The sequence below is a fragment of the Rhinoderma darwinii genome, unplaced genomic scaffold (assembly GCF_050947455.1).
Source record: "Rhinoderma darwinii isolate aRhiDar2 unplaced genomic scaffold, aRhiDar2.hap1 Scaffold_80, whole genome shotgun sequence".
Taxonomy (NCBI): Eukaryota; Metazoa; Chordata; class Amphibia; order Anura; family Rhinodermatidae; genus Rhinoderma; species Rhinoderma darwinii.
Genome location: NW_027464364.1, coordinates 64,361 through 136,449, shown reverse-complemented (window position 1 = coordinate 136,449; position 72,089 = coordinate 64,361).

Here is a 72,089-nt window from a genome sequence, read left to right as displayed (position 1 = left end):
AACCTGTGGCCCGACATTTTAGAACACACCACTCATGTGATCCCTCCAAGCTGAAGGTGAGAGGGATTGATCATATTATATGCGGTACGAGAGGCGGGGCCACTAAACAAAAACTCGCACAATGTGAGTCTCGTTGGATCTGGACCCTTGGGACAATGTCTCCACATGGATTAAACGAATCCTTGAGCTTTGTTTCGTTTTTGTAACCATTGACTCCTTGTGGGTCTTGGCTTTTATCTTTTCCTCATCCCTGTTGTCATTTTTTTAGAAATTAACTACCCTCTCTTGTTGTGTTTTCCTTATATACAGAATCATGATATTCTTCTATTGAGTTCATCTGAGGAGGTGTCTTGCGGTCCATTCTTCGCTTCTTCTAAGAGGAAACAAGATATACTATACTGCGCTTTATATACATTTCTTGCATTGGTCATCATGTATATATGGTATCATCTGTATCTCATATTACATATTATTCATCTACTATTTATTTCCATTTTGTATGGATCATTTCGATCCTTTATTTTTTGTATAATTCACTTCCAATACGTTATTTTTGTACTTTGGTATAATATGTTCTTGTGCATTTGTTCCTTATCAAATTATTTAATGCTATTAGTAGTTTCTATTAGGCACAATTACATATGTTTAGTTTTTACAAACACAGAGAACCTAAAGTGATATATATACTGCCTGCTGTGTGTATAGACATTGGTTTGTATTGTGTATTTGTGCATTTTTGTATTAATACATGTGGCTTCAATATTATGGTTTTTCTAGACTTAGTATTTAGGTGTTACCCAGTATTGACTTTTATAATATAATCGTGTGCCCACTACACTTGTATTTTTATACACACATTAACCTAATTTTTTATTCTTTTATTTTTTTATTTTTTTGTTTTCACCATGTCTCATCACATTCCCAGTATAATTCACTTGTATCACACTTCACATCTGTCACCTCATTCACAATTTTATTAGCATTCACATTCATCATCTTTTACATTCATAATATTTTCATTTTCAATTCTCCACATTCACACTCTTCATCATATTCTTTCATCTCATCACTTTCACTATTGCCAGTGGTGCATTCATTTATTGTTTAACATCACAACAAATCCCCTCCTCCCCTTTCCCCCCTCCTTCTTCTCCATGTTACACATCACATAATTTACAGCATAGGAAGCCGTTTTTTGCTACTTTTTATTTCCAACTATACACAATACCCTTCAAGCCATTCGGATCGTAAGCTCTTTTCCTTGTTTCCTTCTGGCACATATCGATGATGGATTGCGCGCTGGTGTTCATGACATCCTGATCAGATGTCTATGTCCGAGGGGGGAGTGGCCCTGGCCTCTTCCGACCGCTGTCTGGACTCGGAGTAGGATGTGTGGGGGGCGTGGTTAGTCCGCACCGCCCCACATCCTCTCTGATGACGCGGACCGGAAGTGGGGCAGCGCCATCTTGGTACCCCGCACCAGACGCCGTTTTTTTGTCATTTGATCCTGCCTCCTCCTCTTCTTATATCGCAAACACCTGAGCCACGCTCCATATATAGGTAGATTTTAGCAGTTTGACCCTAACCCCGGACGAAGGCAGTTGCCGAAACGCGCGTCGGGTCCAGACATCCTCATCATGTCCACTGGTATGTTGTACAGCTATTACTGACTTTCTTGCCTGGTACTGGCCTGTTACCTCTTTGTGCGTCTATGCACATTGCTGTATGTTGTTTGTAGCACTGATCCTGTAATACACACTATGGCGTATATTAGGCTATTATACATATACAGACAATCACTGTGTTCAGACATCTGCATATAACTATTGCCACACATATACTCTCAGAGAGGCAACCCAGGCAGTACATACATGTATTCTATCCCCTGTTGACCTTCTTTTTGCCATCATACATTAGGCTTTATCAGCTACAGGTCCGCATAGGCACGTATACTATTCTACCTTTGCTGTATCAACAAATAAACAAGCTTGTATAGATTTATGTCACATCTACATCCGGTGCATGATTGTGTTTGATGTCTTTTTATTGAGTGACTCATTCCCTGTTCCAGTTTTAACCTTTGTTATGGTTTCATGTTAATAAAATTTTGTATTTTTGTTATCATTTTGTTGTGCTCTAGTCGATCATTTTCTTTGTTGGATTCATATATACACATTACACACTTACACATATATCCACATTACACACATACATATATCCACATTACACACATACATATATCCACATTACACACTTACATATATATCCACATTACACACATACATATATCCACATTACACACTTACATATATACACATTACACACTTACACATATATCCACATTACACACATACATATATCCACATTACACACATACATATATCCACATTACACACTTACACATATATACACATTACACACTTACACATATATTCACATTACACACATACATATATCCACATTATACACATACATATATATCCACATTACACACTTACATATATACACATTACACACATACATATATCCACATTACACACACATATATACACATTACACACTTACATATATACACATTACACACATATATATACACATTACACACTTACATATATACACATTACACACATATATACACATTACACACTTACATATATCCACATTACACACATACATATATACACATTACACACATACATATATACACATTACACACATACAGATATGTGATTACTCCGGGGCTCCTGGAGATCTCCACACTTTATGAGTGCGTTCAAAAGTCTATTCCGAAAAACTTGCCTCTGGTAGAAAAGCAAAGGTCATTCCCAAATATATCGTTCAAGCTGATCATTTTTATTACTTTCTGGTATTCCAAATAGACGGATGTTATCTAACAAGACCTATTCTCTAGGTCCAGAACTTTATTATTATTATATAGCTTTATCTCTTCCTCCATGAAAAGATTACGGCCTAGAAGGACATTAAGGTTGTGAGTAACGCATGTAGTCTGATATTCCAATTGGTTAGATCTAGTGTTCAAACTGATCAAATCATCTTTTACTTCTTTAAAATCTATTTTAATTTGTTTGCGCTTCTCAGGCATCATCCTTTGCATCACGACCTCCATTGTTTTTTTTTATTAGAGCTGGCGGTATCTGCAGAGTGTCCGTACTAGAGGCCACCATTACTTCCGCCATCTGTGAAATTGTGCTCTCCTGTAAACTTACTTTCTGTGTGGGATCAGTTATTTTAGTTAAATCCCCAATTGTTCTTCTTCTTTACCCCTCCACCACCCATCAGAGAATTCTGAAAGTAAACTGATTTAAAGCAAGAAAGTTAAACTTCCCTTAAAGTTGTAACTTGCGTTTTGGAATGGAGAAGTTTCTTTGTTGCACTGGTTCTCAATACTTATTAGGTAAAAAAGAAAGGTTCAATTACACCCCTTCCAGTAGTAAACGTTTTCCTCCTGAAGCCACCCCTAAAACAGGAGAAGAGTTCCTTGTTTGTAGTCGGCGCCCTCCAGGGTTTAGATGCGTTCTACAATGCTGTTCTGTAAGGGGTCTTACATGTGCCGCTGCCGGAGCCGCCAGCCAAAGTGGCGTACAAAGTAAGTGCAGAGTTGCCAGCTTCAGTAGCAGTACGCAGTCCACAGCTTGCCTGCACATCACCTCCTGATTAGTGTTTGGGCATCCACTTGGCAAATGAGATTTCATGTGGATAAGTGTGAAGTTGTGCCTTATAGTCTTGGGAAGAGATGTCTAAGGGTGACATAATAAATCTATATCAGTATATAAATAGCCTGTATAAAAAATTATGGTGAAAAGCTGTTCCCTTTAAAATCCCCTTAAAAGACCAGGGGCAACTCCCTCCATCTGGAGAAAATAAGGTTCAGTCTCCAGATGTGACAAGCCTTCTTTACTGTAAGAGCGGTGAATCTGGGGAATAGTCACCTCAGGAGCTGGTCACAGCAGGGACAGGTGATGGCTTCAAAAAAGGCAAAGATCATTTCTTACAGCAAACAAAATCCACACTTACTTAAATGTATAGAATTCTTGTATGAACAATTCTCCAGTCTGATCACCACATAGGATCAGGATGGAAATGTTTCCCTTTTGGGCAGATATGAGTTTGTTTTATTCCTTCCTCTTGATCAGTAGGAGGAAACAATGGTCTAAAATGTACCGCTACCTCTTACCTTCATCCACATCCTCTCTGATGCTTTGGTTGAACTTGATGTACATGTGTCTTTTCCAGCGATGTAACTATATAACTATGTGAATGGAAATCATCGCTCCTCCTGCTAATAATTCTGCTTCTTTATGTTGGGTGAACTATAGGCCCACAAGATGTCAGGGCCCAGTTGTGAATGTGACCTCTGTATCCCCCACAGCTGCACCGCTGCCTCTCTCCTGCTGTATTCTGTCACTGCTGAGAATTGTGCTTGTGTTTAACCCCTTCACGACCAGCCCACGTAGATTAACGGGCTGCCGTGCTGGGCTTTTCTCCTGCAGCCCGTTAATTCACGTGGTGCCAGAACAGCGTGCACAGCGCTCTCCCTGTGCTCTGAATCTCTCAGCACACGCTGCTACTAGCAGCCTAAGTGCTGAGAGAAGACATCAGGACCGGATTGGTGTCGGTCCTGATCACGTGATCACCATGATAAACTTATCATGATGATCACAGCAAAGTTTGTTGCAGCAACAGACTTTCGTGCTGTTTGTTACAAGCAGTGGCGTAACTACCGCGGTAGCAGCAGTAGCGGCTGCTACGAGGCCCGGGGCTTGAGGGGGCCCGTGCCGCCAGCCGACACGCCCACCCAAATGCCCGGTGGCGCCGCTAGCAGCCGTTATGGCTGCTACAGCGGTAGCGCCGCTACTGTTGGGCCCGCGCCGCCGAGCCTTACACAGGCCCTCTCATCATGCCTGTAGGTGTCGCTAGCACCGGAGGGGGCCCCAGTGCTAGCGGCAGCCAAATACATGTATTAGCACTGAATGGCCGGGCATGTTCCGTGCCTGACCATCCAGTGCCTTACAATGACACTGATTGGCTAGCGGCGCGATGACATCATCGCGCCGCTTCCATGCTTGGAAGGTGCTGATTGGCGGGCCAAGTCATTCTGCCCCGCCAATCAACGTCATTGGAGGACGCTCGTTCAGCTCCTGCAGACATGCTCAGAAGAGAGCATGTCTGCATCGCCAGTGAACAGTGTGGGAACGGGTTCATGTGAGTATGCCAAGTTTATTTTTTTTTCCCCTCAAAAATGTGAATGCCATTATCTATAATGGGGGGGGGGGTCATCTTTATGTGGGCTATTATATATAGGGGGTCTATATGTGGGGCAGTAGCTACAGGGGGGTCTATATGTGGGGCAGTAGCTACAGGGGGTCTATATGTGGGGCAGTAGCTACAGGGGGGTCTATATGTGGGGCAGTAGCTACAGGGGGGTCTATATGTGGGGGTGTGGGCCACTATATACCGGGGGCTCTATATGTGGGCCATTATATACAGGGGGCTCTATATGTGGGCCATTATATACAGGGGGCTCTATATGTGGGCCACTATATACAGGGGGGGTCTATATGTGGGGCACTAGCTACAGGGGAGGTCTGGATGTGGGCCACTATATACAGGGTGGTCTATATGTGGGGCAGTATATGTGAGACACTATACAAGGGTGGGCTATATGTAGAGCACTATCTATAGGGGAGCTATTTTTTAGGGTACTTTCTATAGGGGTGGGCTATGTGTGGGACACTATATACAGGGGTGGGTTACCTGTGGGGCACTAGCAACAGGGTGGCTATATGTAGTGCACAGTCTACAGGGGTGGGCTATATGTGGGACACTATATACAGGGGGAGCTATATGTTAGACACTATCTACAGAGGTGGGCTATACGTGGAGCAACTAACTATAGGGGAAGCTATATGTAGGGCAGCACGGTGGCTCAGTGGTTAGCACTATTGCCTTGCAGCTCTGGAGTCCATATGTGGGCACTATCTACAGGGGCTTCTGTGTGACAGTTATATTTAGATGTGTTGAGAATTTTAACTTTGTTTATAGGTGCAGAAATGTTTTAAAAGTGAGAAGCTGAAGACATCTAAACGGAAAACTGCAGAAATGGGTCATGGCCGGGAGAAATCCATCATAGGTGTCTGAACCGGAGGGAGAAGAAAATAACTAGAATCTGAGACGTCACCGGTGAGTCACTTAATGTAAATGTTTATTCTGCCTCTAATCAGTATTGTAGTCACTGTATGATCTGCAGCGAGATGATGGGTGGTATGATTTTTTTTTTGTGAAACCGCATCTCCCAGCATATCCTTACCATTGTTCCGCCATGCTGGGAGCTGTAGTTTTACACCGTACAAACCTATACGCAGTGGCGTAACTACCGCTATAGCAGCCGTAGCGACTTCTACGGGGCCTGCAGCATGAGGGGGCCCGTGGCACCCTCCGGCACGGCCCCTCCCATGGCCGCAGGCTCCGCTAGCAGCCGCTATTGCCGCTACAGCGCGACGCCACTGATGGGGTTGTTCCTACAAAAGACATGCATCCCCTATCCACAGGATAGGGGATACATGTGGGATCGCTGGGACGCACAGCGATGAGGAGAACGGGGGAACGAAAGTCCCCCCTAAGTTCTCCATGACAAACCTCGGACTTCCGGGGTCTGTGTCGGCAGCTCCGTAGAAATGAATGGAGCGCCGGTCACGCTTGTGCGCATGCGTGACCAGCGCTCCTTTCATTTTTATTGAACTGCGCAGACGCCAGAAGTCCAAGGTTAGTCATGGAGAACTTCGTGGGACTTTCGGTCCCCCGTTCCCCTTATCACTGCCAGCGATCACACATGGATCCCCTATCCTGTGGATAGGGGATGCATGTCTTTTGTAGGACAAACTATAGGCCGTTTTTTTTTTGGGGGGGGGGTCTGTATGGCGTTATCTACAGAGGGGGTCTGTATGGCGTTATCTACAGGGGGCTGTGTATGGTGCTATCTATAGGGGGGCGCTGTGTGGTGGAATCTATAGGGAGGCACTATCTACAAGGGGGGGTTGTGTGATACCCAGCAGAGGGGGGGCCCCAGTCAAAAGTTTGCTATGGGGCCCAGTCTTTCCTAGTTACGCCCCTGGTTACAAGGTTTCTCCTCCCTCCCTGTCAGATCGTTCTGAGACAGTGGGGGAGAAGAAGCTGTGCCGAGCAGCTGCTGTGTGTCTCGTATAAAGACACAATGACTGTGAAACACACAAAACCACCTCCACATAGATAGTTTACTGTAGGCAGCTAGTTATAGTTTAGGTAGATAGTACTCAGACTAGGACAATTAATTAGTTAATTAATAATCAATTAGGGCTTAGAATGTGTGTGTATATATATATATATATCTGTCTCTCTCTCTCTCTCTCTATATATATATATATATATATATATATATATATACCTATAAAATCATATAGATATATATATATATATTTATATACTGTGTATGTATATATATATATATATATATATATATATATATATATATACACATGCACGTCTATATTATATATATATATATATATATATATATATATATATACACAGACACACACGTAATATATATTATATGCAGACATATATTTTAAATTTGTTAATACTAAAAATTTATAATTAGGGTTGTTATATATCTATATGATCAAATAGATATATACGTACATGTATACACACATATACTTATATAAATCTCTTCATATATTTGACACGTCTGTAAATTCTAAATACATTGATTCATTGTTAGGCTGTGTTCACACAGAATTTTTTGCAGGAGGAAAATTCCTCCTGCAAAAACTGCTCCAGACGTTTTTTGCACAGTGGTTTGCCAAAAACTCGTCAAAACACTCGTCGAGGTGTTTTTTTTTACTCTTCTGACTGATTGAAATGGAGTTTTGGAGGCGGAAACCGCCTCAAGATAGGTCATGTCGCTTCTTTTTACCGCGATGTGTTTTTTTTGCTCACGGTAAAAAAGCTCGTCCAACTCCCATTGAAATCAATGGGAGACATTTTCGGGCGGTTTTTGACGAGTTTTGCGGAGCGGTTTCCGCGCCGAAAAACTCGTTAAAAAAACTCTGTGTGAACAGGGCCTTAGGGTTGTTCATAAATGTATTGATCAATGGATTAGTGGACTTTTTCTTTGTTACTTTTATTAAAACTGTTACAAAAAATAAGTAAAAAAAAAAATACGTAAAAAATGGCATGCAAGTTATATACCACTGAAGAGGCATTTGCTCTCTTGGATTCTGATAGTGAATGGGGTCACTTTTGGGGGGTTTTCGCTGTTTTGGTCCCTCCACGGCGTTGCAAATGGGACATGGCACCGAAAACCGTTATAGCAAAATTTGAGCTCCAAAACCCAAATGGCGCTCCTTCCCTTCTGAGGGCTGTAATGTATTCAAATATAAGTTTATGACGACATATGGGGTATTGCCGTAATCAGGATAAATTTCTTTACAAATGTTGGGGCGCTTTTTCTCCTTTATTCTTTGCAAAAATTAAAAAATGTCTCTTCAGAAGAAATTTAGATTTTCATTTTCACAGACTAACACCAATAAATTCAGCAAAAAACCTGTGGGGTTAAAATGCTCACTATACAACTAGGTAAATTCCTTGAGGGGTGTAGTTTCCAAAATGGGGTCACTTTTTGGGGGTTTCTACTGTTTAGGTACCACAAGACCTCTTCAAACCAGACATGGAGCCTAAAATATATTGTAATAAAAAGGAGGCTTCAAAATCCACTAGGTGCTCCTTTGCTTCTGAGGCCGGTGCTTCAGTCCATTATCACACTAGGGTCACATGTGGGGTATTTCTAAATACCGCAGAATCTGGGCAATAAATATTGAGTTGCATTTCTCTGGTAAAACCTTCTGTGTTACAGAAATGTTTCTATTACAAATGAATTTCTGCAAAAAAAAATTAAATTTGTAAATTTCACTTCTACTTTGCTTTAATTCCTGTGAAATGCCTAAAGGGTTAAGAAACTTTCTAAATGCTGTTTTGAATACATTGAGGGGTGACGTTTTTAAAATGGGGTGAATTATGGGGCGTTTCTAATATATAAGGCCCTCAAAGCCACTTCAGAACTGAACTGGTCTATGAAAAAATAGGTTTTGGAAATTTCTTGAAAATGAGAAATTGCTGCTAAAAATCTAAGCCTTTTAACGTCCTAGAAAAATAAAAGGATGTTCAAAAAACTATGCCAACATAAAGTAGACATATGGGGAATGTTAACTAGTAACTATTGTGTGTGGTATTAATATCTGTTTTGCAAGCAGATACATTCAAATTTAGAAAAATGCAATTTTTTGCAAATTTTCTATAAATTTTGGTGTTTTTCACAAATAAATATTGAATTTATCGACCAAATTTTTTCACAGACGTAACGTACAATATGTCACGAGAAAATAATCTCAGAATCGCTTGGATAGGTAAAAGCATTCCGGAGTTATTACCACATAAAGTGACACATGTCAGATTTGAAAAAATTGCCTGCGTCCACAAGGCCAAAATGGCTGTGTCCTGAAGGGGTTAAAACCATGCACTTCTGATAATGATGATGATGATGATGATACATATTCATATAGTGAGAAAAGCACCTTATGATTTGTTATATATTTTTATAAGCTTAAACCCATATGTGAAGTCCAGTAGTGAATATAATTTTAGTCATGGAGTGAAAGAGCAGATCAGTAAAGGCCCATTTATAAGGGACAATTCTATCCCAGTTATATTTACATTCAGATACAAATAATATTTTTTTTTTATAAGAATGCTTTATATAAAGTACATTATCCTGATAAACTCCTCATGTAAATGGGCCTTTACTGCAGCTACCTGACTGTGAGAAAGGAACAAAGCTACTTATTCAGATCCAAATCAAAAATACAAAGCAATAAAAATAATCAAAATGATATGAATCTGATAAACAGAAAAGGCAAATTACAGAAATTCTCAAATATATTCCTATCAGTGAAGAATTATACAAATCTTTCTGAAATTTCTTCCTTATAGACCTATTTATACAATGTCTGCAGTGATCTAGTTGATCTGTTAAGAAGGAAATTAGTGTAGATTTGATAGGGATTGGTCAATTTAGGATTTGAAAAATTAGCTTTATCCAGAAATAAGAAAGAAATTGTATTTTTTATTAATAGAGTAATTTTATGTTCTTTCTAGTTTTTGGTGCCACAATGGGGTGGGTGTCGCTTTTTTATAAAATGGTGCATCCTTCCCATGTGCTGGAAGTGAAAGGGTCCCTGGTGTGTGAGTGCGATGAGGAAATTAGATTGTGAGCCCCTCTGGGGACAGGGACTGATGTGAGTTACTATAATCTATCTATAGAGACGTCTTTTGTAGCTGCTCTGGGCTCCCGCTGACTAATAAGGGTCCTGTATGAGTGCCCCCATATAACAATGCTGTAGTAGGGCCAGACAACCCCTGTAATGTATGAAATATAACAATTCTCTACATGTTTTGGACCTTTATAAAATATTTGTAAAATCTTTGAATCTGTTTCTGCTGCTTTTGTGGATATTTGTTATAATAAACGGTTCCGCTGTTTACTACTTATTCTAGTCGTCTTTGTCTTTTTTTATACCGGTGATTGAGTGTTGGTTTATGTGTGTAATACAAAAAAAGAGTAAAGTTCTTTTAATCTGGAATTCAGTATTCCGGAAATTCTGATAAACCGACCCCAAATTGTAAAATAATCTGGAATCTGAGAAAACAAGAAGCAGAAGACTTAGGAGGGAGAAGCTATGATGAGACTCCCGGATTTCTACTTCTACAAGGACATTTTATAAACTTGTTTATTTTTCATCTAATCGTACAGAATGTCTGATAATCTGGGATCTGTCAGATCCCACTAATGTTGGATTTACAGAATTAGGCTGGGTTCACACGACCTATTTTCAGGCGTAAACGAGGCGTATTATGCCTCGTTTTACGCCTGAAAATAGGGCTACAATACGTCGGCAAACATCTGCCCATTCATTTGAATGGGTTTGCCGACGTATTGTGCAGACGACCTGTAATTTACGCGTCGTCATTTGACAGCTGTCAAACTACGACGCGTAAATTGCCTGCCTCGGCAAAGAAGTGCAGGGCACTTCTTTGCCACGTAATTTGAGCTGTTCTTCATTGAACTCAATGAAGCACAGCTCAAGATTTACGAGCGTCTCAGACGGCTCGCAAAATGCGAGGAGGAGCATTTAAGTGTGAAACGAGGCAGCTGTTAACAGTCTGTCTTTTCACACGTAAATGTCTCTCATCGTGTGAACATACCCTAATACTGCACTCGGATAAAGAACCAAGCTTTACGTGAGCTCCAATTCATTAACAAGTCTTACGTTACAGTTAGGTCCGGAATTATTTGGACAGTGACACAAGTTTTGGCATTTTAGCGGTTTTTTAAAACATATTGAATATACAATTATATAATCAATATGGGTTTAAAGTGCAGACTCTCATCTTTAATTTGAGGGTATTCACATCCTAATTTGAGGAATGTCTTAGGAATTATAGCTCTTTAATATGTAGCTGCCTCTTTTTCAAGAGACCAAAGGTAATTGAACAATTATCTCAATGACTATTTAATGGGCTGCATGGGCTATTCCCTCGTTAATCCATCATCAATTAAGCAGGTAAAAGGTTTGGTGTTGATTCCAGGTGTGGCATTTGCATTTGGAAGCTGTTGCTATGAACCCACAACATGAGGTCAAAGGAGCTCTCAATGCAAGTGGAACGGACCATCATTAGGCTGAAAAAAATGAAGAAATCCATCAGAGAGATAGCACAAATGTTATGAGTGGCCAAATAAACTGTTTGATACATTCTTGAAAAGAAAGAGCGCACTCCAAAAGGCCTGGACGTCCACGAATGAAAACAGTGGTGGATGATCACAGAATCCTTTCCATGGTGAAGAAAAACGCTTTCACAATATCTACCCAAGTGAAGAACACTCTCCTGGAAGTAGGAGTAACAGTATCTAAGTCTACCATAAAGAGAAGACTTCATGAGAGCAAATACAGAGGGTTCACCACAAGGTGCAAACCATTAATCAGCCTCAAAAATAGAAAGGCCAGATTAGACTTTGCCAAACAACATGTAAAGAAGCCGCCCAGTTCTGGAACAGCATGAAACTAAGATCAACCTGTACCAGAATGATGGGAGGAAGAAAGTATGGAGAAGGCTTGGAACGGCTTATGATCCAAAGCACAAAACATCCTCTGTAAAACATGGTGGAGACAGTGTGATGGCATGGGCATGCATGGCTGCCAAAGGCACTGGGTCACTAGTGTTTATTGATGATGTGACTGAAGACAAAAGCAGCCGGATGAATTCTGAAGTGTTCAGGGATTTACTTTCTGCTCAGATTCAACCAAATGCAGCAAGGACGTCGCTTCACAGGACAGATGGACAATGACCCAAAACATATTGCGAAAGAAACCCAGGAGTTCTTTAAGGCAAAGAAGTGGAATATTCTGCAATGGCCAAGTCAATCACCAGATCTCAACCTGATCGAGCTGCATTTCACTTGCTTAAGACAAAATTTAAGGCAGAAAGACCCACAAACAAGCAACAGCTGAAGACGCTGCAGTAAAGGCCGGGCAAAGCATCACAAAGGATGAAACCCAGCGTGTGGTGATGTCCATGGGTTCCAGACTTCAGGCAGTCATTGCCTGCAAAGGATTCGCTACAAAGTATTAAAAAAAAACATTTTTTTATGGTAATGATAATTTGTCCAATTACTTTTGAGCCCTTGAAATGAGGAGGTTGTGTAGAAAAATGGTTACAATTCCTAAACGTTTCACAGGTTATTTTTGTTCAACCCCTGGAATTAAACCTGAAAGTCTACACTTCAATTGCATCTCAGTTGTTTCATTTCAAATAGAGCCCAAATCATGAAGACTGTGTCACTGTCCAAATAATTCTGGACCTAACTGTATAAAATGTGGCTCCCTAAGCAGGGGTGTAACAAGGAGCCATGGGGCGCAGGAGAAAAAGAGAACGGGCCTCACTGCAAAGATGATCATCACCAGCAGCAAGTGTGTCCAGGAAATTGAGAGTTATGATTTGTATGGTTTTCAGTCCCTGCAGGTGCACAAAAAAAAATTCTGGCACCCCTCCATCATGCACAGTGAATCCCAACTATTCCTCACCTTTAATAATATGGAGATGACCCCTTAGATGCTGGATTCTATAAAAGCTGCTATGTTTGCTACAGCGGCAGACACAGACAGCTGAACAGTATATGGGCCCAATACCAATAATATGTCTGCCCCTAGCCTTCTACCTTGGTTGTTATACACTTGTGACCAGGATCATGTGCAAAAATCCTAAGGCCCTAAATCAAAACTCAGAATGGGTCCAACGTCCAACTGAGAGCTCCAGCAAGTGTACTACACCTTTATTAAAGGTAACATCCTTTATTATGTTTTTGGATCCAAAATTCTGTGCCAATAAATTTCATAATGTATCTGGGGAGCTCTGTTTTCTGACTTGTGATATACAGTATATGTCTGGGTGTATACAGCAGCCACTAGGGGGAGCTCACTACATATGTATTTATATAGCTAGTGTTTAACTCAAGGGGTGTAATTGTACATCTTTATGTAGTGATCGTCCCTTAGTGGCTTGTGCAAATAGCTGCTATGACAGTGTCATTTGTCAGTGTTTCCATCAGGGAAGCTGCTGTGACATCACAAGAGGGTTTCAGTCACATAAACTATTGCAGCAATGTTTTTTTGTTAGGTAGCTGCTATAACTTCACAAGTGATTTTCAGTCAGGTAAGCTCCTGTCACTTGACAAATATCTTCCTATCAGGCAAGTTGTAATAACATCAGATACAACTTTGAATTACATAAGCTGCTGTGACATCAGAAGTGGGTTTTAGTTAGGTAAGCTACTGTGACATCACAAATATCTTCCTGCCAGGTAAGCATCTATAACGTAACACATGTGTTTCTGTCATCTAAGCTGCTGTGACATCACCAAAAATGTTTTTGTTGGGTAAGATGCTGTGATATCACAAATGTCTTTCTGGCAGTTGAACTGTTGTAACATTGCCCACCAAAGTACAAAATCTCACTAAAAGTCATTTCCAAAAGTTGGCAAGTAGATATCAAGCATATTCTTTATTATTCAAATGTAGTCAAAGGGAAAAAAAAAAAAAGTTGAAATCTTTTCATTCACCTCTGTTAAACGTACTTCTTCAGTTCAACTGGTCTCAACCACCATTACCCTCAGCCGCGCACACCTACCCAAGGGCGCCAAGCACAAACTCAATATTAATTACAGCTCTTTGGTCCTTTACCCAAACGGGAACCGACATTTCAGATGAATATCCCGTACGCTATCAGCTGTGCACAACACTTCTATCGTGCCTCATTTTAAAGTGTAGCTGCCATCAATTTTTTTGGTGTAATCAGTATTAGCTTATGATATATCCTTTTCTGGACATTCAAGTAAATTATATATTTTACGTCTTTTATTCTCTTTTTCAGTAACTTTCATTTAGAGGCGAATGAGTCTGAAGTATTGGCTTGTGTCTGAATGAGTCTAAAGGCTGGAGCTTCAGTGAGGGCTTTGACCAATCAGATTCAGCATGGTATATCAGATGACATGATCAACCAATCAGCTGCTTAAAAAGAGGTCTGAACATGGGTGGAACCCCCTTATAAATGTTCATTATGAGCCATTTTGTTAAGATACATAGATAAAATTCAGGACAGCTGTGGTGTAAGTTACTGGAAAGAAATCACAGTCATATAGTACAGGAGATATTTATCATATGATTCTACAGTGATTTCTCCAAAGACATAGAAAAGGATTATTTTAGTGACAGGGGCTCTATAACATAATTCAAAATATGTTCATTTTGTTTGTTTTTTCCAAAGATCCCTTTTACCCCTTTTCTATATATATATTGTAATTGATAGATTTTGACATGATATGATCAATATTAGCCCTACGTTTAGTTGATCTGTCCCAACCTACATAGTAAAGTGTTCCTAGGTCTCCACTAACCCGACAGATGTAAAAAAAAATGTTGTGTCTTTTTGGCCAAAGTCAGGCTGGTATACGCTATTCCATACAATGGGATCCCTCAAGAAATGTACAATGCGTGGTATATGTTTTTAAGCATGGAAGACTATGGGTGACGTATACCACTATATAGCATATGTCACAGGCCTCCGTTTCATGTATACGCCATAGGATTTACAATAGCTTTTCATGACATGTATATGTTACATTGATCTGTCGATGGGTGACGGATGCCTATGACAGATGCCTAAGGCTGGGTTCACACTTAGTTTTTTGCAGGAGAAAAATCTGGCTCAAAATTCTGTTTGCAATTTTAAGGCAGATTTTCCTCTGCATGCACGCCGATTTAAATGCCCAAAGATAGGGCATGTCCCTCCTTTTTCCCGTGAGACGGTTTTTCTGCTCGCTGGAAAAAAAAACGCCTCCGCCTCCCATTAAAATCAATGGGAGGCATTTTGGGCCGTTTTTTGACGCTTTTTGCGGCGCGGTTTCCGCGTAAAAAAACGTGCCAAAAAACTGTATGAACTCCCCCTAACTGTGGCATCCCTCACCTATAGGCTATTATGGCATCCGTTTAACGTATATATGTCTTGAAATGGGTCATGAGAGTTAATGACATATACATTTAACGTACGCCATTGTAGTCTATGCTTGACAGATGCCACGGTTTAGTTGTTCCTGGCATATACATCAAGTGTAGGCTAAAAACGTGATGTGATGGGGACTTATAGACTTTTCTAGACTGATATTCGTTGGAAACACAGTAAACTGTGACTTCTCGTGATCTAGTCCCCTGCAGGCCGTTTTCATCTCCGATAAAGGAGTTTCTAATTACTGTTTTTTCCCCTGACATTTAGCTGAAACAAAATAAAACATAATACTGTCCTCACTGTATGTCTTATATTCTCTGTATACTGTCACCACTGTATGTCCTTTATTCCCTGTATATTGTCCTCGCTATATGTACTATATTCCCAGTATACGGCCTCACTGTATGTCCTATATGCCCTGTATACTGTCCTCACTGTATGTCCTATATTCCCTGTATACTGTCCTCACTGTATGTCCTATATTCCCTGTATACTGTCCTCACTGTATGTCCTTTATTCCCTGTATATTGTCCTCACTATATGTACTATATTCCCAGTATACGTCCTCACTGTTTGTCCTATATGCCTTGTATACTGTCCTCACTGTATGTCCTATATTCCCTGTATACTGACCTCACTACTGTCCTTCACCACTGCCTGTTGCTCACGGTGTTTCCGTGGGCAACTGCCCCTACCTCCCCCTTTTTCTTCTGTGTGCCCCTGTCTTGTGTTTGTCTGTCTTGCACTTATTGAGCGTAGGGACCGTCGCCCAGTTGTACGCCGTCACTTAGGGCGGGCCGTGCAAGTAGGCAGGGACTGAGTTGCGGGTAGATTTGGGCTCACCTGTCCGTCTCCCTACCCCGTTTCATTACACTATGACACCTGATAGCTCTGCTACTTGATAGGAGACAGCGGCTCAGGAGACAGTATCACATATAATATGCTTAGATACAACGGCTTATCAGACAGTATCACACATGCTAGGCCCAATTAGAAGGTTAATTGTGAAAAAACTTCTTATGGTGTTTTTCGATAAAGGTCACTTGAACTGGTATCATTTAAACAGTTAACCGATGAATGGCGCTGTTTACGTGGAATTTACCCTGCGGCCTAATGTACCATATAATGTATTAAAAAAAATGTAAAAAAACCTACATTTTGTGGGGTGAATTGAAAAAAAACCTGTAATTCCGCCATTTCTGTTTTGATTTAACAGTGTTCAGCGGGTGGCATCGGGGGCGGATTATAATGAGACCAATCTGGGCAAGTGCCCAGGGCCCGAAGCTGGAAAGGGGCCCAGTTCGCCCCGGTACTCCCGTACTGGCTGTTAAAATTATGGCCAGTTCAGAGGATCGGGGTGAAGCGGGACCTCTCACCAAATTATATCCTCGTCCTTAGGATGCGGATACAATGGCTTACTTTAGCGGAGGCGAGACAGGGAACTATCCATTCCCTTCCTTTCATTCGGCGCTTTACTAATGACACAGTCGGCACGATGACGTCATCACGCCGACTGCGCCATTACGCTAGATGACGCCGTCTGGTCTCTGACCAGTCCTGCATTCCTGGAGGATGGCGCGGGAACGGGGACAGGTGAGAATTTTTTTTTCTGGGCAGTGTTGGGGGCATTATCTACAGGGGGCATTATCTAGAGAGGGCATTGGAACTGGCGCTATCTACAGGGGACATTATCTACGGAGGGCATTGTAATTGGCACCATCTACAGGGGGTATTGTGAATGGCGCTATCTACAAGTGGCGTTATCTACAGAGGGCATTGTAACTGACACTATCTACAGGGGGCATTATCTACAAAGGGTATCGTAAGTGGCACTATCTACAGGGGGCATTGTGACTAGCGCTATCTACAGGGGGCATTGTGACTGGCGCTATCTACCTATCTGGCATTGTTAGTGTGTGGGGTTTTACTTCATGGGCACAGTGTATAATAATATTATATTCAGGGGTGCAGTGTATGGTACTATTATATTCAGGGGCACAGTGTATGTTACTATTGTATTCAGGGACACAGTGTACAATACTATTATATTCAGGGGCACAGTGTATAGTACTATTATATTCAGGGGCACAGTGTATATTACTATTATTTTCAAGGGCACAGTGTATAGTACCCTTATATTCAGGGGCACAGTGTATAGTACAATTATATTCAGGGGCACAGTGTATGATACTATTATATTACGTTTATAGGTGCGGAAATGTTGGAAAAGTGAGGAGCCGAAGACATCTTAGCTGAAAACTGCAGAAATGGGCCATGCCCAGGAGAAGTCGTCATAGAGGTCTGGACCGGATGGAGAAGAAAAGAGAAAAAGAACGTAAAGTAATCTGAAATGTCACCTGTGAGTCACTCAATGTAAATGTTTATTCTCCCTGTGACTGATCAGTACTTTAGTATATATATGTACTGAGCTTTGTTCTGGCACTGTATTTATGTACTGAGCTTTTTTCTGGCACTGTATTTATGTACTGAGCTTGGTTCTGGTGCTGTATATATGTACTGAGCTTCATTCTGGGACCGTATATATGTACTGAGCTTGGTTCTGGTACTGTATTTATGTACTGAGCTTTGTTCTGGTGCTGTATATATGTACTGAGCTTGGTTCTGGTACTGTATTTATGTACTGAGCTTCGTTCTGGTGCTGTATATATTTAATAAGCTTGGTTCTTGGGCTGTATTTATGTACTGAGCTTGGTTCTGAAGTTATATATGTACTGAGCTTTGTTCTGGTTCTGTATATATGTACTGAGCTTGGTTCTGGAGTTATATATGTACTGAGCTTTGTTCTGGTGCTGTATAAATGTACTGAGCTTTGTTCTGGTGTTGTATATATGTACTGAGCTTTGTTCTGGTGCTGTATTTATGTACTGAGCTTTGTTCTGGTGCTGTATATATGTACTGAGCTTGGTTCTGGGGCTGTATATATGTACTGAGCTTGGTTCTGGGTCTGTATTTATTTACCGAGCTTGGTTCTGGGTCTGTATATTTGTACTGAGCTTGGTTCTGGGGCTGTATATATTTACCTTATCTTGAGGTAAAAGTAGATGTTAATCTACTTTTACCTTAAGAGAAGGTAAACATATACAATAAAAACTAAACCCAAAAATCCATGGCGGAATCTAATTTTTTTCCAATTCACCCATTGTATGGTACTTTAAATTGTGCCAATAAAAACTACAACTCCTCCCACAAAAAAATAATCCTTCACACACCACTCCATTGACGTAAAAATAAAAAAGTTATAAAACTCCTGATCTCTCTAGTGTCTCAAAGTATTCAGCTTTTTCTCTTCTGTATGGCTCATTCTGCTTTTACAGCAAATGCAAAACCGTGCCAGATCTGTGGCCGCCTAAACAAAAATCTGCAAATATATACGGTACAGCGTTCAGAGTTCGGGGGGAGGGAGGCCCAGACTTGAAAAAGTGCCCGGGGCCCATGGTACCCTTAATCCGCCTCTGGGCGGCATGAATTGCATGATAACTTGATTCTGCGGGTCGTTACGATTATGGCGATACCAAATTTATATAGTTTTATTTTTTACAAAATAATTTGTTTTTGTGACGCTGCATTCGAAGATGAACTGCATAGTTTTTCAATGCAACTGCACTTCATAGGGCTGGAAGGGGTTAAAACCCACTCTCTGAAGCCCCCCTTCAAGATACATTTCAACTAATCTGGTCCCCATGGCAGAAATATGTATTTCCATCTGGCACCTCCAGCAGACTCCTTTCAGTCTAGTTTGATTTCTTTTACCTCAGAGTTCCTCTTTTTACCTTTTTTTAATTTCTTTTCACCCCCATTTTTTTGAACTATTTCTAACAGGGGCTGTGCAGGATTAGGAAAATATGTCTGCTTTCTTCCAAAAACAGCACCACACCTATCCACAGGTTGTATCTGGTATTGCAGGTTTGCTCCATTGAAGTGAATGGTAATGAGCTGTAATACCACACACAACCTATGGACAGGTGTGGTGCTGGTTTTTGGAGAAAGCAGACAAGTTATCTTATCCTGCACAACCCTTTGTCATGGATTGTTCTTGTGCGGAGATGCTCCCTGCAATATCCCTTTTCCTTTATGGCCGCTGATATGTTCTATTCAGCTTTATGGCCTCTGTGGTAAGTACACTGCCAGTTAGTAAAGGGTTAACACTTCAGACCACTGTGGGTAACGTCACAATGTATGAGTTGTGCAGTGTTAATAAACTCCTGCAGTAATGATGATGAATGCGCTGATGTCATAAATACAAATGTTTATGACATAAAGAAGATTCCATATTAGAAGGTTTTACTGCCACATTCAGCGCCATATTGGATGGGACTGAGGACCTTGAGCGTGACTTCCCCACCAATGCCGACCTGATGTAATTTGTAGGTTCTAGCAGGGAAACCCTTCACCCCAGAGCACTTCTTCATCACAGTGATGCCATCCTCTTCATACGGGTTGTCTGTAATAGAGGGGGGTTTCCAGCAGGAGATCCCCCTCTATTAGCCGGAGCGGAGACAGATGCTACAAGGAGGCATCTGCAGGACCCGTCTCATCCGTGGATCACCCATTCATTTTAATGGGTGCCCAGGAAGAGAGACATCTGCCTAGCCAAACAGATCAGCCGATTTATGTTTTTTATGTCGTTCGTTCATTGTATTGTCTTTCCTTGAAAATCTGAGAAAATGTACAAATTCTGTTACAAATTCTATTTTGGCACCTTCTAAGCCCAGAGGAAGGGCAATCCTCCAGCCATGGTTTCCCTAGAGGTTTCCCCCACAGGGGGTTTTTTCTTTCCTGCGTGCTGGAGGGTGACTCTTCGTGAGTCGGAGGTTTGCGATTTTGGGTTTGGTCATATAATATAATAAAAGTTTTGACCATTTAACACCCAATTATAATGTTTTGTGTCTTTATTTTGCATTCTTTGGTTTGGTGATTGGGATTCTGGGTCTATCACATATCACAAAATCATAAGGCCGGACATCTACTTCCCACACTGACATAGAAAGAAGAGGCTGGACGCAGCCGCAGGGTGAAGGGAAGCCGACATGACCGTCCTGGTAGGGAAAGGGTTAATTAGTTGAGGGAGAGTTGGAAGGAGCTGAAGGAGGGACGGGGAGGAGTTAAGGGGGACGGGGGGCCGTTACTGCGCTTCCCGCTGTTTCTCGGCATTGAGCCGGAAGCAGCGGGAGGAGTAACATAGAAGCGAGTAAGCTCCCCGTTGCCCGGCTTTTAGAAATGGCAGAAGCCCTTATGTTAGAGCGGCTGCGTGCCGCTGCTGTGCACCACGGTCCCGGATGGCTAGAGGAGACCGTGGCTGCAATAACAAGGATCCCGGACGCCGTTTCGCCACGTCGGGCACGGCGTTCGGGGTCTGTTGAAAGGGACAGGCTCCCCTCCCCCGGCCCCCTTACGAGCATGGCTATGGCGGCGGGGGGGGAGTCGGCAACAACCGCTCCTGCGCTGGGCAGGCAGAGAGCGGTGCCAGGGGTGACGGCGACGCAGGCTGGGTCGACCCGTCCCTCTCGGCGGTCCCGACCTCCAGAGCGCCTCAGTCCGGAGGTAGTCCCGCGGACACGGCGTCGCAGAGGGAGCCCGATCCCGGACGCTGCAGGCCAGGCAGCTGGGAGGACCGCCCCTTCCCAGGCCCTGCGTCCTGGCAGGAATCCCAGGCCGCGACGGGGTCCGGCGGTAAGCAGGGAGTCGCAGGCTGGGCTCCCTGTCACCCCTCCCCCATCAGATGGAAGATGTGGAGAACAAGGTACGGCCGCCCCGCATGGTGATGTTCCGGCCAGGGGGCAGGCTTCGTCAGGATCGTCTAGACGGACGACTAGATCTGCAGCGACGTCGAGGCAACAGGTCCGGTCGGAAGTCTGGGTCCCGGCGGTCGGGCGGCAGGTTGCCGGCCCATCGGTCAGCGCGTCCTCATCCCCGTTCCGAAGATGTCGTTGGGAGGGACAGTCGTCGGCGAGAGAAGAACTGGAGGAAGGTGAACTGGACGTGTATCGTCGAGGTCAGGATGGTCCGGCTGACGGGAACACAGCGCCTGTGCAGCCCGGTGAGTGTATAACTCCATCATTGTCTTATCCAGCGATTTTTATGTCGGGTGTCGGCGGGGGGGGCGGCTAGCATTGCATCGGGGGCCGGTAGCGGCGCGGGCGGACGCGACGGAGCGGGTTTGGCAGACTTAGTGGGTTGCTTACGGGAGCTGGTGGGGCGCCTGGATAGGGCCGCGGCGCCGGTAGTAACGGAAGTGTCTCCTGCGGTAGTTTGGGAAGGCCCCAGGGACGTGGGATCGTTACAGGCGCGTCCTGTGGTGGCGGTTAGAGAGGCGGTCGCGGTGTCGGTACAGACCGAGGCACAGAAGGACGGCGATCGAGTGCGTATGGACGATCGTGCTCGGGGGGAGGTGTATGTTTGTTTTGAGGGTCCGTTGGGGGCGCATTTAAAGCAGGAGGTGCGTGATCGGATCTGGAAAGACGAATATGTTGAAATTTTTTCTCTCTTGCCGCTGGCTAAATTTAATTTGGATAAGAGCAAGCGGGATGAGAGTAAAAAGGACGAGGAGGAACGGCGGCGGTATAGGCTTATCCCGCAGACGTTCGTTAATTGGTCGCAAGCGTTCGCCATATTGGCTAGTGTGATAGGGGAAAAGGCGCCGGAAAATTGTTCGGCGTTGTTTTGTTATTTTGATGCCATTGGGGAGGCTCATAGGGCGTATGGGGGTCAGGCGTGGCTGCGATATGATGAGCAATTCCGTCAGCGGAAGGCGGTTCGGCCGGCGATTCGGTGGGACCAGAAGGATATTGCTCTCTGGTTACGGGTTACGGCTCCGGTTAGGCAGCCCTTTCCCGGGAGCGGTGGCCAGGGAGGCCAGTCTAGCCAGAGTGGACAAAGCGGCGGGGGAAAGGCGGGGTTTTGCTGGCAATTCAATGAAGGCCAGTGCAAGTTCGGGGCCACGTGCAAGTTCAAGCACGTGTGCTCCGAGTGTAATGGTGCATCACACGGGGCGGCAAAATGTCTGCGAAAAAAGAGGTCAGGGAACCAGCACGGGGCTGGTCAAGGGGGTGTCGCCGGTGAGGGTGGAAAGGATGGCCCCTTATCTAAGTGAGTATCCGGATAGGGCGGCAGCTAAGTTGCTTTATGAAGGGTTTCGTGTTGGTTTTGTTATTCCTCCGCCTCCTTATGAGGTTCCGGTTACGCGGAGAAATTTAAAATCGGCTTACTTGCATGCGGAAGTCGTGTCGGAAAAGTTGTTAAAAGAAGTTTTGTTGGGGCGCATGTCGGGGCCATTTGTTGAGTCGCCGGTAAAAGATTTAGTTGTGTCCCCTTTGGGTATTGTCCCTAAACGCGAGCCCGGAAAGTTTCGTTTGATTCAACATTTATCGTATCCCAAAGGTTCGTCGGTAAATGACGGGATTGATCACGAGTTGTGTTCCGTAGTTTATACCTCATTCGATAAGGCGGTGGGGTTAGTGCGGGCTGCGGGTCCGGGGGCGCTGCTAGCAAAAACCGACATCGAGGCGGCGTTCAGGTTGTTGCCGGTCCATCCAGAAAGCCAACGGCTGTTGGGTTGTTTTTGGAATGGGGCCTTTTACGTGGATCGGTGCCTTCCGATGGGGTGTTCTCTTTCTTGTGCATACTTCGAGGCGTTTAGTAGCTTCGTGGAGTGGGTAACGAGGGGAGTATCTGGGGTCGATTCGTTGATCCATTACTTAGATGATTTTTTGTGCGTTGGCCCGGGGGGTTCGCCGGTTTGCGGTAATTTGCTTCATGCACTACAGAAGGTGGCGAGGGATTTTGGGATCCCTTTGGCGCCGGAAAAAACGGAGGGCCCGGTAGCGACGATTTGTTTCTTGGGAATCGAAATTGACTCGGTGGCAATGGAGTGTCGGCTCCCGGCGGATAAGCTGGGTGCTTTGAGGCTGGAGGTTCGACGGGCTTGTAGAATGAAGAAAATGGCGCTGAGGGAGCTCCAGTCGCTGCTGGGGAAGTTGAATTTCGCCTGCCGGATTATGCCAATGGGGAGGGTGTTTGGTAGGAGGTTGGCGGCGGCAACGGCGGGAGTGCGCGCGCCGCATCATTTTGTGCGGCTCAAGGAGGAGCACCGAGCTGATCTTCAGGTTTGGGATGACTTCTTGGGCCAGTACAATGGTCGCTCGCTATGGATGGCTCCTGCGCAGGATACGAGTGATTTGAATATTTTTACGGATGCGGCTGGGGTGGGTGGTTTTGGAGCTTATGGGGGAGGTCCGTGGTGCGCGGGTCAATGGCCGGCTAGCTGGGTGTCCAGTGGACTCACGCGGAATCTGGCCCTGCTCGAGCTGTTTCCCATCGTGGTGGCGGCTACCATTTGGGGGGACAGGCTCAGGGATAAGAAGGTCCGTTTTTACTGCGACAACATGGGGGTGGTGCTGGCCATTAATAACATCACGGCGTCCTCTCCTCCGGTAGTTCAGTTGTTGCGACATTTAGTGTTGGTGTGTTTGTCATTGAACGCGTGGGTGGTGGCGGTGCATGTCCCGGGTGTTCAGAATTGTATCGCTGATGCTCTTTCTCGCTCGCAGTGGGACCGGTTTCGGCAATTGGCACCGGGAGCGGAACGTCTCGGGTTGGCGTGTCCGGAGCATCTGTGGGATCTGGTATCGGTCCCGTAGAGCAGCTGTTAAAAAGGTCTTTGGCGCGCGCGACGTGGAGTGCGTATGCTGCTTGTTGGAGGCAGTGGGAGGAGTGGTTAAGAGAGTTGGGTGACGTCAATACGGATAGAGACAGGTTGGTGCCACTTTTGTACTGGTTAGGGGACGCCTGGGAGTCGGGGTTTTCAGTAGCGAAGGTGAACCGGTTCATATCTGCGGTGGCGTTTGGGTTTAAGCTGCGGGGTTTTCGGGATGTATCGAAGGAATTTCTGGTATCGCAGGCTTTGAAGGGGTTGCGTCGAGGTAGGGTGGAGGCGGATAGTAGAAGGCCGGTGTCGTTTGCTTTGCTTAAATCGTTGGGCGGTTCATTAGCATCGGTATGTCGTTCTTCAGATGAAATGCATTTGTTTCGATTGGCTTTTTCGTTAGCGTTTTTTGGAGCATTTAGAATAGGTGAGTTGGTGTCGCCAAGTACAAAACGGGCAGGGGGGCTGAGATCTGGGGAGGTGAGCCTATTTGCAGATCGGCTAGAGGTATGGTTGCGTCGATCAAAAACTGACCAAGTAGGGAAGGGAAAGTTGATAGTTCTGTTCGCTCTCCCGGGGTCGGTCATGTGCCCTGTAGAGTGCATGCGGGGTTTTACGCAAAGCGGGGGGTCTCCAGATTTGCCTTTGTTACGTCATGTGGACGGGTCGTTTTTGTCCAGGTTTCAGTTTGGAGCTGTATTTAAAAAATGTTTGACGGCGGTTGGTGTTGCGGCAGGCTCATATTCATCTCATTCCTTCAGGATTGGCGCAGCAACGGAAGCGGGGCGCTGGGGGTTGGATGATGAAGGGGTGAGGCGTATTGGTCGTTGGGAGTCTAAAAGGTTTAAGTCCTATGTCCGCCCCCATATGTTATGATTGGGGTTGTTTACGCTTACAAATGTTATATTGGAGGTGCCTAATTGTTTTTTCCGTTTCAGATTCGCCTCCTTGTCTGGTGTGGTTGATGGGTCATTCGTACGTGCACTGGGGGGCTTTGAGGGCGGACGTCCGCCCGGATGGTCGCCAGTTGCGCATTCCGCGACAGGATGCGGTTGTGCATTGGCTGGATTTTAGAGGTATGTCGTGGAACAGGGTGTTGGCGGAATTCCAGACATATGCGCGGCTTGATAGGGTTCCGGAGGTTTTAGTGTTGCACGTGGGTGGGAATGACTTAGGAGTCCGCCCTTTTCGTGAGTTGGTGCGGGATATCAAACATGATATGTTGTGTTTGTGGGTATCTTATCCCAAGTTGGTGGTGGTGTGGTCGGACATAGTCCCAAGAAAGCATTGGCGGTTAGCTAGATCGGTGGAGAGAGTCAATAAGGCTTGCATAAAGGTTAACCGGGCGGTGTCCCGTTTTGTGGCAAAGAACGGGGGCATTTGCGTAAGGCATAGGGATTTGGAGTCAGGAGTGGGGAATTTCTGGAGAAGTGACGGGGTTCATCTGACCGAGGTTGGCATTGATCTTTGGAGCTTGGCGATAGCAGAAGGCATAGAAAGGGCGGTGGTGGTGTGGAGGAACTCACAGGCTTAAGGGGGTCAAGGCCTGTTTCGCTGTGGCGGGGGGAGTCCTTGAGGCCAGTCAGTACAAAATGGTGGGGGGGTCGCATCGGGGGTATGCGTCCCCCAAAAAAGGTACATGGTTGAAGACTTCATCGGGTGTTATCCCTTTGAAGTGGTCTTCTGGTAGAAGGTATATCACTTGAAGGCTTCATCGGGTGTTATCCCTTTGAAGTGGACTTCTAGTGGTCGGTATATCACTTGAGGGCTTCATCGGGTGTTATCCCCTTGAAGTGGACTTCTAGTGGTTGGAGCCATCTGCAGAGGTGAACGGTGCTTCCGAGCTGGTTTACGGCTGGAGGTAATTGGTGGTTTGCAGATGGCTAATTCGGTGTGTTCTTAATAAGGAACATCTGAAGGGGCTTCAAGGACTTCCTCTGCTCGGGTTAATGTTAACGGTTAATTGTTATTTATGATTCTGACCCATGTTGGGATTTAAATTGTTTTTATAAAACTGTGAAATTAATAAACGGCTGCTGTGGCCATTTCACATCCAACCTCGGTGTCATGTGTCTTTACTAAGTGGGGGTGGGGGGGATAGTATGGTCTAAGGTTAACACACGACTCTACCTAGGCAGGTCATGGAGACAACAAGCGTTGCTGCACAATTAAGTGTACACATCCTTACATTAACCCCTTCGCGACATTTGCCGTATGGGTACGCTATGGAAAGCTATGACTTCCCACAAATTGCCGTATCCTTACGCCAAATTTTTTGCACCGGCTCTGAAGCTGAGTCGGTGTCATCATCGCCGGATCTCAGCTGTATCATACAGCTGACATCCGGCTGTAATGGCAGGGACCGAAATTAGCTTCGGTCCCCGCCATCAGTGACGTAACTACCGCCGTAGCAGCAGTAGCGGCTGCTACGGGGCCGCGGCATGAGGGTGCCCATGTCGCCCGCCGGCACGGGCCCCCACCATGGCCGGAGGCTCCGCTAGCAGCCGCTATGGCTGCTACAGCGGGACGCCACTGAACACTACGGCAGAGCAGGGAGGTATCTCCCCGCTCTGCCATTAACTTGTTCCCGACCGCTGGCTGTATTTTTACGGCCAGCGGTCAGGGTCCTTAAAACCCGAGCCATAGACTTTCTATGGCTCGGGTTTTAACTTGCTGCCCGCGCGATCGGGCAGCTGAATGTCGGGTCTCCGGCTGTCAGTGACTGCCGGGGACCTTGAGGAGAGGATAGAAGCAGCTTTCGCTGCTTCTGTCTTCTCTGATCACTTGTACACAGCGCTGAATGCGCGCTGTGTACAGGAATAGAGACAGCAGCAGCGGCGCTGTCTCTATTCCTCCCGGTGATCATGTGACTGGTCACATGATCGCCGGGTGCCGTTAGTGGCAGGCTGCTGCTCGGTCTTACTAGACCCAGCACAGCCCTATTAGTGACAATCGTCACTATGAGAGGGCTGATTTCCCCTGTAACTGGGGCTGCTGTGCAGCTCCAGTTACAGTGGAAAAGATGGTGTAAAAGAAAGAAAAAAGTATATAAAGTTCCCCAAAGGTCTTCTTTGACCTTTGGGGGACAGATCATAGTAATAAAAAAATAATAAAGTAAAGTGCAAAAAAAATGTAAATAATAAATACACATAAAATACCCACCCCCAAAAAAATACCGTTCCCACCCGCCAATCATTGTTGTAACGCTAGCGCTGACCCAATTACCCTAATATAGACATGTAATATTTTAAAATTTACGGTAGACAATGGCGATCACAAATAAAAGGTCTATTTTAGGGTAAAACTATGTTATTACCAAAAAAAAAATAGCTGAAATGTAAAAAAGCTTATTTTTTTACTATTATTTTCAAACTTTATGAATAAAAATTCTAAAATAGTAAAAAAGGTGTGTATAAAAACGATAAAAAATGAAACCTGCATTGTCTACGGAAAAAACGTCACAAAAATCACGTCGTTAGCCCAACAAATAAAAAAGTTATAGCCATTTAACTAACACGTGCTAAAAATGGCTATACGGTGTCTGGTCCTGAAGGCGCAAAATAGAGCAAAAGACATGTATCCCCTCTCCACAGGATATCCACAGGATAGGGGATACATGTGTGATCGCTGGCAGCGATAGGGAGAACGGGGGACTGAAAGTCCCCTGAAGTTCTCCATCACAAACCTCGGACTTCCGGGGTCTGTGTCGGCAGCTCCGTAGAAATGAATGGAGCGCCGGTCCCGCTTGTGCGCATGCGTGACCAGCGCTCCTTTCATTTTTATTGAGCTGCGCAGACGCCGGAAGTCAGAGGTTTGTCATGGAGAAGTTCAGGGGACTTTCAGTCCCCCGTTCTCCCTATCGCTGCCAGCAATCACACATGTATACCCTATCCTGTGGAGATCCTGTGGAGAGGGGATACATGTATTTTGTAGGACACACTGTAGGTCACATTTTTTTGGGAGGGGGGACGCTGTATGGCGTTCCCTACAGGGGGGGAACGCTGTATGGCGTTCCCTACAGGGGGGGTGGCTGTATGGCACTATCTACAAGAGGGGGGTTGTGTGACACCCAGGGGAGGGGGGGCCCCAGTCAAAAGTTTGCTATGGGGCCCAGTCTTTCCTAGTTACGCCCCTGCCCGCCATTAACCCCTTAAGTGCAGCGCTCAAACGCGAGTGCTGCACTTAAGGTGTTTGCAGCTCATCGGAACCCCAGCAATGAAATTGCCAGGGTTCCGGTGGCTGCAATGGCAACCGGAGGCCTAATACTGGCCTCCCTGTCTGCCTAGCACGGAAACATGTCAGTAGCCGCCGGCAAGATGGTGCCGGCTCAGGAGCCGATCCGGCGTCATCAGCGGTGGAAGTCAGCTGTATGTTACAGCTGACATCCACCTGTAATGGCAGGAACCAGAGCTAGCTCCGATCCCTGCCATTAACCCCTTCGATGCAGCAATCGAAAGCAATTGCTGCATCGTAGTGTTTACAAGCAGATCACCAGCCCTGACAGGCAATCAGGACTGGCGACTGCTGCTATGGCAACAGGAGACACAATGGCCTCCTGCTCTGCCATTACGGAAGCCAATTAGGTCCCACCGGAAGGCGAAGCCGTCAGTAAATAACTGACCGATCTAATACATTGCACTACGTAGGTAAAAAAGTGTAAAAGAAAGTATTAAAAAGTGTAAAAAAATTTGAAAAGTTTAAAAACAATAAAAGTTTCAAGTAATAAAATAAAACACAATCGCCCTTTTTCAGTAATCAAGTCCTTTATTATTGAAAAAAAATAATAAACCATACGTATTTGGTATCGCCGCGACCGTAACGAACTGAGGTATCAAAATATTATATTATTTATTGCACGCGGGGAACAGCGTAAAAAAACCTCGTAAAAAACTATACCGGAGTTTCTGTTTTTGGTCACTTTGCCCTACAAATATTGGAATAAAAAGGGATCAAAAAGTCGCACCTATCCAAAAATGGTACCTATAAAAACTATAGCTTGTCTCGCAAAAAACAAGCCATCATATAGCTCCGTCGACAAAAAAAATTTAAAAGTTATGGTTCTCACAACTTGGCGACAGAAAAAATACATTCGTTTTACAAAAGTAATTTTATTGTGCAAAAAGTTGTAAAACATAAAAAAGTTCTGTAAATTAGGTATCGCCGGAATCGTACTGACCCTCAGAATAAAGGTAACATGTAATTTATAACGCATGGTGAACACTGTATAAAAAAAATCTAAAAAGCTGTGCCAGAATTGCGTTTTTTTGTTTACCTGGCCTCCCAAAAAATAGGATAAAAGGTGATCAAAAAGTCGCATGTACCCCAAAATGGTACCAATAATCGCTACAGCTCGTCCCGCAAAAAAACAGCCCTCATACCACTACATCTATGAATAAATAAAATTAGTTATGGCTCCAATAAGTCAGGAAATAAAAAATATGCAGTTGTGCCCAAGGGGAACATTTCTTCTGTTTCAAGAGGCGATTTATCAAGGATCTAAAATTAGGGAACCAGGAAGGGGAGGGTCCAAATATATCTGCTGGAAGCGAGAGTGCCCGTATTATACCAGGACAACACTTCACAGCAAAATTCCCGAAACTGCAAAGGTGCGGAGTGTGGACCAAAAGGGGCATAAGAAAGGACACCATATATCAGTGAGACACTGGCCTGTGCAGAAAGGATTGCTTCACAGCGTAACACACATTTATGGATTATTTTATTGTTTTTTTACCCCATTATTATACCCCCTGATTATGCCCCTGATGTACTCTGCCCAGCTCACATATGCCCCACATTATAAACGGAAACACCAGTAAGACTCCAAACAAAACTATTACCAACCAAATTCCATGCTCCAAAAGCCAAATGGCGCTCCCACCCATCTGAACCCTACAGTGTGCCTAAACAACAGTTTCCTTCCACATATATGGCATCGTCATACCCGGGAGAACCCTTTTAATAATTTTTGGGGTGTGTGTCTCCAGTGGCATAAGCTGGGCATGACATATTTGCCACTGAAATGGCATATCTAGGGAAAAATATAAATGTTTACTTTGCACCATCCGCAGCGCAATAATTTATGGAAAATACCTGTGGGGTGAAAATGCTCACTACACCCCTTAGTAAATGCCTTGAGGGGTGCAGTTCCCAAATGGGGTCATTTCTCATGGGTTTCTTTTTATTATTTCACATCTGAGACTCTGCAATTGTGATCCAATACTTTATAAATCGCCAAATTAGGCCTCAATTTCGCATGGTACGCTTTCACTCCTGAGCCTGGTCGAATGTCCAGGCAAAAGATTAGGGCCACATGAAGGGTGTTTCTAAAACCAGGAAACACAGCATAATCATTAGAGAGCTGTCTTGTTATGGTGGCACAAGCTGGGCACCACATATTGGCATATCTATGGGAAAAAAAAAATCCCATTTTCACTCTGCAACATCAAGTGCACACTAATTTCTACAAAACACCTGCAGGGTTAACATGCTCACTACACCCCTAGGTAAATGCATTGAGGGGTGTAGTTTCCAAAATGTGGTCACTTCTGGGGGGTTTCCACAGTTTTGGTCCCACAGGCGCCCAGAAACCAATCCAGCAAAATCTGCACTCCAAATGGCGCTCCTTCCTTTCTGAGCCTTGCCGTGTGCCCAAACAGCAGTTTATGACCACATATTGCCGGGTATTGCCGTACTCGGGAGAAATTGCTTTACAAATGTTGGGTTCTTTTTTTCCTTTATATGTTGAGAAAACAAAAAAAATTGCGGTAAAGCTACATCTTATTGAAGAAAAAGGATTGTTTTTATTTTCACTGCCCAATTCTAATAAATTCTATGAAACATCTATGGGTCAAAATGCTCACAATACACCTAGATGGATTCCTCAAGGGGTGTAGTTTCCTAAATGGAGTCATTTTTTGGGCGTTTTCATTGTTTTGTCCCCTCAGGGGAATTTGCAAATGCGACATTGCCTCCTCAAACCATTCCTGCTAAATGTGATCTCCAAAAGCCAAATAGCGCTCTTTCCATTCTAAGCCCTGCCGTGTGTCCAACCAATCGTTTATTACCACATGTGGGGTATTGTTTTACTCGGGAGAAATTGCTTTACAAATGTTGTGGTGCTTTTTCTCCTTCAGTCCTTGTGGAAATGAGAAAAAATTAGATTTACCTACATTTTCTTTGAAAAAATGTAGATTTTTATTTTCAGGGCCTACTTCGAATAATTTCTGCAAAAAACCTGGGGAGTAAAAACGCTCAGTATACCCCTAGATAATTTCCTCAATCGGTGTAGTTTCCAAAATGGGGTCACTTGTGGGGGATTTCCACTGGTTTCTCCCCTCAGGGGCTTTGTAAATGTGACATGGCCTCCGCAAACCATTCCTGCTAAATGTGAACTCCAAAAGCCAAATGGTGCTCCATCCCTTCTAAGCCCTGCCATGTGTCCAAACAGCCATTTATTACCACATGTTGGGTACCGTTTTACTCGGGAGAAATTGGTTTACAAATTTTGTGGAGCTTTTTCTCCTTTAGTCCTTGTGGAAATGAGAAAAAATTAACTAAACTCACATTTTCTTTGAAAAAATGTAGATTTAATTTTCACGACCTGCTTCCAATCATTTCTGTAAAAAACCTGTGCGGTCAAAATGCTCAATATACCCCTAGATAATTTCCTTGAGGTGTGTAGTTTCCCAAATGGGATCACTTTTGGGGGATTTCCCCTGCTTTGGCACCGCAAGAGCCCTACAAACCTCACATGGTGCCTAAAATATATTAGAATAAAAATAAGGCCACAAAATCCACTAGGTGCTACTTTGATCCTGAGGCTGGTGCTTCAGTCCAGTAGCACGGTACGGCCACATGTGTGATATTTCCTAAAACTGCAGAATATGGGCAATAAATATTGAGTTGCATTTCTAAAGGTAAAACTTTCTGTATTATAAAGAAAATTGGATTAAAAATTAATTTCTGCAAAAAATATGAAATTTGTAAATTTCACCCCTACTTTGCTTTAATTCCTGTGAAAAGTTTAAAGGGTTAAGAAATTTTCCAAATGCTGTTATGAATACTTTGAGGGGTAAAGTTTTCAAAATGGTGTGTCTTTTTTTGGGTTTCTAATATATAAGGCCCTCAACGCCACTTCACAAGTGAACTGGCCCCTGTAAAAATAGCTTTTTGAAATTTTCTTGAAAATGTGAGAAATTGCTGCTAAAGTTCAAAGCCTTGTAACGTCCTAGAAAAATAAAAGGATGTTCAAAAAATGATTCCAATCTAAAGTAGACATATGGGGGATGTTAGTTAGCAACAATTTTGTGTGTTATAACTGCCCGCAGAATAAAGTAACGTTAAAACCAAGCACACCATTGTTTTTCTTGTGAAATTCTCGATAAGTTTGATGTGTCATATGACCCTCTTCCTATTGAAAAAACTAAAGTTGGATACAAAATGGCTGACTTCAAAATGGCCGCCATGGTCAACACCCAGCTTGAAAAGTTTCCCCCCTCCCATGTACTAATGTGCCACAAGCAGGAAGTTAATATCACCAACCATTCCCATTTTATTTAGGTGTATCTATATAAATGGCCCACCCTGTAGATTCCTGTTTATATTCCAGACACGTTCATACCATTTTAGACAATGAATCTACAGTACATATCACAAACTTGTGGTGAAACAAGAGCTTTAAAAAATCTTCTAGAAGAAGGAATTGGATTAGGAGTATTAGCCAAGAAACAGGCAGAATACTTACTGATAGAATTCCCTATTGTTCCCATATTCCATGGGATGCCAAAAATCCATAACTTTGCATGGTCTTGGGTTATCTGTGACGTAGTTGGCTAGTACCCCTGCAAACCGGCCTGCTGGTACTACTGTCAGGGGCCTGGCCACAAAAGTAAAATAAACTGGGCAGCCGCCGCTCATCAAGGTTATGATCAGAGGTAATTGGTTTGTAGAAAGGAATGGGACCCATGCAGGGACCAGAAGCAGCGGCCTGCTCTGCAACTTGGTGAGTGACTCTGTTTTAAAGCAGTAGATTCAGTTTAATTATTTTTTTTATGTTGCCCCTTCTCTCCCACCTTCCCACCGGTCTCCCTCCCCTTCCCCTCCTCAGATGCCGGTCAAGCGTCATATCCACTCTGGCCCAACTCCCGCCTCGGCCACCTCCCGTTCTCTTAGCCTACTCTTCCGCCCGCTCACAGAGTCCCTGACACTTTGCGTCCTGCTCCCCTCCCACGACTTTCCATTGCCACCTCTCCAAATCCCCTAATAATGGGGGACCCAGATGTATTTCCTCAAATGGAATTCCACTGACTGTATGAGGCCCAGAAATTTCTGATGGTGGCCCTACCTGCATACCACATATTCCGGCAATCAAGGCAGTGGAATTCCATTTGAGGAAATACACCAGGTATTCCAAACGTCTACAAAAATTTCTTTTAATGTCAGTGGAGTATCTGCGCTCACATAATTTTTTTTTGCCTTGATAGTTTTATTTTATTGCAGACAGAAGACGCCCTGATGGGGTCAAAATTCTCCCTCTCCATGGACAATTTGTTTATGACATGGTGGGAGAACAAAATTTTTTCAGCCAATAATCCCTTTTACAAGTGGATTGTGTGGGATGGACGCTACATCGACGATCTTTTTTTTGTTTAGGGGTCATGATGTGGTGTCTGTACCACCATTTATGGAATACAATAATACCAATACATTTAATTTACAATGTTACAGGCTCTGCATCCATGGATTCTGTTACCTTCTTCGAGATTACGTTAAAGGGGAATTGTAATACAGAAAAGGAAACATTTTGTGAACCCTCTTCGGGCACTACAGTCACCCAGCTCACACCATCTAGGCAATACCTACATGGGAATTTATAAGATCTTGGAAAGCCTTCTCAAATGACAAGACATTTCACAACCAATGTATAAATATTGACCGTGGATTACATTTTACAGGATATTAACAATGGATGTTAACCCCTTAATGACCAGGCCATTTTGCACGTTAATGACCAAGGATTATTTCTTGTTTTTTTACGGTTGCACTCCAAGAGTCGTAACTTTTTTTTTTATTCCGTCGACATAGCCGTATATGGGCTTGTTTTTTGTGGGATGAGTTGTATTTTGTAATTGTACCATTTTTAGATGCTTATAATATATTGATTAACTTTTATTAACTTTATTTTAGGAGGGAATTGAAAATAAACAGCTATTCCAGCATTGATTTTCACGTTATAAATGTACGCCGTTTACTATGCAGTGTAAATAACATGTTAACTTTATTCTATGGGTTGGCACGATAAGGGGGATACCAAATATGTAAAGGTTTTATATGTTTTCCTACGTTTGCACAATAAAAAGCCTTTTAGAAAAAAATTACTTGTTTTTGCATCACCGCATTCCAAGAAACGTAATTATTATTTTTTCCTTCAATGTGGTCGTATGTGGGCTTGATTTTTGCGGGCCAATGTGTAGTTTTCATTAGTACTATTTTGGAGTACATAGGACTTATAGATTAACTTTTATTTAATTTTTTTATGGTGAGAATAGGAGAAAAGAGAGAAATTTGCCGTTGTTTTTTTTGCGTTTTTTTTGGACGCCGTTCATCCGGTGGTTTAATTAATGTGTTCATTTTATTGTTCAAGTCGTTACGATCGCGGGGATAACATATATGTGCATGTGTTATTTGTTTTGACACTTTTACTAAATAAAACCACTTTTTGGTTTTATTTGATTTTGACTGTAATTTTTTTTTTTCACAAACTTTATTTAACTGATTCACTTTTTTTTTTTAGTCCCACCAGGGGACTTCACTATGCGATCTGCTGATCGCATATATAATGCTTTGGTATACTTAGTATACCAAAGCATTATTGCCTGTCAGTGTAAAACTGACAGGCAATCTATCGTGGCAGGTGGGCTAACACTTTTTGATCAAAATGTGCACTAAGAACCTCCCTATTTGTAGGTAGATTGAGCTTTAGTGCATATCTATTTATATTTAGTGGTTTAGGTGGCATTAGTGTTGCAGGGTGCTGTCGCCATTTTTTTATATCTGCAGGCAATCTATTAGGTCATGCCTCCGGCATGGCCTAACAGGCATTTGCTGAAGGCAGACCTGGGGGTCTTTGTTAGGCCCCCGGCTGCCATGGAAACCTGACGGCGACCCACGATTTCTTTGCGGGGGCGCCGATGGGGTGACAGAGGGAGCTCCCTCCCTCTGTCAAACACATTACATGTCGCTGTCACTATTGACAGTGACATTTAATGGGTTAAACTGCCTGAATCGGAGCGCGCTTCAATTCCGGCAGTTGCAGCAGAAGCCAGGCTGTGTATAATGGCCGTGCTCCTGCCGCTGATCGCGTGGGTACAGTGTCAGTACCCGTGCGATCACAGGACGGATATATCCGTCCTCCTGCGCAAACTACCAGCTGCAGAGGACGGATATATCTGTCCTTCGGCGTTAAGAGGTTAAGAAGGGCATCAAAACAAAGGACACAAGAATCCATCTTGTTTAATAATAAATACTGAAGCACAAGAGATCAATTACCAGTTTCTTCAACGGCATAGAGCCAAAATTTTGGAGAAATTGTGGGTAAAGGCTGCCCTTGGGTCACCTAGAGGATGAGATCTCTTAGTTACATCATACCTCCCAACTTTCAAGTATCGCAAAGAGGGACAATATTTTTCTTTTAAGCCACGCCTCTAATCCCACCCAATCCCCGCCCATACACACCCGATTCAGCTCACACAGTATCATGCTCCCATAGTGCCTCCCATACAGTATAATACCAAATAGCTGCCCCTACACAGTATAATGCCCTCTACCTGCCTCCATACAGTATAATGCCCATACAGATGCTCCCATGCAGTATAATGCCCAAACAAATTTCTCCATACAGCATAACGCCACATAGCTTCCCCCATACAGCATAAAGCCCCCCTACAGCATAATGCCTCAATAGCCTCCCCATACAGTATAATGACCCCATAGCTGCTTCATACAGTATAATGCCCCCCTAGCTGCCCTTATACAGTATAATACCCCCATAGCTGCCCCTAGTGCCAGTGCCCATATATAAAGTGCCAGTGCCCTCTCAATAGTGCCACGGTGCCCATGTAGATAGTGCCCCTATATAGTGCCACAGTTTCCATGTTGATAGTGCCACCACCCTGTTGAAAGTGCTATCCCCACCCTGTAGACAGCGCAATTGCGACTACCTCTAGAAGCGGAATCCCCAGCCAGAGCATAGGCCGGGGATTCAGCTCCTAGAGGGAAGCCCTGATGTTACTGTCCATATATGGACAGTAACGTCAGTGGATACTCCTTGTGCGAACCCTCGTTGCCGACTCTGGCCAGGGATTCCGCTCCAGGAGGAGCCACTAATGTCAATCGGCAACTGATCATTGGCAACGGGGATTCTGCTCAAGGAGTAGCCACTAATTCTGAAGCAGGAAACTATCAGCTCCCTGCTTCAGAATTAGTTCAGAGCGGAGGGAGCTCATCCGCTCGCCGATGACTCCCCAGCATCGTTGCTAACCTCCACTTCAGAAATTTCTGGACTACTGAGCTAAAAATCATGAACAGACCAAAAGTTTTACGGACACATTACAAAATCAAGAGTAAGGCCCCATGCTCACGACCGTAGATTTAGTCCGTAATTACGGACCCATTCCTTTCTATGGCCATAGAAACCTTCCGTAAAAAATAGGACATGTCCTATTTTTTTTATTTTATGGGCCACGGTCCTATACTTTATAATGGGAACATGGTCCGCAAATGCGGATGACTGTCCGCAGCCGTGCGTGGGTGTAATCACGGGAACGGTCGTATGCATGGAGCCTCAGTGATAATAAAGAGCATAACTAACACCTTTTATAAGTGATCACACGAGTTGGATAGTAGGAAGAAGAGTACGGGCACAACTGAAGTTGAATTCAAAAACGATTATAGTAAGGGCCTGTTCACATCAGTATTGGCTTTCCATTCTGGGGTTCGTCGGAGGTTTCCGTCGGGTGAACCCCGCAACGGAAAGTCAAACTGAAATTACAGCTTACGTTTCAGTTGACTGCGCTATTAATTCTGTTGGAAAAACGGAAACCTGCCATAATTGTGACGAACGGAAACCATTAGCAATGTTTCCATCACCATTGATATCAATGGGGACGGAAACGGAAACTGTGGTTTCCGTTTGACTTTCCATTGCGGGGTTCACCCGACGGAAACCTCTGACGGAACCCCGGAACGGAAAGCCAAAGCTGATGTGAACAGGCCCTAAGGCTTCTTTCACACTAGCGTTTCTATACGTTTACCTCTCTTCCATCAGAGGAAGAGAGAATCGATATGTTAAACGGAAAGCAACGGTTCCATTAGAATTACCATTGCTTTTAATGGTAATTCTTTTGTATCAGTTGCTTTCCGTTTGTCTCCGTTCGCTAAGTTTCCGTTTTTTTTAAAGGAAACAAAAGTGCAGTCTGCCGAACTTTTATTTCCGTTCAAAAGAACGGAAACCTAGCGAACGGAGACAAACGGAAAGCAACTGATACAAAAGAATTAACATTGAAAGCAATGGTAATTCTAATGGAACAGTTGCTTTCCGTTTAACATATCGATTCTCTCTTCCTCTGATGGAAGAGAGGTAAACGTATAGAAACGCTAGTGTGAAAGAAGCCTTAGGGCCTGTTCACATCAGCCTAATACAACTAAAATATTAATAATTCTTAAAAAAAAAACCCTACTGAGCTTCCTAACGTAAGGCAGCCAAGTTGACCACTACACTATAAAAGCCATCATATTTAATAGCTGCGAAACAGTTGTAGTTGAAGGTTCATTCAATATTGACAGGCACTTTGTCAGTCCATCCTGCCGGCACTATCTGTCTGCTGCGTGTGGGTGGTGACTGGTCAGAGACTCACAGTCAGACTGGCTGCCATTGCTGCCGCATGCACTGGGAGTGACTGTGAGACTCACCTGTCACAGCCCCGCTTGTAGCTTTCCCACGATAATTAAGCACATGAAAGCTACAAGCGCAGCTGTGGCTGGTGAGTCGGATACTCAATCCACACGCAAAGTAGCACTGTGCCCGGGGAGCCCTCGGCGAGCGGAGGAGCTCCCTCTGCTCCTCCGCTATGTACCAATTCTGAAGCAGGGAGCTGATGGTTCCCTGCTTTAGAATTATTTTGACAGCGGGACATACCCCCGGCCGCCCGGGACAGCGGGACACCGCCCTGAATCCGGGACTGTTCCGCTGAATCCGGGACGGTTGGGAGGTATGGTTACATGATGTCACCAAGTCTTTTCTACAGTGTCACTAACAACAAAACTTGACTTTCCCAAAAAGTTTTTTATTTTTTAAAAAGTACTTACGATATCGATGCGTTTAAAAAAATTGTACTAAGCATCATGTAATTTATGCCATTAAATGCAAACAATGTGATCGCGTGTATGTACGGATGTAGCCATCTTTATCTTGACTCGGATAACTTGCTGCAGCGTGATATCACACAACAAAAGTCATTAAAAAGTCATTGAAAAAACACTGACACTGTGTATTTAATGCGTTGAAAGTCAAGATAAAGCTGGCTACATCTGTAGGGCGCACGATTAGAAAGTTCAAAACGCGCATTGTAGAACACATTTCAGATACAAAAACAAAAAAACACTAATGCCTCCCGGTGCAGAAAAACACTTCTTAGAAACACATAATGGTAATTTTTAAAGCTTATGGGGAAATGTATTAACCTTTCTACGTCAGTTTTCTAAAAGAAGGCTTTCCAAAAGGTGGCAGGGTGACAGCAGCTCAACAAATTTATAATAATTTAGACCTGGCGTAAACTATCATCGAAATCTCCGCCTGCTAATAATTGACAAAAATGTCACTATGTGGAGCGTAGCAAGGTAGAGGCCCATGCCAGGCTCCTCTCCGTCCCCTCTATCGGACAATTAAATAAAAAATGAATGCTCACCTCACCACTCCTCTTCTGGTCCCCTCATGTTCTCTCCGCAGCCTGCGGCTCATACAATGCACTGATGACGTTGAGTGCTGTGTCGCATATAAAGGACCTGACGCTGCTTGGTGTCAGTGCATTGTATGGGCAGCAGGGAGCCTTAGGGGATCAAGGGGGAAGAAGAGAAGCGGAGAAAAGATTATACTTATTTTTTATTTTACATTATGTCCGATGGGTAGGGGGAATGGATGGAGCATGGCCGCGGTCGCTACATAACGATTGTGGCGCAAGAACGGCCGAAAGATGTGACACATTTAATAAATGTATTGCATCTTACTCCAACTTTCTTTATCTTAAGACTGGCATATGAAATGCCATCTTAATAAATTCCCCCCAATGTTTTTATGGCCTTGAAGAAGTGAAGAAACCAAAGATGGGTAGATATTTGAGAAGACACTTCCTGAATAGGGAAGCGTTCTGCGATCTGCAGCTTCATACAAGATTCCCGAAGGGTCTTAATTGGAGGAATGATCTGTTATATGTTTACTTAAGTGCAATAACACTTAATACACAATGTATATATCAACGACATAGCATAACAGTCATTTTCCTCTCATAATATGCAGTTTGACGACTTTAAGATGGCGATTTGTTTTTAAAATATTGCATATTTAAATATGGTGCTAAACTCCTGTTAAATAAAGATTCAGCTTCTCCCCTACTTGAGTAGCTGTGCAGCACCTGCACGAACTTGAGAATTTGCCTCTCTGGTCATGTGATCACAGGTCCTGCACACATAACACAACAGCACTACACAAACTATCTATGCAGTTTGGTCACTAGATGGCAGCAAAGCACTAAAATGATATACACATACATGTTTACATAGGCGGCATACATGTTTACATAGGCGGCGCGCTTGGTGCTAAATTTCTAAATAAAAACACATCAAAAGAAACATAAACACATCAACTATCAATTTGCAATCCATGCCCACCTGCGGCTGCTACGCATATCCTCACCATTGTGGTCGCACAGTCTGAAGGTGACAGTGGAGAGGATTATTTTCAGACACTTCTACACTGGTTTGGACTGGTTCACTGGATTCCCAGTTTGATCGGCTGCTTGTCTCATTTGAATTAAAAACCACCTGAGCTCAGGACAAGGAGCAAATAACAGAAAAAGTCCCAGAAAAAGTCTCTCTCCACCTGCAGCAAAATAGACAAAGTGGTTCCCCCCATTCCTCACACTGGCCCCAGATGAAACTGCTATGGCGAAACTCCACTGACTTTAGAACCTAGCACAACAGCCCCAGATACCGAACCGTACCACGCTGCCACAGGAGAAGGAGCAACGGGGACCACAGGTGGTGGGACCTCACGCTGCACCAAAGCCTCTCTAACACCAGCCAGTAATTGAGCCACTACCTGTCCCAAATCAGACACAGTCAAGCTGGGGGCTCCTGACTATGGTGTGAGCAGGGCTCAGTAAGCCTTGACCTCCTAGCTAGTCTTGACTTGGGGATTAGCTGCATATCCCTGAGCACCCCTGATGGTGTCTATAATTTAACCTTTACCTAACAATGTCCACCACCCCAGTCTCTTCTGTTCCATGGGAGGTTTCTGTCCTCCCTGAGGTCACCTCAGGAGCAGGACGTAAGTTACGTCCATGGCCGGGGGTCGTCGTTCTGACTTACCTCTTGACGATCCCAGCCATGGACGCTTCTCTTCTTGGCGTGTACTCCCTCCAGGGAGACGCCGGCACTCTCTTCCGGGTCCTCGGACTGTGTACCGCAGGGTGCCCACGCGTGCACGGCCTTAAAGGGCCAGTATGCGTCAATCTGCCTTACATCAATTATCAGCCCAAATGGCTGCTGGACTATAATAAGGGGACAAAAAATAGAAGAGAATATCCAGAATCCCAGAATATTGTGGTTGGGGGGCCACGCGGTGCCGTCCTAGTAACTAAACCAAAAACAATGAACCAAAAAACTATCCAGGACAAAACAAACACTCATCTGGGTAAGAGAATTCAGATATTGATATATAAAAAATAAATATATCTATAGATATTGTGATATAAAATTAGTTTAATTTATAGAAAAAAGAAGCAAACAAATTCCCACAAAATTCATATACAATAATAGAATACAATTTAAAAACTACCTGGCCAGGAATAATTATGGGTATATATCGATATAAGCATAAATATGCTAAATGAGATACAAAAAGATATATCGGCAAGGTACATATAACAAGTTACAGCCTAGGAGGGACAGTCAATTCAAACCTGTCAGAACGGCAAAATTGTTAAGCACATCCAGGAACCAATATAAGTACGGTAAAGTAGAGCGAGCAAAGAGAATATAAATGATCCACAATGATTTTCCGCATACTCATCTATTGTGTGCACATCAGTCCATAGATGGTCTTTATCATTCTTGAAGTTTCAGTGCAACTTAACAGCCACATGTATCTGACCTTAGAATCGTATTCTTGGTCACTTCGATTCCTTCAAGCAGGCGGATTCCTGATTATACACAGAGTGGATTTCTCCCTTGCTTCCTTGTCCGTAACAGGATGGGTTAATTCCCGGGTACAGGTGAATTTAAGGGCTGTTGTAGCGTGCATGCAAAGTTCTTGCTTCAAGTTTGAAACAGCCAATTGATATCCTCTAGATCAGGGGTCTCAAAATCGGCCGGGTAAGTGGGCCGCATATAGAAAAAATGGGAAGTTGACGGGCCGCATTACTTTCAAATTTGATACAATACAAAATTATTGTTAATCAATTAGTTATTTGAACGACTATAACACTATATTACTAGAATAATAACACTACATTACTAGAATAATAGCGCTAGGTTTAAAATTTGAGATATTTCTCCACGTGCTTATTTCAACAATCCAGCTTTCCAGTTTAAGTGTCGCTAAATGCAGTCCGGCGGCTGTTAGCACACATGTCAAGATTGGGCAGCCCCTTTTTAGATAGTGCCGCAGTGCCCTCTGTGGATGCTGCCGCAGTGCCCTCGGTAGATGCTGCCGCAGTGCCCTCGGTAGATGCTGCCGCAGTGCCCTCGGTAGATAAGGCCGCAGTGCCCTCGGTAGATAAGGCCGCAGTGCCCTCTGTAGATAAGGCCGTAGTGCCCTCGGTAGATAAGGCCGCAGTGCCCTCGGTAGATAAGGCTGCAGTGCCCTTTGTAGATAAGGCCGTAGTGCCCTCTGTAGATAAGGCCGCAGTGCCCTCTGTAGATAAGGCCGCAGTGCCCTCGGTAGATAAGGCCGCAGTGCCCTCTGTAGATAAGGCTGCAGTGCCCTCTGTAGATAAGGCCGCAGTGCCCTCTGTAGATAAGGCCGCAGTGCCCTCTGTAGATAAGGCCGCAGTGCCCTCGGTAGATAAGGCCGCAGTGCCCTCTGTAGAAGCTGCCACAGTGCCCTCTGTAGATAATGCAACACACCCCTAGATAATGCCAGTGTACTCTTCAGATACTGCCACACACCCACTTGTAGCTAACGCCACAGTGCCCTCTGTAGAGGCTGCCACAGTGCCCTCTGTAGAGGCTGTCACAGTGCCCTCTGTAGAGGCTGCCACAGTGCCCTCTGTAGAGGCTGCCACAGTGCCCTCTGCAGAGGCTGCCACAGTGCCCTCTGTAGAGGCTGCCACAGTGCCCTCTGTAGAGGCTGCCACAGTGCCCTCTGTAGAGGCTGCCACAGTGCCCTCTCTAGAGGCTGCCACAGTGCCCTCTGTAGAGGCTGCCACAGTGCCCTCTGTAGAGGCTGCCACAGTGCCCTCTGTAGAGGCTGCCACAGTGCCCTCTGTAGAGCTGCCACAGTGCCCTCTGTAGAGGCGGCCACAGTGCCATCTGTAGAGGCTGCCACAGTGCCCTCTGTAGAGTCTGCCACAGTGCCCTCTGTAGAGGCTGCCACAGTGCCTTCTGTAGAGGCTGCCCCAGTGCCCTCTGTAGAGGCTGCCCCAGTGCCCTCTGTAGAGGCTGCCCCAGTGATGTCAGGGGCTTGCCCAGAGCTGGAGTCCCAGGCAGAGCGCTAGTTGGCTCTTCCTGGGACTCCAGCTGTGCTCCTGACATCACTGGGACTCCTGCTCTGGGGAAGCCCCTGACATCATTGTCGATGTATGGACAGCGATGTCAGAGGCTTCTCCAGAGTCCCGAAGCAGAGCCGATACTAGCGCTCTGCCCGGGACTCCGGCTCTGGGGAAGACCCAGACATCGCTGTTCATATATGGACAGCGATGTCAGGGAATTCCACAGAGTCCCGGAGCAGAGCCGACACCAGCGCTCTGCTCGGGACTCCGGCTCTGGGGAAGCCCCAGACATCGCTGTTCATATGTGGATAGCGATGTCAGGGAATTCCACAGAGTCCCGTAGCAGAGCCGACACCAGCGCTCTGCTCGGGACTCCGGCTCTGGGGAAGCCCCAGACATCGCTGTTCATATGTGGACAGCGATGTCAGGGAATTCCAGAGTCTTGGAGCAGAGCCGATACTAGCGGCTCTGTATCCCGCGGGCCGCAGATGACAGCCCCAGGGGCCGCATGCGGCCCGCGGGCCGCGTGCTTGAGAACCCTGCTCTAGATGTTATGTCCCATACCTCATAAGTAGTAGAGGTTAAGAATCTCAAGTCCAGGGACCCAATAAGGAGATACCAGCCAAGGTAGTAGGTAACAAACCAAGCGTGGTTTGAGGCATGGAGTTTACAGGTAACCACGCCTGAGGAAAACGGTGTGATGACGTCTCTCACCACCGTGCATACGTCTTACGCGTTTCATCCCAGCTGGGACTTCATCAGAGACAGGAAATCATGTTCACGATAGTACCTGCTTATATAGCACAGGCATTTAAAGATACATTGTCAATTTCAATAACTCGATCGTTTACATGCAGTAGAATATTGGAAATAAACGGCAAGTACAGATTAAAAAAATGTACAATACATCTTAAACCATTTTTAGAAAGGTAATCATAATAAAGAATAATTTCATTAGAAAATATTACCAGGATTGCCAAAAGCAGATACTACCAAAAATTAGGTCCTCATTAATGACTTTAATTAAGATGCTAATGTCATTATCCTGGAGAGAGAGGCATCACTCTCCCTGAAAAATAATAAAAAGATAAATAAAGAAATAAAGAAACAAGAAAAAGAAAAAATAAGAAAAAGAAAACAAAAGGGGAGGGAAAGAAAAAATATGAGAAAGAGGCAATAAAGAAAGAAACAAAAAAAATCCCAAACATATTGCGAGTAGCGATATTCTGTTTCCTTTATAGCTCACAGAGATATATATTAAACAGAGTGTCACAAATTGGTCAGACATCAACTAGATCCAAAGAATAATATTGTAAGTGAGAGATGGAGATGTGTCCTGAGATGGTTAATATATCTGAAAAAAGAAGGGGGTAGATACACATTATGAGCCAGCTATAGGGAAGAGGACCTCTTTTCTCTCCATTTCCATATATGTATAAATGCATCAATTGAATATGCTCAAGAGTGAACATTTTTATTCCCTCCATTTCAATGTATGAATAAGGTCATTAGTTCAATATAGGGAAGAACTGAGGAGGTAAAGAGTGTATCTCCATCTTTACAGTTTCAGAATAGAAATAAGGTTATTTCTATAGTATGGATAAGGATGAGTGAGTGCAAGACCACTCAGCTGCTGGTAAACAGCCCACCGAGCGGATATCGAACCCACCCATACAAAGTCCAGGAAAGAACCAAGAAAGAGATACAGTATACTACGTAATGATCGCAAAAGGGGACCGGGCAGGTCGGCAGGGAGTAGGTCAAGGGCCAAAAAATGACCATCAACCGAGTCCCCACCGTCCTGAGCAGGGATCCAAGAAAGAAAAAGAACCTCAGAGAAAGGGGGAAGAAGAATCCATAACAGATACATAAGCCCAATCATTTCAGAGGAACATGTTACATTTGATCTCATTATTTAGCCCCCTAGGGGATAAAGTCCCCAGGGTGTATATCCACATGGTTTCTTTTTGGAGTAATAGTTTATTTCTATCTCCACCCCTCCAGTCTTCATGTAGCTGGTATATCCTCATAAAGAGTAAACCCTTTGGGGATTGTTGATGATGGGACTTAAAATGGACTGCCCACTGGTTCCTTGCCTGAGCGTTGTTGTATACCCTAGTTTGTCTTGCTAAAGGTCTCCCAGTGTTTTCCAGTTCCCAGTGTTACCCGTTCCGGCTGCCTCTACCCTGTATCCCGTGCTATTGTTACCTGCTGTGAAAGTCAAGTCGTGTCTTCCCGCTGCATCCGCGACGTCACCTGCTGTGAAAGTCAAGTCGTGTCTTCCCGCTGCATCCGCGACGTCACCTGCTGTGAAAGTCAAGTCGTGTCCCTGCCACTGTCTACATTGCCTCAGGTACCCGTTCAGAACTATAGACATGGTTTTGTACCTTGTTGGCCGGCTGCTACCCCGCTACGCGGTACGGCCCTGTGGGTCCACACCCCGCGCCGTGACAACGTAGAAGAATATTTATCACCGCTTAACTGCAGTAACTCTGCTCAATCTTTATTAAAACCATAAAGCAGTACAAAATGTAAAAAAATGCAGCTCACTAAAAGACAATTAGGAAACAATGTAAGCGTCGTCTTTACCAAATCTGTACTTTTATCAATGAGAAAGGTTAAAACAACAAGCAATAGACAGACGACAATTACAGAGAGAGAAGAAAACAATTTGAATGGTCGGGCACTACAGCGAGGTAGCAGAGTGGAGGGGGTTAGCGGTCAACCACTCAGAAAATGCCTGAGATTTTACTTCAACAATCGGCAGAGTTGCTGGATTCTGAATATCAGTGAATGTGGCCAAACATTTAGATTTGTACCGGGGAATTGTAGACTTCCAATGTCTAGGCACAACCTAGTCTGAATAAATGGAGGAGAACCTTCTTCTGGAAAGAAATAGATCTGGAGAGAATGGAGCGGAGAGGGCATGTTCAAAGAGAGCATTTATTGCCAACCAAAATGGTGCGATGTGCCTACAATCCCATCAGATGTCAGTAAGCGTACCTACCATTCCCCCACAGCTCCAACATGTCTCCAAACACTCCATGGGTAAAGCCCATGGAGGACCACCAGGAGTCCTGAACCAACATGTATGTAAAAGTTTTTCTAGTTTTGCACAATAAAAACACTTTTTAATTTTTTTACAAAATAATTTGTTTTTGTGACGCTGCATTCGAAGATGAACTGCATAGTTTTTCAACTAATCTGGTCCCCATGGCAGAAATATATCTTTCCATCTGGCACCTCCAGCAGACTCCTTTCAGTCCAGTTTGATTTTTTTTACCTCAGAGTTCCTCTTTTTCCCTTTTTTTAATTTCTTCTCTCCCCCTTTTTTTTAACTATTTCTAACAGGGGCTGTGCAGGATTAGAAAAATATGGCTGCTTTCTTCCAAAAACAGCACCACACCTATCCACAGGTTGTATTTGGTATTGCAGGTTTGCTCCATTGAAGTGAATGGTAATGAGCTGTAATACCACACACAACCTATGGACAGGTGTGGTGCTGGTTTTTGGAGAAAGCAGGCAAGTTATCTTATCCTGGAGTACTCTTTGTCATGGATTGTTCTTGTGCGGAGATGCTCCCTGCATTATCCCTTTTCCTTTATGGCCATTGATATGTTCTATTCAGCTTTATGGCCTCTGTGGTAAGTACACTGCCAGTCATTAAAGGGTTAACACTTCAGACCACTGTGGGTGATGTCACAATGAACGAGGCGGCAGTGGTAAGAAACTCCAGTAGTAATGATGATGAATGCGCTGATGTCATAAACACAAATGTTTATGACATAAAGAAGATTCCACATTAGAAGGTTTTACTGCCACATTCAGCGCCATATTGGATGGGACTGAGGACCTTGAGCTTGACTTCCCCACCAATGCCGACCTGATGTAATTTGTAGGTTCTAGCAGGGAAACCCTTCACCCCAGACCACTTCTTCATCACAGTGATGCCATCCTCTTCATACGGGTTGTCTGTAATAGAGGGGGTTTTCCAGCAGGAGATCCCCCCCTATTAGCCAGAGCGGAGACAGGTGCTACAAGGAGGCATCTGGAGGACCCCTCTGGAGGACCCGTCTCAACCGAGCATCCGCCCATTCATTTTAATGGGTGCCCAGGAAGACAGACATCCGCCTAGCCAACCAGATCAGCCGATTTATGTGTTTTATGTCGTTCGTTCGTTCGTTCGTTCGTTCGTTCGTTCATTGTAATGTCTTTCCTTGAAAATCTGAGAAAATGTACAAATTCTGTTACAAATTCTATTTTGGCACCTTCTAAGCCCAGAGGAAGGGCAATCCTCCAGCCATGGTTTCCCTAGAGGTTTCCCCCACAGGGGGTTTTTCCTTTCCTGCGTGCTGGAGGGTGACTTTTCGTGAGTCGGAGGTTTGCCATTTTGGGTTTGGTCATATAATATAATAAAAGTTTTGACCATTTAACACCCAATTATAATGTTTTTTGTCTTTATTTTGCATGACTTGGGGTAAGTCGAGTGATGTATGTGTATGCAAATTACACTTACCTATATATCTGTTCCCCATTCATAACCCACACCTTTCTCTCAAGAAGACTCGACTCCGAGGGTTTGGATAAAGTGGCCACAGCAGCCATTTTATTAATAAATAAATATAAAAGTTAGTTAACTCAATTAACCATAATTAAATAATATCCATATTATTTATTAACAAAAACAATAATAAATCAATAATGCACGAACCATAAATTATAAACCAAACACATCAGACACCACTGACAAACAAACACTAACACATAGACTAGGAGAAGTCCTTGGAGCTATTGTGATACCCAGGAAAATTTCTGTTTATTTACGGTCATTCTACTGTTGCTTTAGAATGCAGGTTTTAATGTGCTTTATTCTGTAATCATGGTTGGTACTGAATTCACTTCCCTATATGACTCAGCAGAAACATAAATGGGCTGTTTCACCTTAAGATGCATTCTCCAGAAAGAGGGGAGGGGTGTAGCTAGCTGGGACACAGGAACGAACCTCACTGATTGCAGCAGTGTGCAGCAGAGGAGTGCAGCAGTGTGGAGCAGAGGAGTGCAGCAGTGTGGAGCAGAGGACTGCAGCCGTGTGGAGCAGAGGAGTGCAGCCGTGTGGAGCAGAGGAGTGCAGCCGTGTGGAGCAGAGGAGTGCAGCCGTGTGGAGCAGAGGAGTGCAGCCGTGTGGAGCAGAGGAGTGCAGCAGTGTGGAGCAGAGGAGTGCAGCAGTGTGGAGCAGAGGAGTGCAGCAGTGTGGAGCAGAGGAGTGCAGCAGTGTGGAACAGAGGAGTGCAGCAGTGTGGAGAAGTGTGCAGCAGCGTGCATGCAGAGGAGAGCAGACAAGTCAGTGTCTGAAGTTGTATTCAGTGAGATGCTGCAGCAGCCATGTGGAACTGAGAGGAATTCTGTGAGAGGATCAGCAGCAGCCATGTGGAAGTGAAAGGAGTGCAGGTCAGTGTGTGTTGCATGTGGTACAGAAGCTAGACAAGGAGCTTGGACACTACTGAGAGTGCCTAGAGCAAAGCAAGGAGCTTGCACACAGCCTAGAATCCCCAAGGGACACCAGTCCTCTGTGATAGTGCAACTGGATTGGGACAGTCAGCGGCGCACCTTCCAGCACAGTATAGGTTAGAAAGAGGAGCAGAACTCAGAGCACACTTGGAGGAATTACAGACAGAGTCAGGGAGGTGAAGCAGGTACCACCATTTGCAATACCCTGTGATATGTTTATACTACTTAAAGACATTGCCTCTGTAACAAAAGTAACCACCAAGCATATTGTGCCCAGTAAAATTACTGTGAAACTTTATTGAACCCTGTCTCTTGGAACATCCTTATTTCGGGGTACACCACATAACATCCCAGGGGACAGAGAACAGTGTATCCCACAAGCACCACTTATTTCACTGGTTCTGCGGCCCGAGGAGCGGGAGAGAGAAAGTGCGCCACCGTGACCAAAGGGCGTGAATACCAACTTCAGCTCAGAGAGCCCCGCCCACCGCGACTCGCCACCCGCGTTACCACACATAGTGATGTATTCTGCAGATTATTACACCACTGACCTCTCTGGAGAGCTGCAGAACATTGCTCTGTCCTCTCTACCTCCTGACAGATACATAGTTATGTATTCTGCAGATTATTACACCACTGACCTCTCTGGAGATCTGCAGAACATTGCTCCTCTACCTCCTGACAGATACATAGTGATATATTCTGCAGATTATTACACCACTAACCTCTCTAGAGATCTGCAGAACATTGCTCCCCTACCTCCTGACAGATACATAGTGATATATTCTGCAGATTATTACACCACTGACCTCTCTAGAGATCTGCAGAACATTGCTATGTCCTCTCTACCTGTTGATCGATACATAGTGATATATTCTGCAGATTATTACACCACTGACCTATCTGGAGATCAGCAGAACATTGCTCTGTCCTCTCTACCTGTTGGATACATAGTGATATATTCTGCAGATTATTACACCAATGACCTCTCTAGAGATCTGCAGAACATTGCTCTCTCTACCTCCTGACAGATAAATAGTGATATATTCTGCAGATTATTACACCACTGACCTCTCTAGAGATCTGCAGAACATTGCTCCTCTACCTCCTGACAGATACATAGTGATATATTCTGCAGATTACACCACTGACCTCTCTGGAGATCTGCAGAACATTGCTCTGTCCTCTCTACCTCCTGACAGATACATAGTGATATATTCTGCAGATTATTACACCACTGACCTCTCTGGAGATCTGCAGAACATTGCTCCTCTACCTCCTGACAGATACATAGTGATATATTCGGCAGATTATTACACCAATGACCTCTCTAGAGATCTGCAGAACATTGCTCCTCTACCTCCTGACAGATATATAGTGATATATTCTGCAGATTATTACACCACTGACCTCTCTAGAGATCTGCAGAACATTGATCCTCTACCTCCTGACAGATATATAGTGATATATTCTGCAGATTATTACACCACTGACCTCTCTGGAGATCTGCAGAACATTGCTCCTCTACCTCCTGACAGATACATAGTGATATATTTAGTGGATTATTACACAAATGACCTCTCTAGAGATCTGCAGAACATTGCTCCTCTACCTCCTGACAGATACATAGTGATATATTCTGCGGATTATTACACCACTGACCTCTCTAGAGATCTGCAGAACATTGCTCCTCTACCTCCTGACAGATACATAGTGATATATTCTGCAGATTATTACACCACTGACCTCTCTGGAGATCTGCAGAACATTGCTCCTCTACCTCCTGACAGATACACAGTGATATATTCTGCAGATTATTACACCACTGACCTCTCTAGAGATCTGCAGAACATTGCTCCTCTACCTCCTGACAGATATATAGTGATATATTCTGCAGATTATTACACCACTGACCTCTCTGGAGATCTGCAGAACATTGCTCCTCTACCTCCTAACAGATACATAGTGATATATTCTGCAGATTATTACACCACTGACCTCTCTGGAGATCTGCTGAACATTGCTCTGTCCTCCCTACCTGTTGATAGATACATAGTGATATATTCTGCAGATTATTAAACCACTGACATCTCTGGAGATCTGCAGAACACTGCTCCTCTACCTCCTGACAGATACATAGTGATATATTCTGCAGATTATTACACCACTGACCTCTCTAGAGATCTGCAGAACATTGCTCCTCTACCTCCTGACAGATATATAGTGATATATTCTGCAGATTATTACACCACTGACCTCTCTGGAGATCTGCAGAACATTGCTCCTCTACCTCCTAACAGATACATAGTGATATATTCTGCAGATTATTACACCACTGACCTCTCTGGAGATCTGCTGAACATTGCTCTGTCCTCCCTACCTGTTGATAGATACATAGTGATATATTCTGCAGATTATTAAACCACTGACATCTCTGGAGATCTGCAGAACACTGCTCCTCTACCTCCTGACAGATACATAGTGATATATTCTGCAGATTATTACACCACTGACCTCTCTGGAGATCTGCAGAACTTTGCTCTGTCCTCTCTACCTCCTGACAGATACATAGTGATATATTCTGCAGATTATTACACCACTGACCTCTCTGGAGATCTGCAGAACTTTGCTCTGTCCTCTCTACCTCCTGACAGATACATAGTGATATATTCTGCAGATTATGACACCACTGACCTCTCTAGAGATCTGCAGAACATAGCTCCTCTACCTCCTGACAGATACACAGTGATATATTCTGCAGATTATTATACCACTGACCTCTCTAGAGATCTGCAGAACATTGCTCCTCTACCTCCTGACAGATACATAGTGATATATTCTGCAGATTATTACACCAATCACCTCTCTAGAGATCTGCAGAACATTGCTCCTCTACCTCCTGACAGATATATAGTGATATATTCCGCAGATTATTACACCACTGACCTCTCTGGAGAGCTGCAGAACATTGCTCTGTCCTCTCTACCTCCTGACAGATACATAGTGATATATTCTGCAGATTATTACACCACTGACCTCTCTGGAGATCTGCTGAACATTGCTCTGTCCTCTCTACCTGTTGATAGATACATAGTGATATATTCTGCAGATTATTACACCACCGACCTTTCTAGAGATCTGCAGAATATTGCTCTGTCCTCTCTACCTGTTGATAGATACATAGTGATATGTTCTGAAGATTATTGCACCACTGACCTCCCTAGACATCTGCAGAACATTGCGCTGTCCTCTCTACCTGTTGACAGATACATAGTGATATATTCTGCAGATTATTACACCACCGACCTCTCTAGAGATCTGCAGAATATTGCTCTGTCCTCTCTACCTGTTGATAGATACATAGTGATATGTTCTGAAGATTATTGCACCACTGACCTCCCTAGACATCTGCAGAACATTGCGCTGTCCTCTCTACCTGTTGACAGATACATAGTGATATATTCTGCAGATTATTACACCACCGACCTCTCTAGAGATCTGCAGAACATTGCTCCTCTACCTCCTGACAGATACATATTGATATATTCTGCAAATTATTACACCACTGACCCCAAAGGGAGATCTGCAGAACATTGCTCCTCTACCTCCTGACAGATACATAGTGATATATTCTGCAGATTATTACACCACTGACTTCTCTAGAAATCTGCAGAACATTCCTTTCTCCTCTCTACCTCCTGCCAGATATATAGTGATATATTCTGCAGATTATTACACCACTGATCTCTCTAAAGATCTGCAGAACATTCCTCTCTCCTCTCTACCTCCTGCTAGATACATAGTGATATATTCTGCAGATTATTACACCACTGACTTCTCTGGAGATCTGCAGAACATTGCTCCTCTACCTCCTGACAGATACATAGTTATGTATTCTGCAGAATATTACACCACTGACCTCTCTGGAGATCTGCAGAACATTATTCCTCTACCGCCTGACAGATAAATAGTGATATATTCTGCAGATTATTACACCACTGACCTCTCTAAAGATCTGCAGAACATTCCTCTCTCCTCTCTACCTCCTGCCAGATACATAGTGATGTAATCTGCAGAATATTACACCACTGACCTCTCTGGAGATCTGCAGAACATAGCTCCTCTAACTCCTGACAGATACATAGTGATATATTCTGCAGATTATTACACCACTGACCTCTCTGGAGATCTGCAGAACATTGCTCCTCTACCTCCTTACAGATACATAGTGATATATTCTGCAGATTATTACACCACTGACCTCTCTAGAGATCTGCAGAACATTGCTCTGTCCTCTCTACCTCCTGACAGATACATAGTGATATATTCTGCAGATTATTACACCACTGACCTCTCTGGAGAGCTGCAGAACATTGCTCTGTCCTCTCTACCTCCTGACAGATACATAGTGATATATTCTGCAGATTATTACACCACTGACATCTCTGGAGATCTGCAGAACATTGCTCCTCTACCTCCTGACAGATACATAGTGATATATTCTGCAGATTATTACACCACTGACCTCTCTGGAGATCTGCAGAACTTTGCTCTGTCCTCTCTACCTACTGACAGATACACAGTGATATATTCTGCAGATTATGACACCACTGACCTCTCTAGAGATCTGCAGAACATTGTTCCTCTACCTCCTGACAGATACACAGTGATATATTCTGCAGATTATTATACCACTGACCTCTCTAGAGATCTGCAGAACATTGCTCCTCTACCTCCTGACAGATACATAGTGATATATTCTGCAGATTATTACACCAATGACCTCTCTAGAGATCTGCAGAACATTGCTCCTCTACCTCCTGACAGATATATAGTGATATATTCTGCATATTATTACACCACTGACCTCTCTGGAGATCTGCAGAACATCGCTCCTCTACCTCCTGAGAGATACACAGTGATATATTCTGCAGATTATTACACCACTGACCTCTCTAGAGATCTGCAGAACATTGCTCCTCTACCTCCTGACAGATACATAGTGATATATTCTGCGGATTATTACACCACTGACCTCTCTAGAGATCTGCAGAACATTGCTCCTCTACCTCCTGACAGATAAATAGTGATATATTATGCAGATTATTACACCACTGACCTCTCTGGAGATCTGCAGAACATTGCTCTGTCCTCTCTACCTGTTAATAGATACATAGTGATATATTCTGCAGATTATTACACCACTGACCTCTCTGGAGATCTGCAGAATATTGCTCTGTCCTCCCTACCTGTTAATAGATACATAGTGATATATTCTGCAGATTATTACACAACTGACTTCTCTAGGGATCTGCAGAACATTGCTCCTCTACCTCCTGACAGATACACAGTGATATATTCTGCAGATTATTACACCAATGACCTTTCTGGAGATCTGCAGAATGTTGCTCTGTCCTCTCTACCTGCTGATAGATACTTATTGATATATTCTGCAGATTATTACACCTATGACTTTTCCACACCCTTATGATCCCTGTAGATAAAAGGCTCCCTGGATAAATTCCCCAATATATATGTAACACCTGCAGAGAAAGCATTGTGTATAGAGGATGCTGCAGTTAATGTCAAGCAGGGACTCACATCAACAGACATCTTCTTCTGAAGTGCAGTGGACTACATGTCCCAGCAACACTTGCTTATCTATACCCCTGCAGCCTAGGAGAGGAGCAGGAGAGGGGAGCACTGATTGGCTGAGCAGGGGCTTGTGGGACAAGGCTGGGCAGGGAGGAGAGACAGTGGCCATTTTTGGGAGAGACACATAGTCAGGAGATAGGGAGACTGTGAGTGCATTGCAGAGAGTAGAGAGTCCTGCACTGGGGCACACAGCACAGAGACCCAGAGACAGTCCTGACAGCCCAGCAGCTCACTGTATGAGAGGAAGAAATGCTGCAGCAGCATCCCCTCTGCAAAACAGCCTGATTCCAGGGAGGTTCCCTGCTCTGCAGCACTGGAGGATTTTGCCTGCCACTCCATTGTCTTCCACGCGTCTGAACGCTGCGGCCCCGAGCTGGATCCCGGGGAAATATCATCTTTGCTGTAAGAAGTAGTGAGTACAAATTGCTGGAACTTATTGTGCTGATATTGAGGACTTAGTGAGAGAACTGTTCTTGAGAGGAATTAAGTGCACCAACGGTTACAGAAAAGCGCACCAACGTCCGCGGCAACAGGGCCCCAACGTTTGGACTGTGTTCATTGCATTACTGCAGCCATTAGTAACATTCTAATGTGACAGTAACAGTATAAGTGCGTGCCGGCTATTACCAGCAGTATAAGTGCGTGCCAGCTATTACCAGCAGTATAAGTGCGTGCCGGCTATTACCAGCAGTATAAGTGCGTGCCGGCTATTACCAGCAGTATAAGCGCGTGCCGGCTATTACCAGCAGTATAAGTGCATGCCGGCTATTACCAGCAGTATAAGCGCGTGCCGGCTATCACCAGCAGTATAAGCGCGTGTCGGCTATCACCAGCAGTATAAGCGCGTGCCGGCTATCACCAGCGGTATAAGCGCGTGCCGGCTATTACCAGCAGTATAAGCGCGTGCCGGCTATCGCCAGCGGTATAAGCGCGTGCCGGCTATCACCAGCAGTATAAGCGCGTGCCGGCTATCACCAGCGGTATAAGCGCGTGCCAGCTATCACCAGCAGTATAAGCGCATGTCGGCTATCGCCAGCGGTATAAGCGTGTGCCGGCTATCACCAGCAGTATAAGCGAGTGCCGGCTATCACCAGCAGTATAAGCGCGTGCCGGCTATCACCAGCAGTATAAGCGCATGTCGGCTATCGCCAGCGGTATAAGCGTGTGCCGGCTATCACCAGCAGTATAAGCGAGTGCCGGCTATCACCAGCAGTATAAGCGCGTGCCGGCTATCACCAGCAGCATAAGCGCGTGCCGGCTATCACCAGCAGTATAAGCGCGTGCCGGCTATCACCAGCAGTATAAGCGTGTGCCGACTATCACCAGCAGTATAAGCGCGTGCCCAAGGGCGTAGCTAAAGGCTCACGGGCCCCGATGCAAAAATTCTTACTGGGCCCCCCCCGCAAACTTCTCATGGCCGACGGTCCGCAGCTTTCAGCTGCATCGCTGGGTCTCCTAAGTGACCCAACAATGCAGCACTAGCAGCCGGGGGCGTCACTAAGGCTGGGTTCACACACCCTATTTACGGACGTAATTCGGGCGTTTTAGCATTGAATTACGTCCGAAAATGCGGCTCAAAAGCGTTGGCAAACATCTGCCCATTCATTTGAATGGGTCTTACGTTGTTCTGTGCAGACGGTCAAAGAAGTGCCTGTCATATGTAAATGGAGCCGTTTTCCATGGACTCCATAGAAAAACAGCTCCAATTACGTCCGTAATGGACGCAGCGAAAGACGCCTGCACATGCCATTACGGCTGAAATTACGGTGCTGTTTTCTCCGGAACCAGGAAGGTAAGTAAAGTATGTTACTATAGTAACGGGCCCGCGGCCCGAGTTACTATAGTAACTTTTTATTGATGTGGTGCGGGGGGCCATGGGCCCCCCTGGCTTCGGGGCCCGGTCGCAATTGCGACCGCTGCGACCCCTATAGCTACGCCAGTGCGCGTGCCGGCTATCACCAGCAGTATAAGCGCGTGCCGGCTATCACCAGCAGTATAAGTGTGGGTGAGTGAACATTATCCTGTGTGGGTCACTGATATACTGTATATGTTTGGTGAAGACAGTATCCTAACCATTTGTTATCCCCATAACCAGAGGCGTAGCTAGGTTCTCCAGCACCCGGGGCAAAGATTCAGTTTGGCGCCCCCCCACCAACCTCTTTCCCGACATCTCCTTCCCCCTCGCCGTGTTTGTTTTCTCTACCAATCGCGAGCATAAAAACATTTGTACATTTTACAAGCAATATGGTTCTATACACAACACCAGAACCAAGCTCACTACATATATAAAACACCAGCACAAATACAGCTCAATTTAGTGCAACCCCTGCCGTATAGGTGTGTACGGCGTAAAACTACAGCTCCCAGCATGGCCCAAACAATGATAAGGATATGCTGGGAGATGCCGTTTCACAAAAAATAAATCCTATCATAATCATCTCACTGCAGATCATACAGCGACTACAGTACTGATTAGAGGCAGAATAAACACTTACATTAAGTGACTCACCGGTGACATCGCAGATTCTAGTTCTTTTTCTCCATCCGGTCCAGACCTCTATGATGACTTCTCCCGATCACAGCCCATTTCTGCAGTTTGCCGCTCACATGTCTTCAGCTTCTCACTTTTCCAACATTTCTGCACCTATAAATAAATATAAAGTTATCATTATACCACACACTACGCCCCTAAATATAATAGAGCCATACACTGCACCTCTAATTATAATAGCACCATACACCGTGTCACACACACACACACACACACACACACACTGTGCCCCCTGTAGATAGTGCCTGCCATAGAGCCCCCTGTAGATAGTGCCTGCCATAGAGCCCCTGTAGATAGTGCCCCCATATAGACCACCCCTGTATATAGTGTCCCACAAATAACTCCCCCTATAGTGCTCTACAGATAGCCCACCCCTGTATATAGCCCCCTGTAGATATAGCCCACCCCTGTATATAGTACTCTACAGATAGCCCAACCATGTATGTAGCCCCCCCCTGTAGATATAGCCCACCCCTGTATATAGTGCTCCACATATAGTCCACCCCTGTATATAGTGTTTCACAGATAGCCCCCCTTGTACATATAGTCCACCCTTGTATATAGTGCTCCACTAGATAGTCCACCCCTGTATATAGTGCTCCACAGATAGCCCACCCTTGTATATAGTATATACAGGGGTGGGCTATCTGTGGAGCACTATATACAGGGGTGGGCTTTCTGTGGACCACTATAGGGGGAGCTATTTGTGGGATACTATATACAGGGGTGGGCTATATCTACAGGGGGACTATATACAGGGGTGGGCTATATCTACAGGGGGACTATATCTACAGGGGTGGGCTATCTACAGGGGGACCATATCTACAGGGGGACCATATCTACAGGGGGACCATATCTACAGGGCTGGGCTATACACAGGGGTGGGCTATACACAGGGGTGGGCTATATCTACAGGGGTGGGCTATATCTACAGGGGGACCATATCTACAGGGGTGGGCTATCTACAGGGGGACCATATCTGCAGGGGGACCATATCTACAGGGGGACCATATCTACAGGGGGACCATATCTACAGGGCTGGGCTATATCTACAGGGGTGGGCTATATCTACAGGGGTGGGCTATATCTACAGGGGTGGGCTATATCTACAGGGGTGGGCTATATCTACAGGGGGACTATATCTACAGGGGTGGGCTATCTACAGGGGGACCATATCTACAGGGCTGGGCTATACACAGGGGTGGGCTATATCTACAGGGGTGGGCTATATCTACAGGGGTGGGCTATATCTAAAGGGGTGGGCTATATCTACAGGGGTGGGCTATATCTACAGGGGGCTATATACTATATAGCCCCCCTGTAGCTATAGCCCACCCCTGTATATGGTGCTCCATAGATAGTCCACCCCAGTATATAGCCCCCCCTGTAGATATAGTCCCCCTGTATATAGCCCACCCCCTCTAGATATAGTCCACCTGTATATAGCCCATCCCCTGTAGATATGGTCCTCCTGTAGATAGCCCACCCCAGTATATAGCCCCCCTGTAGATATAGTCCACCTGTATATAGTCCACCCCCTGTAGATATGGTCCCCCTGTAGATAGCCCACCCCAGTATATAGCCCCCCTGTAGATACAGCCCACCCCCTGTAGATATAGCCCCCCTGTAGATATAGTCCCCCTGTAGATATAGTCCCCCCGCAGATACAGACACACACGTCTATTACAGTTAAAAAAAAATAAAAAATATTCAAACTCACCTTATTCCCGCACCCACGCCGTCCGGCAGCCAGGGGGTTGAACACAGCATCTATGAAAGGCGCTGATTGGCTGGGAAGGATGACTTTCCCTGTCAGTCAGTCAGCGTCTTTCATCGACGGAAGCTTCACTGGTACAAAAGGTACCAGTTGCTTCATTCGTGGAAAGGCGCTGAATGGCCGGGCACGGAACGTGCCCGGTCATTCATTGCTTCTAATTGTACCTGTGTCCTTGCGACACAGGTACAATTATAGTGCAGGAGGAGGTGGCGCTGGCGCCCCCCTCTGAGCTGCGCCCGGGGCACGTGCCCCGCCTGCCCCCCCTAGCTACGCCCCTGCCCATAACATTTCTGGGAATATTGATATGTGTTGTACCAGCCAGGCCTGGCATATAGCCCATGCCCACCACTAGGGGGTCAATCACACAGAACTGTAACTGTTATGTCATTTGTGCTTTATTTCTTTATTTGCATCATTCTTATTTAGATCGCCCTTGTTTACCTTTCCCTAAATAAAACGGTTGAGTAGTTTCACCATAACCGCTTGTGAGTGTGTACTGAGCAAATGTGGGGGTTTCCCGAGTCGACCCCTGGCAGAAGAGGAAGACCCTCCTGCTTTCGTATAGAGCTCCTAGCAAGATTTGGGTGGAGGCACTGCGCCATAGTGAGGTGAGAACTACAATACACCCTGCCTACAGAGGTCGGCCCAAAGGGGTGTTACACATATATTGTAATTGACAGATTTTGACATGATATTGATCACTTTTTAGCCCAACGTTTAGTTGATCTGTCCCAATCTCCACAGTAAAGTGTCCATAGGTCTCCACTAGACCGACAGGGGTAAAAATAAAGTGTCCTTTTGGCCTAAGTCAGGCTGGTATACGTTATTCCATACAACGGAATCCCTCAAGAAATGTACAATGCGTGGTATATGTTTTTAAGCATGGAAGACTATGGGTGACGTATACCACTATATAGTATACGTCACAGGCCTCCGTTTCATGTATACGTCATAGGATTTACAATAGATTTTCATGACATGTATATGTTAAATTGATCCGTTGATGGGAGTCAGATGCCTGTGACAGATGCCTAACCGTGTCATCCCTCACCTATAGGCTATTATGGCATCCGTTTAACGTATATGTCTTGAAAGGGGTCATGAGAGATAATGACGCATACATTTAACGTACGCTATTGTAGTCTATGCTTGGCAGATGCCACTGTTTAGTATCGGTCACTGTCTATGTTTAACGTATATGTCGGGAGCTGTTCCTGGCATATACATTAAGTGGAGGCTAAAAACGTGATGTGATGGGGACTTATAGACTTTTCTAGACTGATATTCGTTGGAAACACAGTAAAATGTGACTTCTCGTGATCTAGTCCCCTGCAGGCCGTCTTCCTCTCCGATAAAGGAGTTTCTAAGTACATTCTTTTCTCTGACAATTAGCTGAAACAAAATAAAACATAATACTGTCCTCACTGTATGTCTTATATTCCCTGTATACTGTCCTCACTATATGTACTAAATTCCCAGTATCCTGTCCTCACTGTATGTCTTATATTCCCTGTATACAGTCCTCACTATATGTCTTATATTCCCTGTATATTGTCCTCACTATATGTACTAAATTCCCAGTATCCTGTCCTCACTGTATCTCCTATATTCCCTGTATACTGTCCTCACTACATGTACTATATTCCCAGTATACTTTCCTCACTGTATCTCCTATATTCCCTGTATACTGTCCTCACTATATGTACTATATTCCCAGTATCCTATCCTCACTGTATTTCCTATATTCACTGTATACTGTACTCACTATATGTATTTTTGCCATGTATACTGTCCTCACTATACGTACTAAATTCCCACTATCTTGCCCCCACTGTATGTCCTATATTTCCAGTATATTGTTCTTACTGTATGTACTATATTCTCTGTATATTCTCCTCACTGTATATAGTATAATCTCTGTATATTATCCTTACTGTATGTTCTATATTCCCAGTATACTGTCCTCCCTGGATGTCCTATATTCCCTGTATACTTTCCTCACACTATGTACTTTTTTCCCAGTATACTGTCCTCACTGTATGTATTATATTCCCTGTATACTGTCCTCACTATATGTATTATATTCCCTGTATACTGTCCTCACTATATGTATTATATTCCCAGTATACTGTCCTCCCTGGATGTCCTATATTCCTTGTATACTTTCCTCACGCTATGTACTTTTCTCCCAGTATACTGTCCTCACTATATGTATTATATTCCCAGTATACTGTCCTCACTATATGTAGTAAATTCGCAGTATCCTGTCCCCACTGTATGTCCTATATTGCCTCTAGACTGTCCTCACTACATGTACTATATTCCCAGTATACTTTCCTCACAGTATGTCCTATATTTTCTGTATACTGTCTGCACTGTATGTCCTATATTCCCTGTATACTGTCCTCATTATATGTACTAAATTCCCAGTATCCTGCCATTACTGTATGTCCTATATTTCCAGTATATTGTTCTTACTGTATGTACTATATTCTCTGTATATTCTCCTCACTGTATATAGTATAATCTCTGTATATTATCCTTACTGTATGTTCCATATTCCCAGTATACTGTCCTCCCTGGATGTCCTATATTCCCTGTATACTTTCCTCACACTATGTACTTTTTTCCCAGTATACTGTCCTCACTGTATGTATTATATTCCCTGTATACTGTCCTCACTATATGTATTATATTCCCTGTATACTGTCCTCACTATATGTATTATATTCCCAGTATACTGTCCTCCCTGGATGTCCTATATTCCTTGTATACTTTCCTCACGCTATGTACTTTTCTCCCAGTATACTGTCCTCACTATATGTATTATATTCCCAGTATACTGTCCTCACTATATGTAGTAAATTCGCAGTATCCTGTCCCCACTGTATGTCCTATATTCCCTGTATGCTGTCCTCACTGTATTTCCTATATTCCCTGTATGCTGTCCTTACTGTATGTCCTATATTCTCTTTATATTGTATTCTCTGTATGTCTTATATTCCCTGTATTCTGTCCTCACTATATGCACTATATTCCTTGTATACTGTCCTCACTTCATGTACTAAATTCCCAGTATACTTTCCTCAAGTATGTCCTATATTTTCTGTATACTATCCTCACTGTATGTCATATATTCCCAGTATTCTGTCCTCACTGTATGTCCTATATTCCCTGTATACTAGGCTCATTGTATGTCCTATATTCCCTGTATGCTGTCCTTACTGTATGTACTATATACTCTGTATATTATATTCTCTGTATGTCTTATATTCCCTGTATACTGTCCCCACTATATGTATTATATGCTCTGTACTGTCCTCACTGTATGTCCTATACTCCCAGTATACTGTCCTCACTATATGTATTATATTTCCAGTATACTGTCCTCACTATATGTACTATATGCCTGTATACTGTCCTTACTGTATGTCCTATATACTTTGTATATTGCCCCCACTGTATGTCCTATATTCCCTGTATACTGTCCTCACGCTATGTACTTTTTCCCAGTATACTGTCCTCACTGTATGTCTTATATTCTCCGTATATTGTTCTCACTGTATGTCTTATATTCCCTGTATTCTGTCCTCACTGTATGTCCTATATTCCCTGTATACTGTCCTCACTACATGTACTATATTCCCAGTATACTTTCCTCACAGTATGTCCTACATTTTCTGTATACTATCCTCACTGTATGTCCTATATTCCCAGTATACTGTCCTCACTGTATGTCCTATATTCCCTGTATACTAGGCTCATTGTATGTCCTATATTCCCAGCATACTGTCCTCACTGTATGTCCTATATTCCCTGTATACTAGGCACATTGTATGTCCTATATTCCATGTATATTGTCCTCACTGTATGTCCTATATTCCCTGTATACTGTCCTCACTGTATGTCCTTAATACTGTCCTCACTATATGTATTATACTCCCAGTATACTTTCCTCACAGTATGTCCTACATTTTCTGTATACTATCCTCACTGTATGTCCTATATTCCCAGTATACTGTCCTCACTGTATGTCCTATATTCCCTGTATACTAGGCTCATTGCATGTCCTATATTCCCAGCATACTGTCCTCACTGTATGTCCTATATTCCCTGTATACTAGGCTCATTGTATGTCCTATATTCCATGTATATTGTCCTCATTTAATGTCCTATATGCCTTGTATACTGTCCTCACTGTATGTCCTATATTCCCTGTATATTGTCCTCACTGTATGTACTATATTATACTCCCAGTATATTGTCCTCATTTAATGTCCTATATGCCTTGTATACTGTCCTCACTGTATGTCTTATATTCCCTGTATACTAGCCTCATCATATGTCCTATATTCCCTGTATACTGTTCTCACTGTCTGTCCTACATTCCCTGTATACAGTCCTCACTATATGTACTATATTCCCTGTATACTGTTCTCACTGTCTGTCCTACATTCCCTGTATACAGTCCTCACTATATGTACTATATTCCCTGTATACTGTCCTCACTGTCTGTCCTATATTCCCTGTATACTGTCCTCACTGTATGTCCTTAATACAGTCCTCACTATATGTACTATATTCCCTGTATAATGTCCTCACTGTATGTCCTATATTCCCTGTATACTAGCCTCATTGTATGTCCTATATTCCCTTTATACTGTTCTCACTGTCTATCCGAGGGGTCTCAAACTCGGCCGGGTAAGTGGGTCGCATATAGAAAAAATGGGAACAGCATCCTATATTCCCTGTATGCTGTCCTCACTGTATTTCCTATATTCCCTGTATGCTGTCCTTACTGTATGTCCTATATTCTCTTTATATTGTATTCTCTGTATGTCTTATATTCCCTGTATTCTGTCCTCACTATATGTACTATATTCCTTGTATACTGTCCTCACTACATGTACTAAATTCCCAGTATACTTTCCTCAAGTATGTCCTATATTTTCTGTATACTATCCTCACTGTATGTCATATATTCCCAGTATTCTGTCCTCACTGTATGTCCTATATTCCCTGTATACTAGGCTCATTGTATGTCCTATATTCCCTGTATGCTGTCCTTACTGTATGTACTATATACTCTGTATATTATATTCTCTGTATGTCTTATATTCCCTGTATACTGTCCCCACTATATGTATTATATGCTCTGTACTGTCCTCACTGTATGTCCTATACTCCCAGTATACTGTCCTCACTATATGTATTATATTTCCAGTATACTGTCCTCACTATATGTACTATATGCCTGTATACTGTCCTTACTGTATGTCCTATATACTTTGTATATTGCCCCCACTGTATGTCCTATATTCCCTGTATACTGTCCTCACGCTATGTACTTTTTCCCAGTATACTGTCCTCACTGTATGTCTTATATTCTCCGTATATTGTTCTCACTGTATGTCTTATATTCCCTGTATTCTGTCCTCACTGTATGTCCTATATTCCCTGTATACTGTCCTCACTACATGTACTATATTCCCAGTATACTTTCCTCACAGTATGTCCTACATTTTCTGTATACTATCCTCACTGTATGTCCTATATTCCCAGTATACTGTCCTCACTGTATGTCCTATATTCCCTGTATACTAGGCTCATTGTATGTCCTATATTCCCAGCATACTGTCCTCACTGTATGTCCTATATTCCCTGTATACTAGGCACATTGTATGTCCTATATTCCATGTATATTGTCCTCACTGTATGTCCTATATTCCCTGTATACTGTCCTCACTGTATGTCCTTAATACTGTCCTCACTATATGTATTATACTCCCAGTATACTTTCCTCACAGTATGTCCTACATTTTCTGTATACTATCCTCACTGTATGTCCTATATTCCCAGTATACTGTCCTCACTGTATGTCCTATATTCCCTGTATACTAGGCTCATTGTATGTCCTATATTCCATGTATATTGTCCTCATTTAATGTCCTATATGCCTTGTATACTGTCCTCACTGTATGTCCTATATTCCCTGTATATTGTCCTCACTGTATGTACTATATTATACTCCCAGTATATTGTCCTCATTTAATGTCCTATATGCCTTGTATACTGTCCTCACTGTATGTCTTATATTCCCTGTATACTAGCCTCATCATATGTCCTATATTCCCTGTATACTGTTCTCACTGTCTGTCCTACATTCCCTGTATACAGTCCTCACTATATGTACTATATTCCCTGTATACTGTTCTCACTGTCTGTCCTACATTCCCTGTATACAGTCCTCACTATATGTACTATATTCCCTGTATACTGTCCTCACTGTCTGTCCTATATTCCCTGTATACTGTCCTCACTGTATGTCCTTAATACAGTCCTCACTATATGTACTATATTCCCTGTATAATGTCCTCACTGTATGTCCTATATTCCCTGTATACTAGCCTCATTGTATGTCCTATATTCCCTTTATACTGTTCTCACTGTCTATCCGAGGGGTCTCAAACTCGGCCGGGTAAGTGGGCCGCATATAGAAAAAATGGGAAGTTGACGGGCCGCATTACTTTCAAATTTGATACAATACAAAATTGTCAATCAATTAGTTATTTGGTCTACTATAACACTATATTACTATCATAATAATACTACATTACTATAATAATACTACATTACTATAATAATAATACTACATTACTATAATAATACCGCTAGGTTTAAAATTTTTAGATATTTCTCCACGTGCTTATTTCAACAATTCAGTTTTCCAGTTTGTGTCGCTAAATGCAGTCCAGCGGCTCAGTTGGCAGCGTTTGGCAGACACATGTCAAGATTGGGCAGTCCCTTTTTAGACCGTGCCACAGTGCCCTCTGTAGATAATGCCACAGTGCCCTCTGTAGATGCCACAGTGCCCTCTGTAGATAATGCCACAGTGCCCTCTGTAGATAATGCCACAGTGCCCTCTGTAGATAATGCCACTGTGCCCTCTGTAGATAATGCCACTGTGCCGTCCGTAGATAACGCCACTGTGCCGTCTGTAGATAACGCCACAGTGCCCTCTGTAGATAACGCCACAGTGCCCTCTGTAGATAATGCCACAGTGCCCTCTGTAGATAATGCCACAGTGCCCTCTGTAGATAATGCCACAGTGCTCTCTGTAGATAATGCCACAGTGCCCTCTGTAGATAATGCCACAGTGCCGTCTGTAGATAATGCCACAGTGCCGTCTGTAGATACTGGACAGCGATGTCAGAGGCTTCCCCAGAATCCCGGAGCAGAGCCTATACTAGCGTTTTGCCCGGGACTCCAGCTCTGGGGAAGCCCCAGACATACTAGCGCTCTGCCCAGGACTCTGCATATATGGACAGCGATGTCAGGGAATTCCGCAGAGTCCCGGAGCAGAGGCTATACTAGCGCTCTGCGTGGGACTCTGGCTTTGGGGAAGCCCCAGACATCGCTGTCCATATGTGGACATCGATGTCAGGGAATTCCACAGAATCCCGGAGCAGAGCCTGCACTAGCGGCTCTGTGTCCCACGGGCCGCAGATGACAGTGTCAGGGGCCACATGCGGGCCGCTTGCTTGAAACCCCTGCTTTAGAGGGTAATTTATTTATTTTTTAACTTTGTGTACATAAAAATAAACCTTTGTTTTACATCCCCTTAGGGGACTTGACCCAGCAATCATTGCATCGCTTGCATGATACTATTGCACTACTAATGTACTGAAGTATATCGTGATCCCTGCCGGAGGCAAGTCTTAATAGAAGTGCAGAGATGGCAGACCTGGGGCCCCTCATTAGGGCCCCAGGTTGCCATGCCAATCATCGGCAGCCTGCGATCACGCCGTTGAGTTGGGCGATGGACTATTAGAGGGGGTCATCCCTGTTCTTAACACCTCAGATGCCACAGTCGCTATTGTGAGCCCAGAGCTAAGCAAAGCTGGGCAGAGGGCGGTCATGATGGTTCTGGGCCTGCAAGGGGTCAAGTAGAGGGGTATTGTGATTATAGATTGGTGGATGGGTTTAAGTTAGGAACGTTACTGGTATTGGGGGTGGAGTTAGGGAATATATATATATATATATATATATATATATATATAGGTAGTAGGCAAGGAAGCCATTTTATGGCTTGAAAAAGTTTGTGAGGAGGTGTGTGCAGCCAGTGTCAGGGTAGCCATCAGTTTTTGTGTCAGTTTAGGGCCTAGACTATAGATGGAGGGCTTAGAGCAGTTGCTGGAGAGGATTAGGGTACAGGCAGTGGAGAAGGGGCTAGGGTGGGTGCAGGAGCAGTTAGGGGCCCTTGTGGGTGTCCCCCCAGGGCTCTGCGTTCCAGGCCGCCTGAGCGCCTCAGCCCTACATCGCCGGTTCCACGGCGCAGACGGAGTGTGACCCCCCCCCTTACCTGCTGTGGAGGTTCCGGAGGCCGGGAGCAGTGGCGTGGACGGTCCGAGGCCGGTGGGAGAGATGGCGGCAGTTTCCGGCGTGCGGGTGAGGGCAGCAGGAAGGGGCGGTCGGGCCCCTGGCATCCAGAGCAGCGTGCGGTGGGCAGTCGGCCTGTGTGACCGCAGTCGAATGAAGAAGCCGATAGAGCAACATGGGCCCGGTCGGCAAGAAAGGCTTCCTTCATTGGCGGTTCAGCAGACTGAGGCGTCTTCTTCTGCCTCCAGCGCGGCAAGCTCACCTGGAGAGCCCGCCTGGAGCTCTTCCAGGGGACCCGAGGCAGGTCAGGATGGTGCGGCTGCAGGGGTGAGTGTTCATGGCGCTCCCGCGGTGCCATCTGCTGGATGGGAGGCATGAGACAGTATTACACCAGAGGCGTAGCTAGGTTCTCCAGTACCCGGGGCAAAGATTCAGTTTGGCGCCCCCACCCCAAACTTCTTTCCCGACATCTCCTTCCCCCTCGCAATGTTTGTTTTCTCTACCAGTCGACGTGTCATTTATTTTCCACATTTCTTTTTATGTAACTCGAGCATAAAAACATTTGTACATTTTACAAGCAATATAGTTCTATACACAACACCAGAATAGTGCTCAGTACATAAATACAGCCCCAGAACCAAGCTCAGTACATATATAAAGCACCAGCACAAATACAGCTCAATTTAGTGCAACCCCTGACGTATAGGTTCACACTAAATTGTTTCCAGCTCCCAGCATGGTCCGAACAATGGTAAAGATATGCTGGGAGATGCTGTTTCATAAAAAAAAAAATCACACCACCCATCATCTCGCTGCAAATCATACAGTGACAGAACCGATAAAAACACAGGGACATATACAAAAACACAGAAAAAGGCCATACTTACAAATGGACACAGCCAGGCCAGAAATGCTGATGAAAGGGCGAGCAGGTGCTTTAAATAATAATAGCCACTCCCACTAGTCTTGAGGGGAGTGGTGTGTGGTGCATGGGATGTGTAGTAAGAAATAATAAATGAATAGTGTGTGTGCAAGTGTAATACTATAAGTGAAATATAGGGGGCAGTAATAAATGAAGTGCCTCAATAGAAATAAATGGATAATGGGGTGCAAGTGAGTGAAACATGGAGGGATAGTGTGTACGTCATGAGGCACAACGTGTATAGCCAGGTAGAAGCCTATTTGTGATGCCTTGATAATTCATAGAGCGGGCTACACTGCTTGCTATGCCAAACAACAACACACCATGCTCTCCCAGCATCAAAGACCCGGCTGTGTCCAAGAGAAGCGAATATACATAATAATGAAAAATACCTGGGGTATTGGTAATCATTTTGGCCAAAAGGACGCAAGCTCGCAATCCACGACAAGGATCCCCAGACTTGCGAGTCCCTAACTCCTAAACTGGAACAGAACGTTCCTGATGCACAAACAGAACCGATAAAAACACAGGGACATATACAAAAACACAGAAAAAGGCCATACTTACAAATGGACACAGCCAGGCCAGAAATGCTGATGAAAGGGCGAGCAGGTGCTTTAAATAATAATAGCCACTCCCACTAGTCTTGAGGGGAGTGGTGTGTGGTGCATGGGATGTGTAGTAAGAAATAATAAATGAATAGTGTGTGTGCAAGTGTAATACTATAAGTGAAATATAGGGGGCAGTAATAAATGAAGTGCCTCAATAGAAATAAATGGATAATGGGGTGCAAGTGAGTGAAACATGGAGGGATAGTGTGTACGTCATGAGGCACAACGTGTATAGCCAGGTAGAAGCCTATTTGTGACGCCTTGATAATTCATAGAGCGGGCTACCCTGCTTGCTATGCCAAACAACAACACACCATGCTCTCCCAGCATCAAAGACCCGGCTGTGTCCAAGAGAAGCGAATATACATAATAATGAAAAATACCTGGGGTATTGGTAATCATTTTGGCCAAAAGGACGCAAGCTCGCAATCCACGACAAGGATCCCCAGACTTGCGAGTCCCTAACTCCTAAACTGGAACAGAACGTTCCTGATGCACAAACAGAACCGATAAAAACACAGGGACATATACAAAAACACAGAAAAAGGCCATACTTACAAATGGACACAGCCAGGCCAGAAATGCTGATGAAAGGGCGAGCAGGTGCTTTAAATAATAATAGCCACTCCCACTAGTCTTGAGGGGAGTGGTGTGTGGTGCATGGGATGTGTAGTAAGAAATAATAAATGAATAGTGTGTGTGCAAGTGTAATACTATAAGTGAAATATAGGGGGCAGTAATAAATGAAGTGCCTCAATAGAAATAAATGGATAATGGGGTGCAAGTGAGTGAAACATGGAGGGATAGTGTGTACGTCATGAGGCACAACGTGTATAGCCAGGTAGAAGCCTATTTGTGACGCCTTGATAATTCATAGAGCGGGCTACACTGCTTGCTATGCCAAACAACAACACACCATGCTCTCCCAGCATCAAAGACCCGGCTGTGTCCAAGAGAAGCGAATATACATAATAATGAAAAATACCTGGGGTATTGGTAATCATTTTGGCCAAAAGGACGCAAGCTCGCAATCCACGACAAGGATCCCCAGACTTGCGAGTCCCTAACTCCTAAACTGGAACAGAACGTTCCTGATGCACAAACAGAACCGATAAAAACACAGGGACATATACAAAAACACAGAAAAAGGCCATACTTACAAATGGACACAGCCAGGCCAGAAATGCTGATGAAAGGGCGAGCAGGTGCTTTAAATAATAATAGCCACTCCCACTAGTCTTGAGGGGAGTGGTGTGTGGTGCATGGGATGTGTAGTAAGAAATAATAAATGAATAGTGTGTGTGCAAGTGTAATACTATAAGTGAAATATAGGGGGCAGTAATAAATGAAGTGCCTCAATAGAAATAAATGGATAATGGGGTGCAAGTGAGTGAAACATGGAGGGATAGTGTGTACGTCATGAGGCACAACGTGTATAGCCAGGTAGAAGCCTATTTGTGACGCCTTGATAATTCATAGAGCGGGCTACCCTGCTTGCTATGCCAAACAACAACACACCATGCTCTCCCAGCATCAAAGACCCGGCTGTGTCCAAGAGAAGCGAATATACATAATAATGAAAAATACCTGGGGTATTGGTAATCATTTTGGCCAAAAGGACGCAAGCTCGCAATCCACGACAAGGATCCCCAGACTTGCGAGTCCCTAACTCCTAAACTGGAACAGAACGTTCCTGATGCACAAACAGAACCGATAAAAACACAGGGACATATACAAAAACACAGAAAAAGGCCATACTTACAAATGGACACAGCCAGGCCAGAAATGCTGATGAAAGGGCGAGCAGGTGCTTTAAATAATAATAGCCACTCCCACTAGTCTTGAGGGGAGTGGTGTGTGGTGCATGGGATGTGTAGTAAGAAATAATAAATGAATAGTGTGTGTGCAAGTGTAATACTATAAGTGAAATATAGGGGGCAGTAATAAATGAAGTGCCTCAATAGAAATAAATGGATAATGGGGTGCAAGTGAGTGAAACATGGAGGGATAGTGTGTACGTCATGAGGCACAACGTGTATAGCCAGGTAGAAGCCTATTTGTGACGCCTTGATAATTCATAGAGCGGGCTACCCTGCTTGCTATGCCAAACAACAACACACCATGCTCTCCCAGCATCAAAGACCCGGCTGTGTCCAAGAGAAGCGAATATACATAATAATGAAAAATACCTGGGGTATTGGTAATCATTTTGGCCAAAAGGACGCAAGCTCGCAATCCACGACAAGGATCCCCAGACTTGCGAGTCCCTAACTCCTAAACTGGAACAGAACGTTCCTGATGCACAAACAGAACCGATAAAAACACAGGGACATATACAAAAACACAGAAAAAGGCCATACTTACAAATGGACACAGCCAGGCCAGAAATGCTGATGAAAGGGCGAGCAGGTGCTTTAAATAATAATAGCCACTCCCACTAGTCTTGAGGGGAGTGGTGTGTGGTGCATGGGATGTGTAGTAAGAAATAATAAATGAATAGTGTGTGTGCAAGTGTAATACTATAAGTGAAATATAGGGGGCAGTAATAAATGAAGTGCCTCAATAGAAATAAATGGATAATGGGGTGCAAGTGAGTGAAACATGGAGGGATAGTGTGTACGTCATGAGGCACAACGTGTATAGCCAGGTAGAAGCCTATTTGTGACGCCTTGATAATTCATAGAGCGGGCTACCCTGCTTGCTATGCCAAACAACAACACACCATGCTCTCCCAGCATCAAAGACCCGGCTGTGTCCAAGAGAAGCGAATATACATAATAATGAAAAATACCTGGGGTATTGGTAATCATTTTGGCCAAAAGGACGCAAGCTCGCAATCCACGACAAGGATCCCCAGACTTGCGAGTCCCTAACTCCTAAACTGGAACAGAACGTTCCTGATGCACAAACAGAACCGATAAAAACACAGGGACATATACAAAAACACAGAAAAAGGCCTCGATTTACGCCTGAAAAGACGGCTCGAATACGTCGGCAAACATCTGCCCATTCAATTTGAATGGGTTTGCCGACGTACTGTGCCGACGACCTGTAATTTTGCGTGTCGCTCTCAAAAGACGGCGCGTAAAATAACAGCCTCGGCAAAGAAGTGCAGGACACTTATATACATTATATGCAGGACACTTCTTGGGACGTAATTTGAGCCGTTTTTCATTGAATTCAATGAAGAACAGCTCCAAATTACGGCCGTAATTGACGCCTCACAAAACGCGAGTACGAGCAATTACGGCTGAAATGACGGAGCTGTTTTCTCCTGAAAACAGCTCCGTCATTTCAGACGTAAATGCAGTTAGCGTGTGCACCATACGGAAAAAAAAATAAAATACAGCAAAAAACGTAAAAAATATA